The sequence below is a fragment of the Pistacia vera genome, unplaced genomic scaffold, assembly GCF_008641045.1.
Source record: "Pistacia vera cultivar Batoury unplaced genomic scaffold, PisVer_v2 Contig415, whole genome shotgun sequence".
NCBI lineage: Eukaryota > Viridiplantae > Streptophyta > Magnoliopsida > Sapindales > Anacardiaceae > Pistacia > Pistacia vera.
The window spans coordinates 1-65,894 of NW_022196241.1; the positions used below are offsets into that span (position 1 = coordinate 1).

The 65,894-nt window shown below is 38.6% G+C and overlaps 2 protein-coding genes across 2 annotated transcripts; both read right to left on the reverse strand.

Moving 5' to 3' along the window:
* Window positions 1-24,789: 24,789 nt before the first annotated feature.
* LOC116142704 (ATP synthase subunit alpha, mitochondrial-like) lies at window positions 24,790-38,839 on the reverse strand. The gene is made up of 3 exons (XM_031428117.1): window positions 38,191-38,839; window positions 36,568-36,801; window positions 24,790-24,872 (listed from the first exon to the last, which is right to left on the reverse strand). Exons 1-3 carry the CDS (start codon window positions 38,837-38,839, stop codon window positions 24,790-24,792), a joined length of 966 nt encoding a protein of 321 aa, XP_031283977.1.
* Window positions 38,840-49,280: 10,441 nt separating this feature from the next.
* Window positions 49,281-51,517, reverse strand: LOC116142706. Its single transcript, XM_031428118.1, is given in 7 exon segments — window positions 49,281-49,634; window positions 50,918-50,988; window positions 50,991-51,029; window positions 51,032-51,255; window positions 51,257-51,285; window positions 51,357-51,481; window positions 51,484-51,517. Coding segments are annotated over 7 exon segments (876 nt in total).
* Between the last annotated feature and the right edge of the window lie 14,377 nt (window positions 51,518-65,894).

Sequence of the window (65,894 nt, forward strand, 5' to 3'; positions counted from 1 at the left end):
TTAAAGATATGAATTGTATTCCTTTCAATTATCTTTCTGGTCGTTCATGAATCAGCACAATCTGAGGTCTACAGCTCAAGTTATGGCAGAAATACTGAAGCACGTCCAAAGACGTTTTTCCTCAGTTCCCAGCGTACTTTTCACGACTTCAAGCCACGTTTTCACCATTGTCCAGTCAGAATTAGGAAAAATCCAAAACATGAAAGTTGTAACTCTTCTTCTTAGCTTTCCAAAGGTTCTAAATTCAGGTCATTCTGAGTTTCCAAGCTCAAGTAACACAATTTACGCTCAAAACTGTCATTTATGCTAAAAATCATCGTTTAGGCCTGCAAAGACAAATTATAGAATTATGTAGCAATTATGGCCCAAATTGTATAAAAAGTATCCTAAATCCTATCAAAATTCAATGCAAAATCATAGTGTAAAATATGATTATCAACCATCATTTGTCAGAATCGAATTTGTCATTTGTGAATCAATTATCTATTGTACCTATTCCTAACAGTGTGCAGGAAGCCTTAATTGATCCAAAATGGAAAGCTGGCATGAATGAAGAGATGAAATCGTTACAAAAGAATGAGACTTGGGAACTTGTTGATCGTCCACAGGAAAGAAGACCGTTGGATGTCGATGGGTTTACACTGTGAAGTATAAAGTTGATGGTACGATTGACCGATTTAAAGCAAGACTAGTAGCAAAGGGGTACACCCAAACTCATGGGATAGACTATGCAAAGACATTTGCACTTGTAGCCAAAATCAACACAGTGCATGTCTTCTTATCTTTGGCTGCAAACCTGGATTGGCCATTACAGCAGTTTGATGTGAATAATGCTTTCCTACATGGAGAATTGTCTTAAGAGATCTATATGGATTCTCCACTAGGGTGTATTCTTCCAAGGAGGCATAGCCAAAAGGTTTGTAAGTTAAAAAAGTCATTGTATAGGTTAAAACAATCTCCAAGGGCATGGTTTGGGAGGTTCACCAAAGCTATGAAGTTTTTTGGCTACCATCAAAGCAATTCAGATCACATACTGTTTCTTAAAAAACAGCAAGGAAAGATCACTGCACTTATTGTGTATGTGGATGATATGGTGGTATAGAAAATGATCCAGAAGAAAGGAAGGCTCTACAAAAGTACTTATTAGAAGAATTTGAAATGAAGGACTTAGGTTCTTTGAAATATTTTCTCGGAATCGAAGTGTCTCAATCTAAACGAGGTATCTTTCAATCACAAAAAAAGTATGCCTTAGATCTGCAGGAAACTGGTATGTCAGCATATCAACTAGTTGATACACCGATCGAAGAAGGTTTGAAATTAGGAGTCAAGACTGATCAAGTACCAGTTGACAAAGGGAGATACCAGAGACTTGTGGGAAGATTGATGTACTTGTCTCACACTACGCTAGATCTTGCTTATGCATTGAGTATAGTCAGTCAATTCATGCATAATCCTAGAAAGCAGCATATGAACGTAGTTATGCATATTTGAGATATATAAACATGCTCCTAGAAAGGGAATCTTATTTTCTAAAAACAAGGACTACCAAAATGTGAATGCATATATTGATGCTGATTGGGCTGGAGCGGTGGATGACAGACAATCTACTTCTAGTTATTTCACTTTAGTAGGAGGTAATCTAGTCACGTGAAGAAGCAAAAAATAGAATGTTGTGGCACGCTTAAGTGCTGAAGCAGAATTTAGGGGAATGACACTTGGGATTTGTGAAGCTTTGTGGCTAAGAATTATGTTGCAAGATTTGGGCTATCAACCTAATCAACCAATCCAATTATTTTGTGACAATAAAGCAGCATGTGATATTGCTCACAATCCAGTTCAACATGATCGTACGAAGCATGTTGAAGTAGATAGATTTTTCATCAAAGGAAAACTAGATGAAAAGATTACTGAATTGCCCAAGATTCGATCAGAGGATCAATTGGTCGATATTCTTACCAAGGTTGTCACCAAACGCATTTTCTTACAAGTTTTAGACAAGTTGGGCATGTGTGACATCTACACACCAACTTGAGGGGGAGTGTTGAGATTTCCTGAATATTTCCAAAATATTATGTAATCTCTTAATTTTGTCAGTTTTAGGATACTCATAATATTTTTGATATCTTGTAATCTCCTAATTATGTCAGTATATTGTAATTGACATAATTATGAGATTCTGTAGATTGTATCTCCCTAACATAAAGCCTGTAACTATCAGTGTAAATATCAATGAATTGAAATATCCAATTTTTCACAAAAACAACATTTGAATATATATCAAAACATATTTTCAAATATTAAGATAAAACTCAAAAATTTTAATCTTTTTTTAGTTCTTGAAAATTATTTTTGGATCACAAATCAAACGGACTATAGCTAAAGTTTTTATTTTACTATTTTTTTTTTTTTTTATGACCGTGGTGTTTGGACCAGCTTGAGTGCACCTCAACTAATCCTCTAGGACCCTAAAACTTCTAGCTGGGTAAAAGCTTCAGTGGCCAGCCCTATTAGCAGTCATGGGGACTCAAAGGGAGACTATGTTAGTGTTAGAGTAGGTGCCTTAGAGCCAATCAATTATTATAAAATTGATTCTGTAATAAATGTTTATTTATCAATAAAAGGCATATTCTACTATATCACGTAAATCATATTATATGTATTGATATATGTCCTTAAGATGGTAGAACCATGACAAGGATATCAAGTGTTTCAAATCTTGATAGTGATAACCCTATGATCACATATGGTGGCCATTCTAGAAACGTCCGTAGCCCCAATATTATTTTGACCAAGGACACAGATAATACGGCAAGGCTATCATAGTGTTGAACGATCCTGTAGAAAGGCAGTGACTGATCTTACTTGTCAAGGTTGTTTGCCGACAACCTGGTGCAACGCATGGGTGCTTACTAGAGGTAAGTTCACTGGACAAACCCACCAGAGAATTCCATATGGATTGTAACCCCAGTGTCTATGGAATAAATCCTTTAATAGATGGTGGTGCATGTGATCCTTAGACTTGAGATCACCGGAGTGCCTTGTGTACCAATTGGTGTAGTTTGACACTAGCCCAACGTAGTTCTATTCAGAGCTATCAATACGGTAGTGATTGGCTACATTGAGAAGTGTATCGAGACTATGGTGGATCAACAAAGGATTCATCACTCTTGGGTACGGGAGAAGTTATCTCACTGGGTAATTTAGTAAATGGCAATGACACTAAATCTGCGACCATAGTGGGATTTAGTTGATGCTCAATCTAATTTAATATTCCTGTCATTGGTCCAGTAACTGAATACAAACATGTCGAGGATATCTGAGGTTGACACTATTTATGTACCTTAGTTTCGATGAGATAACAATTGATGAAAGGATTTGTAACATCTACTGAAAACTAGTACAATGCATGCATAATAACAATAGAAAATTGGGCCCAAAGTTTTCTTTTCATTACAATCCATGTGTCCTTTATACATAAAGAGTATTATTTACAAAAATGTATTTTAAAAGACAAAACAGGGGAACAGTGTAGCTATTGCTCCTCGCTCGCCGACGCCCCTCCAACCGCATCAACACCTAGAACCTGCATCCACAAAGGAAAATAACGGGGTGAGCACAAATAATGCTCAGTAAGTAAAACCCTCTAACTGTCTGTCCCCGTGTGTGACTCTTAATTCTTTCCTTTTCTAATTCTGTTTCTATTTCTGTTTCTACTATAATACAGACCCATCTTAACGGGAGGTACGGCCGGATGCGTTCACACAGCACCATCTCACTCTCCATAACTATCGGGTGGAATTCACATAGTACCAACCGTTTTAGTGACTACCAAGTGGGGATCACAAAGCTCCTACTCGGTTTTCTTAACTATCGGGTGGAGACCACTTAGCACCTACCGTTCCTCATGACTTTTGGGTAACGATCACTAAGCGTTAACCCGTCTCTAGTCACTGTCGGGTGATGATCACAAAGCATCAACCCGCTTCTACTAACTGTTTGATGATGCACACAAGCATCAACTCACTTATCTAATAACTAATTGGATAGTGATCACAAAGCATCTACCCATTTCTATTACTATTGGGTGACGATCACAAAGCATCGACCCATCTCTCAAGGGCTATTGGATGATGATCACAAAGCATCATTCGATTCCCATAACGGTTGGGTGATGATACTAAGCATCATCCCAACTATACTACTCCTAATTCATTCTATTGTAGCATTTTTCAATGCTCTCTACCCTTAGAGTAATTTTACCCACTAAGCTCTCTACTCATAGGTAATTGCATACACCATCCTTACACTTTCTTAGGTCACTTCCATGTACAAACTAGTGCTATGGATGGTTCATCCACCAATGCACTTATGAGATGCCAACATGCAATGTTGCAGGAATTAAGGTTCATTACTCACACTCAAACCTCTATTAGGCATTTCATCAAACAACTCATGTGCACATAAAACTCTTCATAGCCATGATTCTAAAACTTTTCCTAACCATCCAAAATGGGGAAAAACCCCTTCACAAAGTCATATAACCTGTCAAACAAACACTTCCAAAAAGGGTTCCATAACACCCTTTCAAATCCATCTCAACTACCTTGCAATCAACAACCCATTTCTCATATTTGCAAAGAATAAAACAACAAAGGCATAGAAATCTCTATTTAACCTTCATACGAACATATTACTGCACATCACATACATAACATCAAGGTATCAAACCCTAATCAAGAAATTTCATAAATCTCAACTGGGTTAGGTTTTACTTACCTTGTTATAGAGAGACTTCACCAATCTTCTTTCACTTGTTAGCTTGATTTTCCCTAATCTTAACCAAAAGAATGAAAACCCTCAAACACCAAAATGAACTAAAACTCACAAATCACACAACTTAAGGAGACATCCTACCTTAGGAAGCCCTAGGTTGCTTTTCTACTCCAAATCACTTCAAAAACCCCTTGAAATTCCTTGATCAAAAGAAAAGAGAAGTTGAGAGGAGAAGAATGAAGAGTCACGTTTGAGAAGAAGAAATGAGGGGTTTCTTTGATTTAATCCTTTAATGAAATATAAACACACTCATTCCCATTTGCCCTTATTCTACTTTGGGAATTCCATCCATATCCTTTGATTCATTACAAACTCACCCTATATCAACATATTCTCCATGAAAATTCCTTACAATTAACTCCCCACTTCCTGCTAATTAGGGGTAGAATGGTCAAATGCCCTTAGGGAAGAAAATATCTAAAACTTCATCAACATTTTATTCGGCCTGTCGCCGCGGCGAAGAAACTTCTGTGCCCGCGACGAAAAATGTCCAGCAGCCTCCCCCGTGGCTTCAACACCTCTTGCCGCGGCGAAGATTCTTCTTCGCCCCGGCGAAGACCGAAATACTAAACTTCTTCTATTTTCAACCAATTTTCAGGGCAAACATTCAACATAACACTCAAACAAACAATAATAACAAAAACCAACTCGATAAGGGCAAAAGAGGAAACAATAAAACGTACCTCAAGCGGGGCGTTACAGGATTTCATTGCACGGTAACCATACCGTTGACAGGCTGCGGTTTTGTTGAATCCGAATCTATCGGGTAGCCATGATGCCTTGCTAGGGGCCAATCTTGGTCTGTGTGTATGAGACAATAATTGGTGTTAATCGCGATACTACACACCGCCGATATGATGAGTAGCCTATGAGTCTCACACTTAGAAGATAATTTATGAATCAATTGTAGAGGGTATTTTCATCTTTCAAGACGAAATGGTATTTTGGTAATCCCACAATGCAATTAAATTTGCTGAGGTTGTCTAGCATTTTTATGCTGCTGATTGTGATGCAACACTCGATTTATGCAGTCATTCTTTGCTGTCTTTGGGGGTGTTGTTTTGGGTTTAAATCGAACTCCTTGGTGTTTGCTTCCTATCTTCTCTTTTGTTGTTGGTGGCTGTTGTGGTTGAGTTTGTTTGTGTGGGCTGTTCTTGGCTTGGCCAGATTGGGAAGAAGGTGGGTGGCTGCTGGAGTTGTTTTGTTTATTTCGTTTTTTTGGAGTTGCTGTTTGGGTTGAAGTGAGGTAGGAGTAAAGGGGCTGTCGTGTCTTTTTTGTTCAGAAATGTAGAGTGGGTTGGTGGTGTAGCCTATTGAGCCAGATTCTTGGTGGTCACGGATGTGTGGGTGCTTATTTGGCCGGAGTCTTGCTGTTTGGGCTGGAGTTGTCTGCCATTTTGGTTGTTGTTCACTATTGAGTGAGATAGTTTGAATCCATCCAAGTGCTATCCATTGGTTCTCTCTCGGCTCATTTGGATTTTTTGATTTTTTTCTTATCCACATCTCTTTGGACTGGTTAATAGGTGTTCCATAAGTTTTAGCCACGTCACTTGTTTCATTGGTTCCCCTTTGATTCCTTATCTCTATCTCTTTGACTTCAATAATGACAACCAATAGCAAATCATATCCTCTCCCCTCCACCTGATCAATCTCATGCTGATCATTGCCACGTCCCCCAAGAGCCACGTCACCAGCCTTGCCACATCACAAAAAAACAATTTTTTCCCTCACTTCCTAAACCTTCCAAAGCCAACTTTGCCTCCAATGGTCATTTTCTTGCGAATTCTTTGAATACAAGGGAGGCAAAGAGTTCTGGTGGGGTGTTTAAGAAACAGCAAATTGTGGGTGGAAAAGAGATTGATAAGGTTGGTGTGGAAATGTGTGATGGGAATGCGCTGGTTGATTCAAAGGTGCCTCAATTATGATGCATGGCGAGAAAGCGGCGAGTGGAGGTGGGACTATGGGGGAAAAGGTGGATGGGGAATTGAAGCCTGGTATTGCATCCTGGAGAAAACTTTTTGTTTTGAAATCCAGTGCTCCTATGGAATATTTTGCTCCGGAAATCCTTGATGATGGCAAGGGATAAGGGTTATACCTCCAAAGAGGTGGCTGATTTGGGGAGGGACAAATGGGGAAATTGTCTCGGTGGTCTTCCTTGGTAGAAGGTTGCCATCTCTCTTTGTGAAGGGTTTTTCGATAGGAATTGGAAGTGCTTCGGAAAGGTTGGTGTTGTCTCAAATGGGGGTGGGGGCTTTATTCTGAAATTTGATAATGAGAGCTCCAGGGGTGAGGCCTTGGAAGGGGCCCTTGGCATATTGGGGGGCAGCCCCTTTTCCTAAAAAAAATGGCGTCCGAATTTAAAAATGGCAGGTGAGGCATAGTAGGTGCGATTTGGGTCAAATTATGTGGAGTCCCATTGGAGTTTTGGACTGCTAAAGGATTAAGCTATGTTGCGAGCGCTATTGGAAAACCTCTCTACATGGATAACATCACGGATGGGGGGATAGATTGGAGTATGCAAGAGTTGTATGAAATTGACACAGCTTCTTCATTCTCGAATTCAGTGGAACTCGGCCTCCCGAATGGTGATTGTGTAAACATAGGGTGGAGTATTCTTGGAAACGAGGGCCTGCCCTTTGTGTGAACTTTTGGCATAATTTGAAGGAATGTCACTTGGCCCCTCGATTTGAGAAGGAAAGCCACCGAGAACAAGAACTTAAATCTTACTCAAGAATGGAGAATGGTGACTAAGAGGAAGGAGAATGTGTCAAAGGACGTGGTTGTGCAAGTAGAAGAACGGGGCGAGAGCTCTAGCCGCAAAAACAGCAGCCCTTAATGAGTCGAGAGTCACGGTTAGTAAAACAAACCCTCTTAATCAATTTGTGGTTCTCAGTTCGGGCAATAGGTGGATAATGGGGAACTAGAGGCGAAGAGGGGTAGTGAGAATGTCAAAGATAGGTTTGGAAAAGATAAGGATGGAATGAGTGGGGTAAATGTTCCTAGCGGGGCTGATCTTAACAGGGGGTAATAATCAAGGTGGTGTGATGATTGGGATAAGTGTGTTAAGGGGAATGAATATGGGTGAGTGTTCCTAACAAGAAGAGAGGAGATTTGAAGTAAGCAAAACGTTGAATGCTCGAGTGCTGTGACAACGGCGAAGAAGTAAACCCACCTAGGGGCCCTTGGTGGAAAACCATGAGGGATGTGAAATGGGGTCTACTTCACCGGCTTTGTGAGGTTCGGAAATTTGATTCGAGTTGATGAAAAGGAAGGTCTTACGGAGGGGAACATAAGTCTTTCCAAAAGCCAAAAGAGGAGATTAGCCCGGAAGGCGAGGAAGATCCTAACGCCCAGCCGCCCTGATTAAGCTTGCTTCGTGGAATGTAGGGGTCTTAACTCCCTTTGAAACAAAAGAGGTTAGACATCTACTCTCCCATAAAATTGCAATTTGGGTATTTTGGAAACTAGGTTGTGAACAAATTTTGAGGATACTAAGTCCTTGTCTTTTGGGGGATGGGATGTTATCCATAACTATGTGGCTGCCCTAATGTGAAATGGGTGCTGGAATCCTAGTGGTGGAGGTTTGAAATCATTCTCTACGAATCAAGCCTCCATGGTAAGGTTGTTATTTTGGAGTCTAATTACTCCTTGGTTTGCTCATTTGTCTATGGGTCTAATGGTCTGCTGGAAAGGAAAGAATTATGGAGAGACTTAATGAGTAAAGCTCAAGATTTTGAGGAAATACCATGGGTGATTATGGGTGATTTTAATGCGATGAGATTTGGGCATGAGAAAATAGGGGGTCTTATAGGTGGAGAAATACGTTTCGGACTGAATAATATGTTAATGAGACTAGGCTTGAGGACCTTCGGTTTATGGGTAACTTTCACGTGGAGTAATAGAGAGAAGGGGAACATAGGATTACCACTAAGATTGATGAGCTCTTGTGAATGAAAAGTGGGGCAGTGTGTTTGGTAACTCCATAGCCAATTTCCTTCCCCAAGCATCTCGGATCATTCTCCTTATTAGTGTGAAGTGGGGTTATGTCTTCATTTAGGAAAATCCCATTTCGGTTCTTCACTTTTGGGCCACCATGAAACTTTCGTTAGCATTGTTAGGAAGGCTTGGGAAGAAGAAGTTAGGGGGTACCCCTATGTATCAATGGTTACTAAAATGAAGAGGGTCAAAGTAGCATTAAAAGTGTTTAACAAGAGGAGTTTGGGAATATCTCGGCAAGAGTTATTGAAGCTAGAGAAAACCTTTAAGGGTCCAGCATGCTCTGCTTCTAATCCTCTTGAAGAGAACCTTATTCTTGAGGAGAAAGCCAAAGTTTTCATTTTAATTCTTTAAGTCGAGCTGAGGAGTCTTTAGCTAGGCAAAAATCTAGAGTGCAGTGGCTTAAGAGGGTGACCAGAACACAGTATTTCTTCAAGTGTGTGAATGGCAGAAGAAAGAATAGATAGATCACCAAGCTTAAGGTTGATAACGGCATGGTTATTAAAACCCTTGAGCATTAAGGAGGAAATTGTCAGCCACTTAAAAGAGTTTTGAAGAGCCGAGGGGTGTGAGAGACTTCTGGGGTTTAGAGGAAATTATTGAACCTTGCATCACTAGTGATATGGCTAATGGGATGATTGCCGAAGTGACGGATGAGGAAATCAAGAACACTCTGTTTTGTTGGGCAACAACAAAGCTCCTGACCAGATGGTTTTGGTGCTTATTCTTCAAGAAAGCTTGGGATGTGGTAGGAAAAGATGTGATTATGGCTATAAAGACTTCTTCCAAGAGCGCAAGCTTCTCAGGGAGGTAAATTGTACTTAACTGCTCTTATTCCCAAGTGTGATAACGTTCTTTGTGTAAGGACTATCGGCCCATTTCTTGCTGCAACATAATTATAAAGTATCACCAAGATCATTGCAAATAGAATTAAGAGTGCTTTACTCTCTTCATTGACACGGCACAAGCAGCCTTTGTTGGTGAGTAGGAGAATAGGAGATAATATCCTGTTATGCCAAGAGCTGGTGCACAACTATAATCGAGCTACGGCCAAGGAAAAAAGGTGTGCCTTGAAAGTTGATTTAATGAAGGCTTATGACTCGGTTAATTGGGAGTTTCTCTTACAAGTCCTTAAGAATTTTGGTTTCCCTAGTGTCTTGTCAATTGGTATCCAAATGCATCACTACCTAGATTCTCGGTGTTATCAATGGGGAGTTGGTGGGTTTCTTTGGGAGCTTAGAGGGCTGAGACAAGGGGATCCCTTATCCCCTTACTTGTTTGTTATTGCTATGGAGGTTCTCTCTCTGCTCTTGAATAGGTGGCGGCTAATCCGAACTTTTGTTTTCATTGGAGATGCAAGAAAATGGGGCTGACTCATCTTTGTTTCGCGGATGATCTCAGCTTTTTGTAAAGCCGAAGGTACTTCTCTGTCTCTCCTTAAGAAATGCTTAGTACTTTTGAAAGTTGGTCAGGATTGAGTGCAATCTTGACAAGAGCAATATCTTCCTTTCTGGTGTGAGTGACAATGAAAAGATGGAGCTTTTAGTTGTAGGTTGCCGAGGGTAGTTTTCCCATCAAATACTTAGTGTACCCCCTATTACTCTAAGCTTATTGGAGATTGTCGACCTTTTGGATAAAATCTGGCTCGGGTTGCCTCTTGGAGAAGTAGGGTCTCTCCTATGCGGGGAGGATTATTTTGATTAAATCCATTCTTTGGAGTGTGCAAATTTACTGGTCGTCCCTCTTTACCCTTCCTTCCAAAATTCATAAGGAAATTGATGCTAGTTTGAGAGCTTTTCTTTGGTCCGGAGTTGATATGAATAGACACAAAGCTAGAATAGCTTGGGAGGAGGTATGTGTACCCAAAAATGAGGGTGGGCTTGGGTTTATGAAATCTAAGGAATGGAACCTCGCAGCTTCTTTAAGACATATTTGGAACCTGTGCAATCACAGAAACCATACTTTATGGGTCTCTTGGGTCCGAATTTATCTTTTGAGAAATAGAAGCATTTGGGACATATGCATTCCCCAAAATTGTACATGGTCATGGAGACATATCCTCAAAAATAGGGAAAGGGCTAGAAAGAAAATCAAATATAACATTGGCAATGGTAACACCACCTCTCTTTGGTTTGATAACTGGCACCCGAACGGCCCCCTTGTTTGCACCTATGGGGAAAGGATTATTTATGATGCGGGGATTGGTAAGGATGCTAAAGTGAGTTCTGTGGTTGATGGATGCAACTGGAAGTGGCCAACTGCCAATTCTTGGGCTCTTATTAACATGAGGAATTCTGTGAATTTCACTCCTTCTAATGTTGATGACAAGATTTGTTGGATACCCTCACCTTCGGGGGATTTCTCTACCAAATCGGCTTGGGAGGCAATTAGAGGAAGGAGAGCAAAAGTTGAGTGGTGTGACTTGGTGTGGTTCTCAAAGGCTATTCCAAGATACTCTATGATCTTATGGATGGCTATAAAGGAGAGATTACCTACAAAGGACAGGTTGATGAGGTATGGGGCTGCTACTAATGCTCATTGTTGCTTTTGTAACTCATCCGTGGAATCTCTTGACCACTTATTTTTTGCATGCCCTTTTTCTAAGTCTATTTGGAGCAAGATCCTTAGGCTTGCTGACCTTGGTTATGTGGTTAGACCCTGGCATGATTACATCCCCCATTTGGCAAGGATATGGAAAGGTAAGAGTCTAAAATTAACTTTGGGTAGGCTTTGTTTAGGGGCTACGGTTTATTGGATTTGGAGGGAACGAAATTCGCGAAGTTTTAGGGGTGACCATAAGGATTCTTTCACCATAATCGATGCTATCAAAAGTGTTGTGAGAGATAAAGCTTTGGACCTTAGGAATGTCACTGCATCCTATAGCAATAGGAAGTTGGCGAATGATTGGGGCCTCCCTAGATCTATTTTCAAAGACGTTCCTCAAGTTCTCAACACCATTTGAAGATTGGATTACAGAGGGTTAAGCAGAAGGGTTTTTTGCTTGGTTGTTTTGTCTCATTGGTAGAGCGTTTGTTTTTTGTATTTCTTTTAATGATCCTAACCTAGGGAGGTGTCCTATGGTAGGTGGGATTTTTGGTGTTCTCTTTTCTTTCTTCTTGGTGTTTATCTCCCTTTGTGGTTTTTGATAAACCCCTAGAGCGGATGGCTGTTTGTAGGCTTGTTTCTTTTGTTTCCTATTTTCGGGGCATGTCCCAAAATAGGCTGGTCGCCTTTTATTAGGCCTTTGTACATTGTTCTGTTTTCTTTAATTTGATTACTTACTTAACAAAAAAAAAAAAATTTGCTGAGGTTGTTGCCTATATTTAATTTTATTATTAAAATTAACTTAGTGAGATTATATTTAAATATATCTATGTATATATTTAAATGAATTATTATTATTAATTGAATGTTAATATATTATTATATATTAATTGATTTTAATTATAATAATAATTAATTAATTAAAATACCATAAAGGGCGTGTTTGGTTGCAAGGGTGAACTAGGGTTGGAGCCCATGGCTATTCCTAAGTTGAATAGGGTTTTAATTGTTGCACTATATAAGTGCAACTTAAAATTTAAACACAATGAGAATTATTCATTCAATTAAAATCCTAGCCACCCTATCTCTTTCTCTCTCAAAAAGAAAACTTTTCTTGTTCTTCTTTCTTGATTCTTGACGCCCTTGATTGTTCTAGCAAAATAATCAAGGGTTCTGCAGATTATCTTCGTGTGGACTTCTGTGAGTGCGATCCTACTTTGGATCGATTAACAAAAAATCATGTGAACAGTAGACGGTGAACAGTGGATTGCGAGCAGTAACCGTGAACAGTATACTGTGAATAGTAATCATGAACAATATTCCTATCCAAAATCAGAGATATTCGAAGGAGCTTTCAAACGTACGTAAGTATTCTAATCCTTGAATGGATTTACTTTATGCAGATTTTTGTTTATAAACATGTAAACGGTATAATCTATACTTGGATCTAGGCAAAGAAAGGTAATTGATTTACCGATTGAATTTTTGTTTTCCGCTGCATATGGTAGATCAATTACTTACAGTTAGATCATTTTCTTGCTCTTTAACTATAAGGGAACTTGAATTTAGAGACCATGTTAGATCCTCCTATTGTTCTTTTACTATCAAGGGGATTCGAATTTGGGAGACCATATTAGATTGTCTTTTTCTTTTTTACCATTAAGGCATCCAGTAGTGGTTTATAGCTAAAGTTTTGAAAAGATCAAAAGAATTCAAAACTTAAATTAATCTCTCTTTCAAAAATATAAAAAATAGAAGGGAATATAAATCTTAGTATCTTACTTCCTTTAAAACCCAACGCAAATTAATTTGGGCTGAACCTGTTTGGGCCTTTTATCTTATTTAGCCTAGCTTTTGACTTTTATTTTAGTTGGTCTTGTACTTCTTTATGAATGTAGCCGAACCCATTCTCACGGTGACATTGCGGCATAATTACAACAAAACGACACTGAACAATAATCACCGAAAAAGCTAATCTTTAAATACACCAAAAATGCTTAAATGTAATTAATACATAAAAAAGAAACAATAAATCAAAAATTATGCAAAATAATAATAATAATAATAATAATAATAATTAAACTCCGTTCCTAATATAATTATTAATTAACAAATTTTATTATGGTCTTTATCTTCGTCTTCATCTTCACTGGTATCTTCATGTAATCCCAACAAATCACAATAACAAAATTTATTATTGTTGAGCAGATAGATACTACATGTAATCCCAACAAAAGGCTAGCAAACTAACAACAATTGTATAGGATTCCTAAACTTTAATTAATAGACTAAGGCTAGGATAAAAGAGCACAAACACAAGTGAGAAGATCACTCAGGAGATTCATCCAATAATAATTTAAACCATGTTGTTTCAAAAACAAATATGAACACATATAAATCCACTTAGAGGGTCGTGGCACTACAGCCTACCATAAACAAAATCTTCTATTTAGATATATAATTCACGAAGAGGGGGCTTTTTTCCATTAAATTAAGGAATCCATAGATCGCATAATGAGTCTTCAAGAGATTTCCCAAAGACTAATGCCAAAGTGCTAAGGGCAACTTTTTCACCACATTCTTCACACTCAACCAAACCTACCAAACTTATAAAAAGCAAAAAATAATTATCATAATAAAATGTGATAGAATAGGAACAAATTGTTTTGCTAGGAACGTGTTGAGGATGATCGAATTAGAACCCTAAGGAAACTAAGTCCTTAAAACCCTAATCTTGAGACGCCACAAAGGTTGATCACTCCCTTTGATAAGTTGAGATTCTAGCATTCAATCAAGAACACAAGAAGACAAAGCAATTAGCTTTCTGAAATAAACTTCAATTGATAATAATCTGTCCCCAAAAATAACATGGCTGCTCCTTTTATAAGCAACAAATCCTAAAAGAAAACCCTAGCTAATTGAAAAACGGGTTGGGCCTAAGTACAAGCTGTTAGGAAACGGTCCATATACGCAACGGAAAAAAAAATCATAATAACAAGGATTGTTCCCATTGAGCCAAGATCAAATGTACAATTTCACAATTTATGTTAAAATAGAAATCTGCAGAAATTAATCATGAGTTTAGAGAAACATACGCACGTTTGGAGGCTCCTCCAAATTTGTCAATGAACGTTTTTGCTACCGACCCAAGTGTAGGATCGAATCCACGTAGTCCACACGAAGACAACCACAAAAAACTGAGGGATTTGCTAGATCCTCCTTAGCTTTAAGATTAAAGAAGAAAATCAAATAAATTGTTTTTGGGCAAGCATGAATTCTGCCGTGGGAGAGAGTGTTTAAGGGGCTGTGTTTTTCCTTTTACAATGAATGAGTGAAAAATGAAACCTACCCATTTTACAATTAACCTTTTCTTTTATAGTTAAAAACATAGTTGCCCTATTCCTATATGAAATAGGCTTGGGCTCTAACCCAAACACCCCATGTTACCAAACACTCCCATTTAGATATTTATTTTTATTTCATCATTATCTCAATTAAAATCAATTAATATATATTTAATCTATATATTAACATTTAACAATAATGATGATTTATTAATATTGCGAGCACATATGTCGAATATAATTTCACTATTTAATTTTTTCAACAATTAAATAAAAGGCTACGACCTAGCAAATATTGCACTGGAAATTACCAAATACCCTTTGGCCCAAAAGACGAAAAACGCCCTTCTTTCTTCTTGAGTCTTAAATCATCGTTTTATGTATGTGACCCATAGGCTCCTCATCATACCGACAGTGTATAGTATCGCGATTAACTCAATAATCGTCTCACACACAACCAAGATTGGCCCCTAGCAGCATCATGGCCATCCAATAGATTCGATTCAGCAAAAGCTACCTGTCACGATATGGTTACCGTAAATTCAATCCTTTCATTCATCCGTTATCTCTACGAGACAAAGGCATAGAAATAGTGTCAACCTTCGGTTTACTCTCGATATTATGCATTCATTTCTGGACCATGACCTATATATAAATCTGGATAGAGCAACAACTCATCCACTGTGGCCCAGTTTTAGTGTCATTGCCAATACTAATTGCGCTTTGGATATACTTCTCCCGTACCAGAGTGAGAATCCTCTATCAATCCACATAGTCTGATACACTCTTGATGCAAGCCAATCACCCTATTGACACACTCTGAATAGAACTACGTTAGCTATGTCAAACTACCACCAATCGGTGCACAGGCGCTCTAGTGAGCTCAAGTCTAAGATCACATGTACCACCATTCGTTAAGGATTTGTTCCATAGACACTGGGGTTACCATCCATAATGGAATCCTTTGGTGGGTCAGTCCAGTGAACTTGCTGCGTGTATTCGCCTACACAAGCACCCATGTGTTGCACCAGGTTGTCACCAAACAACCTCGACAAGTGAGATCAGTCACTGCCTTTCGACAGGGTCTTTCAACCTACATAGCGTTACCGTATTATCTGTGCCCTACTTCAGAATAATACTAGGGCTGCGGACGTTTCTAGAATGGCCACCAATTATGCTCATAGGTTCTCACTATCAAGATTTGAAATACTTGATACCCTCGTCACGCCCTACCATTCTAAGGATATATCAATACATATTGCAAAATAATGATTTAGCGATATAAATAAATGCCTTTATTGATTAATGAACATATTACAATAAGAGTAAATTCTACATAATTGATTGCTCTAGGGCATCTATCTAACAATCTCCCACTCACTATAGCAATCATTCATGCATTTAATACCAATGATCTCAAGTGCCTTTCATCTTTGCTGTGACAGAGCTTTGTCAGTGGATCTGTGAGATTGTCGTCATATGCACTTTACTATCGCACGTCTGCCCTTCTCAACTATCTCTCTGATGAGATGAATCGTCAGAGTATGTGTCTAGACTTTTGATGAGACCGTGGTTCCCTGGCTTGAGCATTGCTCCATTGTTGTCACAAATAGATGTCTATAGGATCAACAATCGTGGGAACCAACCAAGTTCAAGATGAACTTCTTAATCCAGACTGCCTCTTTGGTCGTATCTGACAATCAATATACTCAGCCTCCATTGTAAAGTCCGCTACAGTGCTTTGCTGGGAGCTCTTCCCGCTCACCGCACGCCATTGGACAAAATACAACCATGATTACTCGATAATCATCTTGTCCATTTGGAAACTAACATCACTGTATCCTCTTACATGTGAGCTCATCTTCCCCTCCAAAACCAAGAACATATCCTTAGTCATTTTCAAGTACTTAAGATATTCTTGACAGCCATCCAGTGACGCTCACCTGTGATCCGATTGTATCTATTACAAGTGCTAAAGCACATGAGACATCAATCCGAGTACATAGCATGGCATACATGATGGATCCAATTGCTGATCGCTATGGGATCCTCTTCATCCTATCTCTCTCATCTTGTGTTCTAGGACACATTTCATTAGATAGATAAACACCATGTGACATTGGAAGAACATCCCTTCTTGGATTCTTCCATACTGAATCTTTTCAGTACTTTGTCATATATGCACTCTGACTTACCACCAAGCAACTACACGATCTATCACGATAGATCTTTATTCCGGGATGTAGCTGCTTCCCTAAGTCCTTCATGGAGAAGCACTTGGATAACCAAGTCTTTACCGACTACAATTTCGGTATGACATTCCCGTCAGAAGTATGTCATCGACTGCAACATTAGGACTATACTTACGACTGCGCTCCCCTCACTTTCTTGTAACCACAGGGCTCATCTTCGTTTTTGATAAACCGAATTCTTTACTCGGCTTCATCAAAAGAATGTTCCGCTCCTTGAAGCTTGCTTGAGTCCATATATAGATCTCTGCAACTTGTATACCTTATTAGCTTGACTATCAGAATGAAACCTCAGTTGTGTCATATACCACTCCTCCTCAAGGTTTCAGTTCAGGAAAGCATTTTGACATCCATTTGTCAAATCCTCATAGTCCTGGTTGCTGCAATCGCAAGCTAATCCGGATGGATTTATCATGCAACCCGTCGAAGGTTCTTCAATAGTCATGCCAGAATTTTTTGAAAACCTTTGGCACCAGTCGTGCGTTAATATGCATGTTGCCATCCAGTCAGTCTTCTTCTTGAAGACCCATTTACACCATATGGTTTTTTTACCCCTTCAGGTGGTTTCCACCAGAGACCACACTTGATTCTGGTACATTGAGTCCATCACAGATTTCATGGCTTCATGCCATTTAATGGAATCTGGATCCGATATCGGCTTCGTAGGTTTCTGGTTCATCGTCTTAGTAGACTAGTACGTATCCCGATTTGAGTCACAATAACCGATCTCTCGGGCACATGGCGTACTCTCCTAGAATCTACGTAGCTCCTATGCTACCTGAGGTAGTTCACTTTATCCACAGTTGGTGGAGTAACCTCCTCTTATGTTTAACCACTTCTTGTGGCACATCATCCGTCCTTCGTCTAGTATGTCTTGTGGTTTATAGAACTTCATCGATCACTACTTTTCTCCCACTAGTACTTCTTAGAAAATATTTCTTTTCTAGGAAGACACCCGATCAAAGCAACAAAAATTTTTGTGCTCTTCTGGGGTGGTATAAATAGTATCCTTTGTTCTGCTTTGGATACCCCACAATATACATTTATAGGATTTTGGGTCCAGCTTGTTCGAGTCAATTTCTTAACATAAGCTTCACACCCCACAATCCTTAGATAAGACAATTGAGCTTTCGCCCACTCCATAGCTCATAGGGAGTCTTATCTACAGACTTTATGGCTACGCGGTTCAAACGTGATCGTAGTCTCTAGGGCATAAACCCTAGAACATGCAGTTAAATCACTACAAACTCATCTGGAGCTAACATGTCAAGTAGGTCCTGTTCCTCCTTGTTCAACCCTCATGTGTTGGGGTGTATAAGGGAGGTGGATTGTGATACTATCTCAGAATTCCTTCAGGTACTCTGAAAACCCTAAGCTTAAGTATTCACCTCCTTGTCCGCACCGAAGAACTTTAATACTTTTGCCCAATATATTATGTACTTTCTTTTTTTATGTCTTGAATTTATCAAAGGCTTTCCATTTATTTCTCATAAGTATAACGAACCATATCTAATGAAATCATTAGTAATGCGACGAAGTATGAATATCCACACCTCTGGCCTTAACTGTTAGTGGACCCGTACCCACTATGGATGATGCCTGAACAGCTCAGTACCTTTTCGCCTTGTCCTGTGTAGGGAGACTTGTCCTCTTGCCTAACAAGCATGACTCACATACCTCAAATGACTGAAAGTCAAAGGGTCCAAAACTCTATCCCTTTGAGTTTGCATGCGGGTCTATTAACATGACACATCTACTGCCAGAGATATGTTATTTCGCTATGTTTACGCTTTCTTAGTTTCAATATGAGAAATTATTTTGTTAAATCAAGAATCATATATCCCTTATATAACCTTGCAATTCCAATAGAATACCATCAAACTGAGGACAACATCCATTAGATATCTCAAAATGACCCCTATATTATCCAAGCAGATACTGAAATAATATTCTCGAAATAGAAGGTACCTGATAACAGTATGTGTTCCATACGAAGCCCGTAGCAAACATAAACAGTAAGTTCCTACAGCCAATGCAGCCACAGTGTCCATTTCCAACTCGTAGTCACCCTCTCCCTTGCAGCACTCACTCTGCCTTAGTCCCTGCACATCATACAAATGTGAGTACCACATCCTGTGTCATGACCCAAGATGTGAGGGGAGAATTAATCTCAATCATAAAGTACCTGATCGTAGCATCTGACCTCTTCTTGCTTGCGAGGAAAGCCTTGCAGTGTTCCTTCCATCGCCCAGGCTTGCCACAAAGAAGCAGACCTACTTGCCCTTCCTATCCACTTCAGGCCCAAAGCTACCTGTCCCTTTGGGCTTGGGCTTGGGCTTGGGCTTGGGCTTGGGTTTGGCCTTGGCCTTACCTTTGCCGTTATCCTTTGCTTTATTGGCAAACCAGTATTAGACTTGGACTTTTTCAAGTCCTGCTCTACAGTTCTCAGCTGTTTAAGAGTTCTCATGGTTTTCTTCATGTGTTCATATTGACATTCATTATGAACGGAGCATAAAGTCAGGCAGGATTGCAGAATTAAATCCATTTGTAATTCTGCATCCAAGCCCACATCCCAAATTCTCAATCCTCTCTATGTGCTCGATCATCTTAGCACATGATGACCAACTGGGCTCCCTCAGTCAACGACTCCCAAACATGTGCTTTCGACACCTTGTACCTCCATGTCGCGAGCATTTGTTTTGTAAGCTCCTTGAGATGTAGAATAATGGAAGAAGCATCCATATTCTCATGCTGCTTTTGGCAGCATAGTTGTCATTGATGCTAAACATCAAGCATTGAACTCATCAGCATCATTAAGGAACTTTTGATAAGTATCCTTAACTTCTGAGTGGCTCAGGATCAAGCTCAGCCATGATGCTTTCAAGGATATACAATTTCTTTTCTGACTTGACTGATAATCCGAAGATTACGATACCAGCCTGAGACATTGGATCCATCCAACCTGTTTTTCTTCTCGAATATCGGTCGCAGTTTTCATAATGCTCATTTTGGTAATCTACAATGCAGAAAAGATAAATTCTTATAAAGTTTATTATTATTTAATATAGTCTTTATTAAACGATGCTCCCACTATTTTACTCAAGCCAATAGCCCTCACTATTAACTAGGAAAAGCCGTTGACTTCCTATGGACTATATCCCACCTCCGGCCCATTTCAACCTTCGCTTTGGCGAACAAGCCAAAATGAGTTGATTAGTAGTCCAACAACTAATCCACACCAGTTGATAGCTCTCCTATCAACCTCAATGTGAGAAAGCCAAAAGCCAATCACACAATCCAATGGCTCCAACCAGGTTGCTCAGTGTTATTCTCATTATCAGTAGAGTGGACACTACATGCCCCACGTACACCCAAATTGTTACTGCTCTACTATGTTTTATGACGCGTTTATCAACCTTCGCTTTGGCGAATACGCAAAACCGGCATTTTAAGTCGACCCATCATCATTAAGGCAAATTGCCAATGCATTTTACACCTCATAGAAGTGTACCCTTCGCTTTGGCGACAAGGTTTCGACAAACAGTGGTTTGATTAAAACTCATGATGATGGACGGCATACGTGACTTAAATATGACTTTATGATAGTTTTTATTTATTTTCTCATCAACTTATTATCTTTTTAAATTCCATTGTTTTGGCATGTTATAACCTACATTCTAAACATATATACATACGTGCGCGTACTGGCCCACTAAAACAACGACAATTTCCTCGAGCCTATAGGAGTTCGGGTCACGCTAGTGGTCCTGTAATAAACATCTTGAGTCTTCAAGATGGTGCCTTCGCTCTTTGCGCGGGGGGGGCGGGGGGCTCTGTCAAGTACTTACAAAAATTCATGTTAAATTTTACAGTAATAATATCCAAATTCTTTACATCAATAAATTTAGAAACCTCGATTTACATTCGATGGAAATGAAGAAAAGAAGAATGTACAATTGGAGAGGAGAACGAGGCAGACACGTCTGACCTTATTTAGAAATTACACACCCCTACATCCCCAAAACTTATTTTACAACATTTCACCCTTAGTCCTAAGGCTCATGTCCAGCACCATCATAGACAAATAAGTACAAAGCATACATTTCAAAAACAATCAATTTTTGAAATTTGTAGATCTACAATTTGGTCTAAAAGTTTTGAAACTTTATATTTTAGCCCCTACACACTCGGAAATGCGCTCGCTGCGGCGATGAGTTATATTGCCACGGCGTGCATTGGTTATGTTGACGTCCACGCTCTAAGGATGATCGCCGCGGCGAGCGCTATTTTCGTATAGGGCTCGTCCAAAGGACGATCACCGCGGTGAGCGCTAGTTTTGTCACTAGCGCCAGCGTGAACAACGCTCGCTGTGGCGATGGGTTATATCACCACGGCGAGCGTACACAGACCTGTAGCTCCAGATCTGTTCATACAGTAGCCATGTACACTCCAAACGGATTTTCAATCAATCATACACACCCATTTCAACCAAAAATCCATCACTAATATACCAAACTTGCAGATCATCAACAAATTAAATTAATCGATTAATAAATTTCTTAAAACATGCTTTTAAGGCATATTTTAGGCAGATTCTATAAGGCAAAATAATATCATCAAATACATGTTATCAACCATCCACATAAAAACTATAAAATTTGGTACCCTAGGCTCTGATACCACTATTAGGAAACGGTCCATATATGCAGCGGAAAAAAAAATCGTAATAACAAGGATCGTTCCCATTGAGCCAAGATCAAAGGTACAATTTGACAGTTTATGTTAAAATAAAAATCTGCAGAAATTAATCATGAGTTTAGAGAAACATATGCACGTTTGGAGGCTCCTCCAAATTTTTCAATGAACGTTTTTGCTACCGACCCAAGTGTAGGATCGAACCCACGTAGTCCACACGAAGACAATCATAAAAAATTAAGGAGGGATTTGCTAGATTCTCCTTAGCTTTAAGATTAAAGAAGAAAATCAAATAAATTGTTTTTGGGCAAGCATGAATTCTGCCATGGGAGAGAGTGTTTAAGGGGTTGTGTTTTTCCTTTTACAATGAATGAGTGAAAAATGAAATCCACCCATTTTACAATTAACCTTTTCTTTTATAGTTAAAAACTTAGTTGCCCTATTCCCATATGGAATAGGCTTGGGCTCCAACCCAAACACCCCATGTTACCAAAAAACCCCATTTAGATATTTATCTTTATTTCATCATTATCTCAATTAAAATCAACTAATATATATTTAATCTATATATTAACATTTAACAATAATGATGATTTAATTAAATATATGTGAGCACATATTTAAATGTAATTTCACTTATTTAATTTTTTCTAACAAATTAAATAAAAGGCTATGACCTCAGCAAATTTAATTGCACTGTGAANTAGTCATTTTCAAGTACTTAAGAATATTCTTGACAGCCATCCAGTGACGCTCACCTGGATCCGATTGATATCTATTACAAGTGCTCAAAGCACATGAGACATCAATCCGAGTACATAGCATGGCATACATGATGGATCCAATTGCTGATGCATATGGGATCCTCTTCATCCTATCTCTCTCATCTTGTGTTCTAGGACACATTTCATTAGATAGATAAACACCATGTGACATTGGAAGACATCCCTTCTTGGATTCTTCCATACTGAATCTTTTCAGTACTTTGTCAATATATGCACTCTGACTTACACCAAGCAACCTACACGATCTATCACGATAGATCTTTATTCCAGGGATGTAGGCTGCTTCCCCTAAGTCCTTCATGGAGAAGCACTTGGATAACCAAGTCTTTACCGACTACAAGTTCGGTATATCATTCCCGATCAGAAGTATGTCATCGACATGCAACATTAGGAATACTACTGCGCTCCCACTCACTTTCTTGTAACCACAGGGCTCATCTTCGTTTTTGATAAAACCGAATTCTTTTACGGCTTCATCAAAATGAATGTTCCAGCTCCTTGAAGCTTGCTTGAGTCCATATATGAATCTCTGCAACTTGTATACCTTATTAGCTTGACTATCAAGAATGAAACCATCAGGTTGTGTCATATACACATCCTCCTCAAGGTTTCAGTTCAGGAAAGCAGTTTTGACATCCATTTGTCAAATCTCATAGTCATGGTATGCTGCAATCGCAAGCATAATCCGGATGGATTTAATCATGGCAACCGGCGAAAAGGTTTCTTCATAGTCAATGCCATGAATTTGTTTGAAACCTTTGGCAACCAGTCGTGCGTTATAAGTATGCATGTTGCCATCCATGTCAGTCTTCTTCTTGAAGACCCATTTACACCATATGGGTTTTACCCCTTCAGGTGGTTCCACCAGAGACCACACTTGATTCTGGTACATGGAGTCCATCACAGATTTCATGGCTTCATGCCATTTAATGGAATCTGGATCCGATATAGCGTCTTCGTAGGTTCTGGGTTCATCGTCTTAGTAGACTAGTACGTCACCATGTTGAGTCACGAGATAACCGTATCTCTCGGGCACATGGCGTACTCTCCTAGATCTACGTAGCTCCTATGCTACCTGAGGTAGTTCACTTTATCCACAGGTTGTGGAGTAACCTCCTCTTGATGTTTAACCACTTCTTGTGGCACATCATCCCGTCCTTCGTCTAGTATGTCTTGTGGTTATAGAACTTCATCGATCACTACTTTTCTCCCACTAGTACTTCTTAGAAAATATTTCTTTTCTAGGAAGACACCAGATCAAGCAACAAAAATTTTGTGCTCTTCTGGGTGGTAGAAATAGTATCCTATGTTCGCTTTGGATTACCCCACAATCATACATATTTAGAGGATTTTTGGGTCCCGCTTGTTCGAGTCAATTTCTTAACATAAGCTTCACAACCCCACATCCTTAATAAGCAATTTGAGCTTTCGCCCACTCCATAGCTTCATATGATGTCTTATCTACAGACTTGATGGCACGCGGTTCAAAACGTGAGTCGTAGTCTCTAGGGCATAACCCCTAGAACGATGCAGTAAATCACTAAAACTCATCATGGAGCTAACCAGTCGTCAATATGGTCCTGTTCCCGCCTTTCAACACTCCATTGTGTGGGGTGTATAGGGGTGTGAGTTGTGATACTATCTCACAATTCCTTCAGGTACTCTGAAAACCCTAAGCTTAACGTATTCACCTCCTTGTCCGACCGAAGAACTTTAATACTTTTTGCCCAATACTATATGTACTTTCTTTTTTTTATTCCTTGAATATCAAAGGCCTTTACATTTATGTCGTCATAAGGTTAGACTAACCATATCTAATGAATCATTAGTAATGCGACGAACTAATGAATATCCCCTCTGGCCTTAACTTTATGGACCCATTACTCACTATGGATTGCCTACACTCAGTAGCCTTTTCGCCTTGTCCTGTGTAGGAGACTTGGTCCATCTGTGCCTAACAAGCATGACTCCATACCTCAAATGACTGCAAGTCACAAAGGGTCCAAAACTCTATCCCTTTGAGTTTTGCAATGCGGGTCTTGTATTCATGACACCAATCTACATGCCAGAGATATTCTGTTTTTGGTCGCTAGTGTTTAGCTTTCTTAGTTTCAATATTGAGAATATATATTGTTTAAATCAAGAACATCTAACCTAATAACCTTGCAATTCCCAAATAGAAATACCATTCAAACTGAGGAACAACATCCATTAGATATCTCAAAATGATACCCTATATTATCCAAAGCAGATACTGAAATAAGTATTCTAGAAATAGAAGGTACATGAATAACATTTATGTATTGTCCAATAAGAAGCCCGTAGCAACATAAACATAAGTTCCTACAGCCAATGCAGCCACATGTGCTCCATTTCCAACTCGTAAGTCCACCTCTCCCTGGCAGCACTCTCCTCTGCCTTAGTCCCTGCACATCATTACAAATGTGAGTACCACATCCTGTGTCAATGACCCAAGATGTTGAGGGAGAGAAATTAATCTCAATCATAAAAGTACCTGAGTCGTAGCATCTGACATCTTCTTGCTTGCGAGGAAAGCCTTGCAGTGTTTTCCTCCATAGCCAGGCTTGCCACAAAGAAGCAGACTACCTTGCCCTTCCCTATTCCACTTCAGGCCCAAAGCTACCTGTCCTTTGGGCTTGGGCTTGGGCTTGGGCTTGGGCTTGGTTTGGCCTTGGCCTTACCTTTGCCGTTATCCTTTGCTTTGTGGCAGCAACCAGTAAAATGGCTTGGACTTTTTCAAGTCCTGCTCTACAGTTCTCGCATGTTTTAGAAGTTCTAACAGGGTTTTCTTACATCGTGTTCATATTGAATTCATTCATGAACGGAGCATAAGAGTCAGGCAGGATTGCAGAATTAAATCCATTTGTAATTCTGCATCCAAGCCACATCCCAATCCTCAATCCTCCTAGTGCTCGATCATCTTGAGCACATGAGACCAACTGGGCTCCCTCATCAGACGACCCCCCAAACAGTGCTTTCGACACCTTTGTACCTCTCATGTCGAGCATTTGTTTTGTAAACTCCTTGAGAGTAGAATAATGGAAGAAGCATCCATATTCTCATGCTGCTTTTGCAGCATAGGTGTCATTGATGCTTAACATCAAGCATTGAACTCTATCAGCACATTAAGGAACTTTTGATAAGTATCCTTAACTTCCTGAGTGGCATCAGGATCAGCTCAGCCATGATTGGCTTTTCAAGGATATACAATTTCTTTTCTGACTTGACTATAATCCGAAGATTACGATACCACCTGAGAAGTTGGATCCATCCAACCTGTTTTCTTTCTCGAATATCGGTCGCAGTTTCATAATGCTCATTTGGGTAAATCTACAATTGCAGAAAAGATAAAGTTATTATAAGATTTTATTTATAATATAGTCTTTTATTAAACGATGCTCCCACTATTTTACTCAAGCCAATAGCCCTCACTATTAACTAGGAAAAGCCCGTTGACTTCCTAGTGGACTGAGATCCCATCCCGGCCCATTTCAAACCTTCGCTTTGGCGAACAGCCAAAATGATTGATTAGTAGGCCAACAAACTTATCCACACCAGTTGATAGCTCTCACTATCAACCTCAAATGTGAGAAAGCCCAACAAGCCAATCACACAATCCAATTGTCCAACATGTGCTCAGTGTGATTCTCTATCATAGATGGACACTACATGTCCACCACGTACACACAATTGTGACTGCTCTACTATGTTTTATGACGCGTTTATCAACCTTCGTTTGGCGAATAGCAAAACCGCATTTTTTAAGTCGACCCATCATCATTAAGGAAAATTCCAATGCATTTTAACCTCATAGAAGGTAACCCTTCGCTTTGCGAACAGGTTTCGACAACAGTGTTTGATTAAACCCATGATGATGAAGGCATACGTGACTTAATATACTTTAATTGATAGTTTTTTATTTAATGTCTCATCAATTATTTCTTTTGTTAGAATGACATGTTTTGGCATGTTATTAAACTGCATTCTAAACTTAATAAAATACGTGTCGGTACTGGCCCAACTAAACTAATTTCCTCGAGCCTAGAGGATGGTGGGTCACCTAGGGTCCTGTAATAAACATCTTGAGTCTTCAAATGGTTGCCTCCGCTCTTTGCTCCGTCTTCAAGTACATTAAAAAAATCATTTAAATTTACAGAAAATAATTAGACAAATTCTTTACATCAAAAATTTAGAAACCTCGATTTACATTCGATGGGAATGAGAATGAGAAGAGAATGTACATTGAGAAGAGGAGAAAGGCAGACACGTACCTTATTTAATAATTATACAACCATACATACCCAAAATTATTTTAAAACATTCACCCTTAGGTCCTAAGCTCATGTACCAGCACCATGCAATAACAATAAGTACAAAGCATACATTTCAAAACAATCAATTTTGAATTTGTAGATCTACATTTTGGTCTAAAGTTTTGAAAACTTTATATTTTAGCCCCTACACACTCGGAACTGCTCTCGCTGCGGCGATGAGTTATATTGCCAGGCGTGCATTGGTTTGTTGTTGACGTCCACGCTCTAAGATGATCGCCGCGGCGAGCGCTATTTTCGTATAGGCTCGCCCAAAGGACATCACCGCGGTGAGCGCTAGTTTTTGTCACTAGCGCCAGCGTGAACAACGCTCTCTGGGCGATGGTTTTTATATCACCACGGCGAGCGTACACAGACCTGTAGCTCAGATCTGTTCATACAGTAGCCATGTACACTCCAAACGGATTTTCAATCAATCATACACACCCATTTCAACCAAAATCCATCACTAATAACCAAACTTGCAGATCCATCAACAAATTAAATTAATCGATTAATAATTTCTTAAAAACTGCTTTTAAGGCATATTTTAGGCAGATTCTATAAGGCAAAATACTCATCCAAATACATGTTTATCAACCATCCCACATAAAACTATAAAATTTGTACCCTAGGCTCTGATACCACTATTAGGAAACGGTCCATATATGCAGCGTAAAAAAAATCGAAATACCAGGATCGTTCCCATTGAGCCAGATCAAAGGTACAATTTGACAGTTTATGTTAAAATAAAATCTGCAGAAATTAATCATGATTTTTTAGAGAAACTATGCAACGTTGTAGCTCCTCCAATTTTTTTCAATGAACGTTTTTTGCTACCGACCCAAGTGTGAATCGACCCACGTAGTTCCCACGAAGACAATCATAAAAAATTAGGAGGGATTTGCTAGATTCTCCTTACTTTAAGATTAAGAAGAAACATCAAAATTGTTTTTGGGCAAGCATGAATTCTGCCATGGGAAGAGTGTTTAAGGGTTGTGTTTTTTCCTTTTTACATGATGAGTGAAAAATGAAATCCACCCATTTTTACAATTAACCTTTCTTTTATAGTTAAAACTTCAGTGTGCCCTAGTCCCATATGGAATGCTTGGGCTCCAACCCAAACACCCCATGTTACCAAAAAACCCCTTTAGATATTTACTTTATTTCTCATTACTCAATTAAAATCAACTAATATATTTAATCTATATCATTCATTTAACAATAATGATTATTTAATTAAATTATTTGACCACATATTAATGTAATTTCACTATTTATTTTTTCTAACAAATTAATAAAAAGCTCTATGACCTCCAGCAAATTTAATTGCACTGTGAAATTGCCAAAAACACTTCCGCCCCAAAAAGACGAAAACGCCTTTCTTTCTTTCCTGATGTCTTAAATCATCTTCTATGTGTATGACCTATAGGCCTCTTCATAATACCGTGTAGTGTATAGTAATCGTGATTAACACCAATTAATCGTCTCCACTATACACAGACCAGTTGCCCCTAGCAAAGCATTATGGCCACCCATAATTCGGATTCAGCAAGTAGCTACTTGTCAACGAGCATGGTTACTGTACATTCGATCCTTTCATCATCCGTTATCTCTACGAGACAGGGCATAGAATAGTGTCAACCTTCGTTTACTCCTCGTATTATGTATTTAGTTTTCTGGACCAATGACCTGTATTTAATCTGGATAACAACAACTCAATCCACTGTGGCCACAGTTTTAGGGTCATTGCCCCATATACTGAATTTGCGCTGTGAATAACTTCTTCCATACCCGGGAGTGAGAATCCTCGTTTCATCCACCATAAGTCCTTGATACCCTCCTTGATGCAGCCATATCCACCGATTGCAACTCTGAAATAGAATTTGCGTTAGGCTAGTGCCAAACTGCACCAACGGTGCACAAGGCGCTCTAGTGATCTCAAGTCTAAGGATCACATGTACCACCATTCGTTAAGGATTTGGTCCATAGACATGTGGGTTACAAATCCATTTGGAATCCCAGGGGCCGTCCATTGAACTGTTTGTAGTGTTATTCGCCTACAGCAAGCCCCATGTTTGTACCAAGTTTGTCACCAAACACCTCGATAATGAGATCAGTCACTGCCTTTCGACATGGGTCGTTCAACACTATGATACCTAACCGTATTATCTGGGCCCTTACTTTAAATAATACTGGGTTGCAGACGTTTCTAAATGGCCACCATATGTGCTCATAGGGTTCTCACTATCAGGATTTGAACACTTGATACCCTCATCACGGTTCTATCATCTAAGGACATATATTAATACATATTGCAATAATAATGATTTACGGAATATAGAATAAATTGCATTTTTATTGATTAATGAACATTATTACAAAGAGTCAATTCTACAAATAATTGATTGCTCTAGGGCATCTACTCTAACACAAGCCGAATTGGCCTAATTAAACCTTAAATAAATAAAATACTAAAGAATATAATGATAATTAAACATAAAAAAAAAGCCCAAGATTAAATAAACGAAAATTAATTCATAAATTATCCTTACATCCACTTTGATCTTCCGAATCTACCCCTTGCATAAAAAGATAATAGCCATTGATGGAATGCAAATGTCATATTTACCCCCCTTATGTCTAGTCTTTTATACTTATTTGCTGCCTAAATATACTCATATTATCTATTTTGATTTAGGATGCAATGGAGGCGTTAATTGCAAAACGGAACTAATTAAGTGAATTCGGACAATTTCGATGTTTGTTTCGTAATCTGGGCATAACTCCCTCTCATCCGAGCTCTGATTTGAGATGATTCAAAATGCTGTGGACGATAAGAAGGATATCTACAACTTTCATGTTTCGAGTTTGGAGAGATACTCGCTGCATCAGGTTGTAATCGTGCTTAAAGTTGACATATCTGCCACTAGACGTCCTGGAATTCCTGCCTTGTCATGCAATCACTGGGCAATTTATTATGGAGGCATGGTGGCACGCAAGTTACAGCTTAGAATCACCATTTCCTATTTTGTATAAGACTTTATCTTATTCCAACTATTAGATTAGATAAATGTATATTTATGATCGGAGAAGTATTTCTTTTAGGAGATTGAGTGAGATTCGAATTCTAAAACTGGATTTTTTGCAAGGGATCAGTTTAGGGTTTTTTGAGGGGACACGTCTCGTTTCTTCTCGCTGCTGAATTTTTTTCTTTCTTTTGAGTTTGGATTATGGCCTGATCGGCTAAAGCTTTTGTACTTGGCGTCGGAACGGAGACCTCGGAATCAACCAACTGTGAGATCTAATCTATTTTATTTTTAAGTTCATTTTTGTGTTTGGAGTATGAATGTTATCTGTGCATATCTTCATGATTGATGCAATTAATACTAGGAGCCCTTCTAGGTTTATTTTTTTTGCAATCTACTGCTGAGTTCGATATCAAAATCCGTATTGTTTGTCCCCCTAACTTGTGAACAATTCGGGTTAATATTTTGCTATCAGATTAATAACTTAAGAAACATCCAAAAAAATACTCCAACCCTTGTGTTTGTGTTTTTTTTAGCTTCATCCGATTCTCTCTAATTCTTAAGGCGCCATTAGATTAAATCTTGAGCGCTTGTCTAGGGTTGTTTGTGGTATATTATTTAGATCCGCTTGTTTCCTAATTAATTACGATTAAGGAGAGATAGGAAATAATTTTCCAACGGTGATTTCAGTATGAATTGATTTAATTTTGCATCAATGATCATTGTAAGATTCCGATGGTGGATGTTGACGAGACCAGTTTCGTTATATTAATGATTTCGATTTGAATTGTTTTGTTTTTGATTTTTGCTAGATAAGTTTTCTATTTTACTCAAAACCCCAGCCTTATTCACATCACAAAATTCGGCTAACACTCTCGTGGGATCGACCCTTGCTTCCCCTATTTTACAGTTCAGTAGTTAGGTTGAGAGGTTTTTAATCTTTTTGCCTACGACACAACACCAGATTTTTGGCGCCGTTGCCGAGAGTGATTCTAGTTGATTATTTTGTTTTTGTGATTTTTTTTTATTGCGTTTTTGTGTTTTTTTTTTTTTTGTTTTGCAAAAAAAAAAGAAAAAAAAAAAAAACTGTGAACATAGTACTATTCATAAGGAAAATTTTTTGTTAGGGAGTGCTGCGAGTACCCGTTTCGAAGAAAACGACATTCTGAGCAAACTAAAAGCATTTCTAGCCCGACCTCTTTTAGGCCAAATTCGAATGTTTTGATAGGTTTTTGGCATTTTAGTGTTTCTGGCCATTTTAATTTAATTTAATTTTTTTTTTTAAATTTTCTAGTGTTTTTCATTTTTTGTCTTTTATTCTAATTCTTTTATTAGGTTTTTTGTTGTATGCCAGGTTCCTCCCCCATTTGGTGTTTACATTCGATCCGAAATTGAAGCACTTTGCGCAGGTTAAGGAAGGAAGCTCGAGAATATTCTGAGGAAAGCATTTGCTTTTGAATTCCCAATTTGCTAGCAACTCTGATATAGAGAGGAGGACGTCATGGCTGGAAATCGACTTTGAAAGAGCTTGCTGCCCCTGATTTGAATCAAGCACCTTTATGCATAACGTTTCCTGTTTTTAGTGCTGCTGCTACTACTTTTGAGTTAAATCTGGACTAATACATCTCTTGCCCCTTTTCCTGGCCTGCAGGTGAGATCCTCCTAAGCATTTAAAGGCTTCATGTGGTTTGCACGAGTATAAACCTCACGGGGTGACCGAGGAGCCAATTAATTAAGAGCTTTCCCGTTTTCTTTGAAGGATTCGGCTAAGGATTGGCTTTATTATCTACCCTCTGGAACTATACCATAATGGAACGAGTATGAAGAGATTATTTTTGGAGAAATATTTCCCAGCTTCGAGGCACGCCACACATCCGAAAGAAATTTGTGGTGTAAGGCAGCAAACGGAGAATCCCTACATGAATACTGGAACGTTTTTAAGAATTGTGTGCAAGCTGCCCCTATCATCAGATTAGTGAGCAGTTACTGATCCAGTACTTCATAAGGCCTCATATACATGATAGGATTGATTGATGCTGCAGTGGTGAGCTTTGGTGGATAAACCCCTAAGCCACGAGACTTGATTGCAAATATGGCGGCCAATTCTCAACAGTTTGGCAGTAGGCTTGACCTTCCATCTAGGCGTGATAATGAGTAATATTCTTCCCTAAACAACAAATCTCGAGTCTAACTTCTCTGTTCGTCAAATGGCTGTAGGTAAGACAACAGTGAAGGCTTGTGGAATTTGTTCGGTAGTAGGGCACCACTGATATGTGCCCAACTCTTCAAGAGAGCCCATTGAGCAAGTAAATGCAGCGGTGGTTTCCCTAGACAACCTCAAAGGAATATGATCCTTATTCGAGCACATATAACCCTGGATGGAGGGATCACCCTAATCTGGCTATGGAATCAACAATGAGTCAGCCCACATCAAACCGCTCAAATTACCACAGTACCACAGCCATACCCCCCTAGAGCCAACGAGCCAACTTCTAATTCTGGTATTTCTTTAGAAGATATTTTAAGTCTCTTGCAACTTACTTTGCAATTTCACAAGATGAACCAGTGTTCAAAGTTTGTAGAATCAAATAGGGCAGATGGCAACAACAATCAATAGGTTGGAGGCGCAAAGTTCGGGGAAATTACCTTCTCAAACGGTGGTAACTCCAAGAGAAATTGTAAGTGCGATCGTTTTGAAGTGGTAAAGAGTTGAGATCCCAACAAGGCAGCCCCTGCATCGTCGAGGGAAGAGAATGAGAAAGATTATTTGTAGATACAGCGTTCCCAACGACGATGGTGTTCCTAAGCGTAATTGTTCTGCCTATATCCGACTATAAACTGGTACCACCTTTTCCTCAAGCTTTGGCAGAATCTAGAAAAGATGAGAAAACAGATATGTACGAGACTTTTCGTAGATGCGAGTAATTTCCACTTTTATAGCTATTACAAGTACTCGTTATGCTAAATTCTTGAAGGAATGTGTTACCTTAAGAGGAAAACAACTTAAGGGTGTGAAAGGTTAGAGGGGAGAAAATGTTTCTGCAGTGATTCAGAGAAAACTTCCAGCGAAGTCAGGATCCAGGTACGTTTACTATCCCTTGTATGATAGGTAACAGTATGTTTTGAGAAGGCCTGTTTAGATTTAGGAGCTTCTATCAATGGCATGCCATATTCCATATATGCTTCTTTAAACTTAGACCTTTGATAAAACTGGTGTTGTAATTCAATTAGCTGATGGTCTAATGCCATCCTAAGGGTGTATTTGAGGATATTCTGGTACAAGTTAATACTTAGTTTTCCCCCCTGTTTTATGTGCTTGATATGGAAAATGGTGATCAACTGCCCTATTTTGTTAGGAAGACCATTCTTAAAAACATCCAAGACTAAAGATAATGTTCCTATGTGGCATACTTACCTGGATTTGATGGTGAAATTGTTAATTTGACATTTTATGCCATGAAATATCCTGATGATGATGATGATCATGTTTTTCTATTGATGTGGTTGATTCTTTAGCACAGGAAGTTTTTGAACTCAATGGAAGATGGGATTGGAGTTGCCATTAGTAGCATCTTGAGGAGAGAATAGGAGTTACTTTTAGTATTGATTTGCAGGAAACGGTTGCAGCAGGGATGATTCTCCAAGTTACAGCAGCAGTCGGTAACGTTCCTTGAATTGCATTACCATTTTCTAACGAGAGGCCTTTACCTTCTGTTTTGCAGGCCCCCGTTCCAGATTTAAGCCTCTCCCTAGTTACCTCAAGAACGTGTTCCTAGGAATGTAAATGTTACTCAGTGCATCGCAAAACAAAAGCCTTGAGTCGAGCCAACGCAATAAATAAAGGCGCTGCTGGGAGGCAACCTAAGGGGAGTTTGTTTTCTTTTTTCTCGCGTTTTGAATTTTGTTTTTTTTTTGCCTTTTCTTTGCATTCATCTTACTTGGGGACAATGTAAGCTTTAAGTGTGGGGGAGGGGATTTAGGTTGTGTTTTAAGTTTAGTGTTCAAAAAAAAAAAAAAAAAAAAAAAAAGAATTCTACCTAGTTTAAGGGTATCCGGCTGAAAACCAGAACCCCTTAAAAACTGCCTAGCAGTACTTGGCAACCTCTGGTTAACAACGCCACGTACACCTTAAACGAAATACCCCCGCATTTGTTTTTAGGAAGGTTTATGCTTTAAGTCATGTCTTTGAACGTCTATGATGCAGAAATAGTAACTTGACTTTGTTGTGAACATATTCCTTGACTGTGATGTTAGCAATCTTTCATAAAAAAAGTTAATCATATTTGATCTTTGTAGTTTGAAATAATATGTCTTGAGAAGTTTGTGTAACTTTGTGACGAAGCATGATGTAGGATTGTATACGACCCTTAAAAAGAAAAAAAAATTTGTTTCTCTTAGCTAGTCCTAAAGTGGGTTTAAGCAATAGGAAAAAGAAAAGAAAGGTATGTGGTGAGTCGAGATGGAGCGTAAAACACACTCACATCATAAACACAACCATGAAATGAGATGAGCATAAATGCACTCATTCTTTTTCAAAACTAAAAAAAAAAAAAAAAAGAAAAAAAATTGTATCCTTATTGCTACCCAGTTTGTAGTAGTAAAGAGAAACAGTTGAGGAAAAGTTGAGGAGGAGTTGTTCAGGATTGGTTGTGATTAGTTCCCTTGTTTTGCATGACTGATAAGAGTAATTGTGGAGGTGATAAAGAGAGATGAATGTCATTAACTCTGTTATTTTTTTTGTTGCTTCCTAAGTTAGGATGAATATGCATGGATTAAATATGTTGCTTATGCATCATGCTGATGTTCTTGATATGACTTGAGACGATGGTGTTCTTGATATGACTTGAATGTAGGGTTTTGTTTGAATTAGTTTCCCAGAGGACGTGCAAAAGCAAGTGTGGGGAATTTGATGGGAATGCACAATGTCATATTTACCCCCCTTAATATCTAGTTCTTTTATACTTATTTGCTGCCTAATATACTCATTATTATCATTTGTATTTAGGATGTAAATGGAGGCGTCAATTTACCCCCCTTATGTCTAGTTCTTTTTTTTTTTTTGTAAGTAAGTATCATATTAGAAAAAAAACGAAGATGTACAAAGGCCAAACAAAAGGCACCAGCCTATTTTGGGACATGCCCGAAATGGGAAACAAAAAACAAGCCTACAACAGCCATCCGCTCTGGGTTTTTCTATATCAACTCCGACCAAAGAAAAGCTCTCAAACTAGCATCAATTTCCTTATGAATTTTGAGAAGGAGTAAAGAGGACAACCAATAATTTACACACTCCAAAGAATGGATTTAATCAAAATAATCCTCCCCCATAGGATAGAAATACTTCTCCAAGAGGCAACCCGAGCCAATATTTTATCCAAGAGAGGTCGACAATCTCCAAGTACGCTTAGAGGTAGTAAGGGTACACCTAAGTATTTGATGGGAAACTACCCTCGCAAATCCTATCAAACTTAAGAGCTCCATCTTTTCATTGTCACTCACACCAAAAGGAAGATATTGCTCTTATCGGATTGCCCTCAATCCTGCCCAACTTTCAAGTAATTAAACATCTTAGAGAGACAGAGAATACCTTTGGCTTTACAAAAAAGCATGAGAATTGTCCACGAAACAAAGATGAGTCCCCCAATTTCTTGCATCTCCAAGGAAACTAAAGCTCGGATTAGCCGCCACTCTATTCAGGAGCCGAGAGAGAACCTCCATAGCAATAAAAAATAAGTAAGGGGATAAGGGATCCCCTTGTCTCAGCCCTCAAGAGCTAACAAAGAAACCCACCAACTCCCCATTGATAACCACCGAGAACCTAGGAGTAGTGATGCATTTGGATATCCAATTGATAAGAACACTAGGGAAACCAAAATTCTTTAGGACTTGTAAGAGAAACTCCCAATTAACCGAATCATCCTTAATCAAGTTTAAGGTATTAAAATGTAAGTAATAACTATTGTTAAAAATCATAAAAGAAAATAATTTGGGATATATTTGAAAAATTAACCTGGATTTCAAGTAGTATATTGGAGTAGCCAAAGGCAAAAGGAATGTTTCCGAGGGCTTGAAAGGCATGCCAAATCTTGGTCGATGACGGTAACACTGTTCCAGAATTAGCTACCTTGAGAGTTCCTTTGAACTCAAGATTAAGGAAAATTTTGCGATTGATGGGAAAAGTGCAACAGTAGAATATAGAAGTGATGTAACAGCTACTGAAATGAATGTTAGTTTCTCTAGGTCTGGACATTGAGATAGAATAATTTCAATTGCTCCAAAGGTTAGCATGTATAGATTTCCTGATACTCCACATGTTGCATTTTGTGCCTTCTCATGGAAACAAGTTGATCTCTTCAAAGTCCTGTTACATTGAAAAAGTGACAGACATGTGACAAGGAACGGACCACTAAGGACTGAAAGGGGGCTCATGCCCCCAACTGCCCTTAGGAAATTCAATTAATTCCCTTCAATTTTGTATCTGTAATTTGCCCCCACTAAAACAAATTGCTGGCTCCGTGTTGAATGAACTTACGCGACACTAATGGTAGTTGTAATCGTGTAGCCAATTATCATTCCCCATAATATTGTATATTGTAATATGGTACTAAGCAGTACTTCAATCGGATCTGCAACAAAGGGTTGAGAAAATTAAACTTCATTCTTTTGTCATGTAATTAACTTGTAGTTAATGTTTCAATAGGGATTGAAATAAAAAAGAATTATTATGATTGCTTACTTATCAAAAAAAAAAAAAATTATACCTAAGAGTGTTCCCACAGCATCTCCGCAAGTATGGTTTTTTCTTCCAGTAACAGGGTCAGGAGTTCGATAGCAATCAGAGAAATTGATGGATGTGTAATAAGTAACAATTGCAAACGTAACGAGAACAAGGGGTCCCAAAATCCAACCAAGTCGAGCCACGCTCGATGGCAATGCCAAAATACCTGAACCAACTATTGCAGTAAAAGCATGGGCTGTACCCGTCCACAAAGTTCCTATTATCAAAGCAAAGCAACATCTTTACCCATTGGACTAGGCCAAACTTATAGGAGCCCATGTACAAAAGGCCCTTTCCCATATACGTTGTAAAAAAATGAGAATGTAGCCCATGTACAATGGTAAGATTTAACTAAACATATACCATTTGTAAAAAAATGTTATACGTTGAATTGAAATAGGTGAATAGAGCAAAGGTAGAACTTATGCATAATGATGGGTTTGCTAGAAAATGGATGTAGGGGGTACAAATTTTAGTAAAAACCATGTTACAACGTAAATTTGTAAATTTAAACGTGTTACAATTCTCTGACTTTTTTTTTTTTTATTTTAGTTTTAATTGTAAGTATATGATCGCAATAATTCTATAGTTTAAAATTGTCAAACAAAATTTGAATAATTCTAGTTATTGATAATATCTTAAAATATTATAATATAATTTTATAACATCGTAAATAACCATTTACTAATAATAATAATATGATAAGGATAAACACATGTTTATTTATGTAACAGACGTTAAAAACAATGGTTGATCTTTTTTTTCCATACATCATTTATTAAATTAATGTGACCATCTGCAATTCTGCATAGCACTTCATTTATCATTTATTAAATTTGAATAATTCCATATACACATAAGCAATCTTCACATAAAACGTTGAGATTCACTTACAAAATAGGCCCAATTTTTCTCCAATTTTCGTAAACAAAAAATAAACCCAAATAAAAAAGAATAATTCTTTGAGAGTTTTGGACATCCAATTCTTGAGCTTAACAAATAATCCTATAAGAATGTTTTCTCATCTTGTAAATTTGCGAAAGAATATGTATATAGAATTGGATATCAATTTTGAATGATTGTAATCCTAATTTTCATGGACGGATCCATGTGTAGATGAGTGGGGCCTGATGACCCCACTCAAAAATTTATTTTTATTATTTATTCTTATGTTTGTTTTAATTTTTTCAATCTTAATATAATTTACTTTAAACAAATAAAACCATTTTTTTTTCTATTGTTTATTAAACAAATAAAATTTTGTTTGGTTAAGAAGATAACTGTTTTATTAATCGAATATTTTTCTTTTTTATATTGGCTTTAACAATTAGAAGTCAATTGAAGAGTAAAACTTAAAATAAATAAAACATTATTGCCCCTCTAAAGTCATTTTTATCGCAAATTTTTTTTTTTTTGTTAAGTAAGTAATCATATTAAAGAAACAAGAACAATGTACAAAGGCCTAATAAAAGGCGACCAGCCTATTTTGGGACATGCCCCGAAAATAGGAAACAAAAGAAACAAGCCTACAAACAGCCATCCGCTCTAGGGGTTTATCAAAAACCACAAAGGGAGATAAACACCAAGAAGAAAGAAAAGAGAACACCAAAAATNGAGCGTTTCTGTCCAATCGCTACATAGACACAATACAATGTCTCACTCTCAGAGGTGGCCCTTGAGTTTATTTGCTTTTGGTTTAATATGGTATCGATAGCAATAGTCGTTTTTCCAGTTTGTCGGTCCCCGATTAGAAGTTCTCGTTGACCACGGCCTATAGGAACCAGGCTATCTACCGCTTTTAACCCTGTTTGCATAGGCTCGTGCACAGATTTACGTTCAATAATCCCTGGGGCTTTCACTTCGACACGTCTTTGCTCGTGATCGCTTAGAGCCCCTCTTCCATCAATAGGTACTCCCAACGCGTCGACCACACGCCCTAGCATAGCCTTTCCCGCGGGAACATCCACAATAGATCCAGTGCGCTTGACAAGATCTCCTTCTTTTATAGCGGTATCACCACCAAAGACAACAATCCCGACATTCTCATTCTCAAGATTCAAGGCTATTCCTTTCACACCGCTGGCAAATTCAACCATTTCCCCAGCTTGAATCTCGTTCAATCCATAAACTTGTGCAATCCCATCTCCAACTGAGACCACTCGACCGATCTCATCCACTTGAAAATTCGCGTAAAAGTTCCTAATTCGACTTTCGAATAGATTCGTTAGTTCCGCAGCTCTGGGAGATAATTCCATAATTCCATTTTTGAATTCAGAGGCAAGGAGGAATACCGCTTTAGAAAAAAAAAGTCAACCTTATGAACTGAACGAAAGCACTAACTCCAGAGCTTGGGCAAAGTAGCGACTATTCGTGCCCTGATAGATCAGGTCTAAATAGATCGCGTTCGCTCCTAAGAGATTCTCTGCAGGAGTATCAACAATAATAAAAAAAAAGATTTCAAACTTTAGGTATATTTATACCCGTTAGAGACGGAATGTCATCATAAGGGTGTTGTTCCTTATATTTAGTAAAAAGAGATGAGAGTAGGAATTCCACTTCCAAAAGAGATTCCTACAACTACCTTGCTGAGCTGGAATGAGAATCTTCTTCTCTTAATGATATTTGATAGAGTTTCGTTTCTTTTATCTATCTCCCCATTCGAACGAGGGAAGTGAGCTGGCTAACTCCTGTAAGCAGCTTTCTTATCATATACGTATTTCTCTGTCATTCTTCCTTCACTGCAATTATCTGTTTATTATCCGTGTTCTATCGTAGCTAACCAACACTTGGAGGGAGCGAGCAAGGACCTGCTCGCGACTGTAGCTACCTCTGCAAGTGCAGCTAAAGCAGGGGCGCAAGCCCCGTTTTTAAATATCTTTGCTTTCTTTCCACAGTTCCGAGTAGGTCTGCAAGCCTAGGAGGATCATCGTACCTTTTGTATTACAGTTGGTTAATCAGCTACCCCTTCCCTTCTATCTTCCTCTTCTTAACCTCGTCATTCCAAGTTAGGTTTTCAAACCTAAGCAGGATCACCCCTCTGTTGACTTTCTATGGTTGAAGCAGGTACCTATTCCTACTCTCTCGTCCAGAACAACTTCTTTGGATTTGCTCTTCCGTACAAGGAGGGTCTCAGATCTGTTAGGTTCTTCTTTTGGAGTGTGCAGGGCATTCTCTGTGATTCCTCTTGTATGATGGAATACCCGTCCTCCGCCAGTCTTTCATTCGCCTATCTGCAATACCGCTTCTACTCACTGGATTTCTTTCGATCTGCCGCATCCTATCGTATGACCTTCCATCTGGCTGAGAGTAGCATGGGGTAATTGCCTATCGTTGTTTTTCTGCTCATTGGAAGAGACTAATTGTTTTGATAGGGAGGCTCCTCACGCACAATCCACAAGAGGGTCGGTATCTCTTTTCATTGATTGATGAGTAAGGGCTCGATAGAATGCTTGATCGATGTTTTAAGGCCTTGCCTTAACCAAGAGTCATCGCATTCGTCGCACAAATCATAGATAGAACCCGATCCTTGGATAGAATCCATAATCAGAAGTTATCGGTACCCTTAGCATCTTACCNTTACATCAAACCCTAGCTAAACAACTCAGTTCATACTCAAAAATGAATTAAAATAACAAAAACAAACTGAATCAAGATTCATCATTGAAAAATAAGCAAAAGATGGAGAAATCTTCTCTCATTTGAAGCCAAAATCTTTAATAATCTTCTCCCTCCATGAACTGCCTCCCAAATGACGAACCAAGACTCTTTTTATTTCCTTTTCACTCTAATTTATACCTCTTTCACTTAAGGACCAAGCCCTAGCAAGCCAAAACGCGTTGTTTTATTTTTACATCTGTTGCAGGTTTTGCCGCTGCGAAGACTTTCGGGCCAAATTTTAGCATGATAGAGTCTAAATCTGAAGAAGTGTTAAACATATGAATTGTAGCCATTTAAATCATATTTCTACTCATTTAAGAATAAGCACAATCCAAGGTCTACAGCTCAATGTATGGTAAAAATACTGAAGCACGTCCAAAGATGTTTTTCTTCAGTTCCCAGCGTATTGTTCACGACTTCAAGCCAAGTTTTCGCCCTTGTCCAGTCAAAATTAGGAGAAACCCAAAATATGAAAGTTATAGCGCTTCTCCTTAGCTTTCCAAAGCTTCTAAATTCAGGTCATTCTGAGTTTCTAAGCTCAAGTTAGACAATTTACGCTCAAAACTGTCATTTATGCTAAAAATCATTGTTTAGGCTTGCCAAGACAAATTAATAGAATTAGGTAGCAATTATGGCCCAAATTACATGAAAAGTATCCTAAATCCTATCAAAATTCAATGCAAAATCATAGTATAAAATATGATTATCAAGTAACCTTCTCCTGATGTTCAACCACTGCTTGTAGCATATCTTTCCGTCCTTCATCTAGTATATCTTGTAGCTCTAGAACTTCATCGAGTTCTACTTTTCTCCCACTAGTACTTCTTAGAAAAATTTCCTTTTCTAGGAAGACACTAGTACGAGTAAAAAAAATTTGTGTTCTTCTGGATGGTAGAAATAGTATCATTTGGTTTCCTTAGGATACCTCACAAATATACATTTGTAGGATTTTGGGCCAGCTTGTTCGAAGTCAATTTCTTGACATAAGCTTCGTAACCTAAAATCCTTAGATAAGACAAATTGGGCTTTCGCCCATTCCATAGTTCAAATGGAGTCTTGTCTACAGACTTTGATGGCACATGGCTCATAATGTGAGTCGTAGTCTCTAAGGCATAACCCTAGAATGATGCAGGTAAATCACTATAACTCATCATGGACCTAACCATGTCAAGTAAGGTCCTATTCCTTCTTTCAGACACTCTATTGTGTTGGGGTGTATACGGAGGGATGAGTAGTGATACTATCCCACATTTCTTCAGGTATTCAGAAAACCCTACGCTTAAGTATTCACCTCCTCAATTCGACTGAGGAGCTTTAATACTTTTGCCCAACATATTTTGTACTTCATTCCTAAATTCTTTGAACTTATCAAAGACTTCAGATTTATGTCTCATGAGGTAGACATAACCATATCTACTAAAATCATCAGTAAATGTGATGAAGTAGGAATATCCACCTCTGGCTTCAACTGTTAGTGGACCACATACATCACTATGGATGATGCCTAATAGTTCAATAGCCTTTTCACTTTGTCCTGTGAAAGGTGGACTTGGTCATCTTACCTAAAAGGCATGACTCGCAAACCTCAAATGATTGGAAGTCAAAGGGGTCCAAAACTCCATCCCTTTGCAGTTTTGTAATGCGGGTCTAATTAACATGACCCAATCTACAATGCCAGAGGTATGTATGGTTTTGTTCGCTTGTTTAGCTTTCTTAGTTTCAACGTTGAGAATATCCTTATTGTTCAAATCAAGAACATTTAATCCATTATATAACCTTGTAATTCCAAATAGAATACCATTAAAACTAAAGGACAACAATCCATTAGAAATCTCAAAACAATATCCTATATTATCCAAAGCAGATACTAAAATAATGTTTCTAGAATCGCAAGTACAAAATAACAGTCTTTGAGTTCTAATAATAAGCCCGAAGGCAAAGACAAACAATAAGTCCCTACAGCTAATGCAGCCACATGTGCTCCATTTCCAACTCGTAGGACCACTTTTCCCTTGGCAAGCAATCTACTATGCCTTAGTCCCTGCACATCAGTTTAAATGTGAGTACCACATCCTGTGTCAATGACCCAAGATGTTGAAGGAGAGAAGTTAATCTCAATCATAAACATACCTGAAGTCAAAGCATCTGACTTCTTCTTGTTTGCGAGGAAAGCCTTGCAGTGCTTCCTCCAGTGGCCATACTTGCCACAATAGAAGCAGACTACCTTCCCACCTTTCCCAATGCCACCCGTAGACTTGAGAGCATCCTGTCCTTTAGGCTTGGGCTTGGAATTGGCCTTGGCCTTTCCCTTGCCCTTACCCTTTCCTTTACTAGCAGCTACTAGTAAAACAGGCTTGGACTTCTTCAAGTCTTGCTCTGCAGTCCTTAGCATGTTCAAAAGCTCCACCAGGGTTTTCACCATAGCGTTCATATTGAAGTTCATTATGAACGGTGCATAAGAGTTAGGCAAGGATTGTAGAATTAAATCCACTTGTAATTTTGCATCCAACTCAAACCCCAAAGTCTCTAGCCTCTCTATATGCTTGATCATTTTGAGCACATGAGGGCCAACTTGGGCTCCCTTGGTCAAGCGACTTCCAAACAATGCTTTTGACACTTTGTACCTCTCATGTCGAGCATTCCCTTCTTAAAGCTCCTTGAGGTGTAGAATAATGGCAGTAGCGTCCATATTCTCATGCTGCTTTTGCAGCAATGGTGTCATTGATGCTAACATCAAGCCTTAAACGCCATTAGCATCATCAAAGAACTTTTGATAAGTATCATTTACTTCCTGAGTGGCATCAAGATCAAGCTCAACCATATATGGCTTATCAAGGATATACAATTTCTTTTCGGACTTAAGTATAATCCGAAGATTACGACACCAATCTGAGAAATTGGATCCATCCAACCTGTTTTCTTTCTCGATTATCGGTCCTAGGCTCATAATGCTCATTTTTAAGTGAATCTACAATTCAGAAAAGTAAAGTCAATATAATGTTTATTATTTCTTAATATGGTCTTTTATTAAAAAACACTCCCACTATTTTCCTCAAGCCAATAGCCCTCACTATTAACTCAGGAAACCCTGTTGGCTTTCCTAGTGGACTGAGATCCCATCTGGTCCATTTCAAAGCTTCGCTGTAGCGAACAAGCCAAAATGGGTTGATTAGGTAGACCAACAAACTTAATCCACACCAGTTGATAACTCTCATTACCAACCTTAAATGTGAAGTAAGCCAACAAGCCAACCACACAATCCAATGGCCTAGCCATCGTCCTAAAGTGTGATTCCCAGTATCAGTAGAGTGGACACTACATGTTGCCACGTACACTCAACATGTGTACTTCTCTACTATGGCTATGACGTGTTTATCAACCTTCGCTGTGGCAAACAAGCAAAACTATCATTTTAAGTTGACCCATCATCATTAAGGAAAACTCAAATGAATTTTAACCTCCCATTGGTAGAAGTGTACCCTTCGCTGTGGCAAACAAGGTTCCGACAAACAGTGGTTTGATTAAAACCATGGTGATGGAAGGCATACGTGACTTAATATATCTTATTTGAGGGTTTTTATTTAATATCTCACTAGATTATTATCTTTATTAGAATGACATTGTTTGGCATGTTATTGAACATTCAACCTTAGCATGCATTCTAAATAAAAAATTAAACGTGTTGGTACATGGCCCACTAAAACCGATTTCCTCGAGCCTAGAGGAATCGGTGTGTCAACCTAGGGTTTAAAAATAAATCTTGGATCTTCAAGTTATTCCTCTTCATAGCTCCTTCGTTTCTTCACCACGATCATTACAAATAATTTTATAATAAAAAACATATTCTAATTTACATCAATAAAATAGAAACCTCGCGTTACATACGAGGGGAGTGAGATGAGGAGAAGAAATAGATGGAGATTTAAGAGAGAGAGGCAAGACATGCAGGTCTTATTTGTTTATAAAAAATTACAAACAAACCCAATAAAAAATAGGTCTAAGGCTCATGTACCGGGCACCATGCAATAATCAAACAAGAACATTGCATACATTCAAAAACCATCAATTTTTGAATTGGCTGGGTTGAATTATCAAGTTACCACCTTAAACGTGCAGAATGAATATTGGCTTTAAAGGTTCAAAAAACTACAATTTAGCCCCTATGCAAAAAACAGAAAGCAAAAACGGATCAGTAGGTTTCTGGCCACGGCGAAGTTTATGCACACATGGTCGTTGCGGCGAAGTTTTATTTTGCCATGGCAACCGTGAACTTCTAGAAAACACAAATCGTTCCAGAGAGTTTTATGCCGCGGCGAAGTTGTATTTCACCGCAGCTAGATCTACTTTTCCGGAATTTCACCGCGGCCAAATTCACTTTATGAATCTTGCCTCGGCGAAGTGTTATTTCGCTGCGACTAACATCGCAAAATAGTGAATCAGGCATAGTAACGTCTTTTGCAATTTTTCACATAATGACACGGATCTAAATCAAATCGAATGCTTAAACATTCGACTAGGACACCAACCAACTGATACACATTCAATCAACACATTATTTAATCAATTGATTAATTAAGAAATTCAACATACATAATTTTTTCAAATTTAAAAAAAAAAACTTCAAATCATGCAATAACCTGTTATCAAGCAAATATACATGTTATCAAAAATCAATTAAACAATATAATCTAATACCTGAGGCTCTGATACCACTGTAAGTAATTGTTCTACCATACGTAGTGGAAAAACAAAAAATCAATCGGTAAATCAATTACCTTCCTTTGCCAAGATCCGAGTATAGATTATACCGTTTACATGTTTATAAACAAAAATATTTATAAAGTAAATCCATTCAAGGATTAGAAGACTTACGTACGTTTGGAGGCTCTTTTGAATATCTCTGATTTCGGACAGGAACACTGTTCATGGTTACTGTTCACCATCTACTGTTCACGTGATTTTTCGTCAATCGATCCAAAGTACGATCGCACTCACGGAAGTCCACACGAAGATAATCCGCAGAACCCTTGATTATTTTGCTAGAACAATCAAGGGCTTCAAGAATGAAGAAAGAAGAACAAGAAAAGTTTTCTTCTTGAGAGAGAGAGAAATAGGGTGGCTAGGGTTTTAATAGAATGAAAAATCAATTGTTTTAATTTTGAAGTTGCACTTATATAGTGCAACAATTAAAAACCCTATTCCACTTAGGAATAGCTATGGGCTCCAACCCTAGTTTACCTTTGCAACTAGACACACCCTTTATGGTACTTTAATTAATTAATTATTATTATAATTAAAATCAATTAATATATAATAATATAATAATATTTAATTAATAATAATAATTCATTTAAATATATACAGAGATATATTCAAATATAATCTCACTAATCTAATTTTAATATTAAAATTAAATACAGGCAACAACCTCAGCAAATTTAATTGCACTATGAGATTATTAAAATACTATTTCGTCCTAAAAGACAAAAATACCCTTCTCACAAATTGATTCTTAAATTATCTTCGAAATGTGTGACCCATAGGCTCCTTATCATATTGGTAGTGTGTAGTATCGCGATTAACACTAATTAATCGTCTCACTACACACATACAAAGATTGGCCCCTAGCAAGGCATCATGGCCACCCGATAGATTCGAATTCTGCAAAACCGCAGCCTATCAATGGTATTGTTATTGTACAATCAAATCCTTTCATCAACTGTTATCTCATCAAGACTGAGGTACAGAAATAATGTCAACCTCAGATATCCTCGACATGTTTGTATTCAATTACTGGACCAATGACAAGAATATTAAATTAGATTGAGCATCAACTCAATCCCACTGTGGCCACAGATTTAGTGTCATTGCCATTTACTGAATTACCCAGTGAGATAACTTCTCCCGTACCCAGGAGTGATGAATCATTTGTCGGTCCACAATAGTCTCGACACACTTCTCAATGTAGCCAATCACTACCATATTGATAGCTCTGAATAGAACTACGTTGGGCTACTGTCAAACTACACCAATTGGTGCACAAGGTGCTTCGGTGATCTCAAGTCCAATGATCACATGCACCACCATCCATTAGAGGATTTATTCCATAGACACTAGGGTTACCATCCATGTTGAATCCTCTGGTGGGTCTGTCCAGTGAACTTACCTCTAGCAAGCACCCATACATTGCACTAGGTTGTTGACAAACAACCTTGACAAGTGAGATCAGTCACTGCCTTTCGACATGGTCGTTCGACACTATGATAGCCTTACTGTCTTATTTGTGTCCTTGGTTAGAATAATACTAGGGCTACGGACGTTTCTAGAATGGCCACCATATGTGATCATAGGGTTCTCACTATCAAGATTTGAAACACTTGATACCCTCATCATGGTTCTACCATCCTAAGGACATATATCAATACATATAATATGATTTACATGATATAGTAGAATATGCCTTTTATTGATAAATAAACATTTATTATAGAGTCAATTTTACAATAATTGATTGGCTCTAGGGCATCTACTCTAACAAAATTCATGAAATATGCCCTGCAATTCACAAAACTTAGCAAAATCAGCATTCTCAAATTCTTTTCCATGGTCACTCCTTATTCTCACTATCTTTGTAGCTTTAGAACTCCTCTCAACAAGCAACCTTTTGGCAATTTATAAAATGCATTGAATGAATCAGATTTCTCATGTAAAAAATCAACCCAAGCATATCTTGAAAAATCAACAACACAAACAAACACATACCTCTTACCTCCCAAACTTTTAATTTACAAAGGACCTATTAGATCCATATGGAGCAATTCCAAAACACACGAGGTATTGGCATTTGATAAAGCTTTTGAAAGAAAAACCATGAAGAGGTGGCGGAAAAATTGAGGGAAAGCATGTAAACAAGACATGCAAGCTAAGATAGGATTATAGGAGGCAAAAAACTTTAAATAAAGCATAAATTAAAGTTATACCTTCTCCTTAAAGCTTAGGTTTGATGAAGCCAAGATTCAAAGCTATGAACCCTCTACACTTTAAAACCACCTTGACAGAAAGAGAGAGTGGCCGAACCTAAGAGAGAGTTTGTGTGTTTTTCTTTTGAGTGAACAATAAACACTTAACCTAAAATGCAACCATTTGCATTTATATATACATGGGTCATGTTGTAATTTCTTGTTTTTCACTTGCATGCCCCAATAAAATCTTATTCTAAAAAGAGCCCAAGCATTTATTAATTTGCCCTTTGAATAATCAATATTATTCAAGGGCCCATACAAACTAAACTAGTTTACATTAACAACCCATAAGTTTACCCTTTTGCCCTTTAACTATTAAAAGGTTATTTTAGTTCATCTCATTTATCTTAACGCTTTAAGATATAATAATTAAATACAATTAATTATTGCTTGACCATTGTAACCTTTAAAATGTCACAAATAATTTTCTTTGTAACTATTACCATAGAAATCTTGTCATTACCCTCCGAAGGTGGTAGCCCTCTTCGAATAATCATTTCTCTCTTTTATCCTTCTCTAACTTCTCAAGGCTATTGGTGTGACCATGTAGGTCTACCATGGATTAGCCATGAGCCAGTTCTAGATGAATCCGGAAACTTGTCCGGAGGCCCAACGAGTATGGTAAACAGCTAGCAATGTGCCATAGACTCTAAACCACGATGAATAAATACTTCATCAAACCCTTTTCAGATCATATGTACCATGTAGGTGAAGTCTCTCCATTGATATATTCTGATCGAGTACGGATTCATTGAACATCAAAATCCTAAACTTGATATTCTACCGAATCGTTGATCAATATGTCTGAAACTTGTCATCATGAACTTGCTTTCGTATGACTAATAATAGACTCTGGCCAGAGATTCTAATTTTTGACACTTATCGACGTTCGTCCAAGAACTCAAATGCTACTAAAAAAGCCGATTATCGCATATTTTTAGAGGTCGTACTTGACCCATCCGACCCCTTAAACTCGTATAAAATCAAATAGACCATTCCAGACCTTTTCCTCATGTTGCTACCGGCTACAGATCAGATATGACCGGTTGAAGAAAGAAGAAAAGATCGATGAACGATTAAGCGATACTTTGCCTTAGAGACCAATGAAATGCGACCGAGAAGCTGTATTACACAAGAGTTCAAGACTTCTTGCTTCTGCTTTCCTGCTTACTATTGCTATCACCTCAACTGCTTTCGACCTGCTTGCTCACTTAGAATGAAGATCAATAATAATTAATAATGGGCGGAAAGGCTTTACACAAGACCACAGAGCGAGAGAGAGAGAGAGCCTTCGCTTACCTACTAACCGTGCCCTCCTATCGTACCTATATCCCCTTTCCTTCAGTTACATCTAGTCTCAGTTCTGCTTCCAACTACGATGGGAGAAGGCTTGGACATATAGCAAGACTAAATAAGAGGTCTGGCATAAGGGAATGATATATGAAATAAAAGGTGGAAACAGAGCTGGGATGAGCGCTAGCAATGGTTAATACTTCAGAAAGAACCTTAGAAATGAAATTCCAGTAATGCCCTTATCGACCTCAGTCTTGTTTTTTGCTAGCTTGAGTCTGAAATAGACTATACTATATCAAAACGCCGAATATCCATATATATATATATATATATATTAATATATATATTATAATATATATATATATATATATAATATATTATTATATATATAATACATATTTCTTTTTTCTTTTTTTTTTTGGTTGTTGGAAGATAGTGACCCACTTTTAGCCGTTCAACGATTATGCTGTTCAGCTTACCATACACTATATAATGGAAAGGGGTACTTTCGAGCTGATCTGTAACGGATCAAAGCGACCATTAGTCGGGTAACTGTGATTGGTCAAGGCGACTGAGAGGACACATACCTCCTCCATACCTTAAATGGGCAAGACTCAGATAATGCATGCGAGAAGTATAATAGTTTACTGAACAAATACTTAGATCTTGATTGATTTGGATGCAATGAAAAATTTCATTACTCCAAAAAAAAAGCCATCATGAGTTACATGACCCCACAACCTATATCAGCAATACATCTCTGCTTAGGGAGTAGGTCAAAGCTTTTTATAAGAAAGTCAAAAGCTGGAATCCGAGAAGACAAGACCAGACCCCTAAGAGCGTCTTGTAAACCAATTATTCGATCTGGAGATCCAGCAAGGCTGTCGGAGACATCACTAAACCCAGGGATGTCTCTGAAAAGAAGAATTCGTAGAGATTTTCCCAGAACCCCAGTCCAGCCTACCCGACTGATATAATCTAGAATCCACTCTGCCCTTATTAGTAGTAGGGGAATAGTGACCCTATTTGTATGCGCATTCAACCGACGGGCACGTTCAAGATCTCCCGAAACGAGAACCTAAACATGGTTTATTGATAGTAAGCTGATTAAATCTTAAATAAATGGATCATAGGTTGGTTGAATATTGAGTTCCGCTTAGGTGCGTGTTCTGTTCACGCGCTACTAAGCCGGACACAGGATCTTAGATAGGTTTTGTCCCCTTTCGGGAACGCCTTCTTAGTAGGGGCTAAGCCTGATGCAAATATACCGAAAAAAAAAGATATCTATGGTCGATTCTACAAAGAGTAGATTCGCCCCTTATGTATGGCTCGTCTCGTGCTTAGTCCCTCGCGGATTCGGATAGGGGAGCTGCAAGTCTTTTCAGAAAACTTTCAGTTTCCCCCTTATCTAAAAGATATATAATATATTATATATATATTATATATATAATATTATAGATACTAACTTTTGGTTGAATCGGACAGGGACTTCTATAAAGATCTTTCCTCATTCATCATACCAAAGTCGAAGCCAAGTCACGGCATGAGAGGCTCGGAAAAATAACGAGAATCAGCATCGTGGTGGTGCTACGAGATGGCGATTTCTCGTATAGAAGAAAGATCCGCGGACCAATTGATTGACCATAGATGCGAACGACGACTGCTATCTAAGAGAAGATAAGGAGTTCTTCTATCGTTCAAGGGCAAGGGGAGAACATGTAGCGGCTTGCCTAGATCTCGTATTTCTCACATAGTCTCTATAGGTCAAACCAATGATTCTCTCTTAAACTTCAAGTGATAGAGAGATTCTTTTCTGGTATGTAGCTCGCGAGCTAGGAGACATCATCGGGGCAGGGCGAAAACGAACATAGGATCATCATCATCATTGCCTTTTTCCTTTTCTTTTGTTTGTGTCCGGTCCATGTGTTGTGGTTTTTTTTAAGGCTTATCTGGGGGCTGCTGCTCTGGGGCATCCAATTCCTCTTCTTTCTTTGTTGCTGATCTCACATCGAGAGCAGCTCCTTCTTGTTCAGGGTCATCAGATGAGAGATCTTCCTCTGACCAAAAATCGGTTAAGGGGAGGCTAACCTCGACTCACTCTCTATCTATAAAAACCCCTCCCTAGAGGAGAGCAGAAGTCCAGGATGAGTATGTCTGGATTCCGGATTCATTCTCGTCACCATGGAATTTTTGGAATCTACAAAAATATTCTAGGGAGGGCTCGTAATGATCTTTGAGAAGATCACAAGGTGCTGTGGCAAGGGATGGGGGGGGGGATCTTAGGTTTTTGTGAAAGGGATGCTCTTATCATGTTATTGTTGAAAAGAAAAACTGAATCTATTTAATGTTGGTTCCTCACACTTCCTCCTTGTAGAGGAAGGCTAACTGCTTGCTGGCTAGGAGAGTTGAGCGGTAACGTCCACGTACGGTTCGTGAGAAGGGCGGTGGACAGAAATGGCCTTGTTGTACCTACTCTCATTTCAATGGGGTCTGCTTTTTTTTTTTTTTTTTTTTTTTTTTGGGGGAGAGTATGCCATGATCTTAATGAGGTGGCGGGCTTTGCATCTGACATTCATTGGGCTTCCCCCTTGGGAGCCTATGTCCCGGCGTTTTTGTACAATAAACCCTCCGACCGAAGACTAGTGGTAGGTGGTCCCACAAAGCTTTCGGAGAAGGGTAGCCAAGTGTGTAAGCACAGATGAACCGCGGCGAACCCTCAGACAACCTATCTAAGATTAGGGGGGGATCTCAGTAGTGGTGACCCTTTCACTCTTCCATGAACACGGACTGATACATGGACCGAATGCTCATACGGGAAGGTTGACTTCTGGGTCTGGAACCTAGAGGGGTTGCTCCAAGAAATCCTTTGTTTTCGTCCACTCAGGGGGGGATGGACACACCTGCGCAGATTACAGGTGACGGTTAAAGAATGGCGGGGAAGTGAATAGTACCCGATGACATTCAGGGATGGATGTAAACCCATCAGGCAGGGTAACATTCCGGTCCTCGGAGAGGTGGCGACCATTCTCAAGAACCAAAAAGACTGAGCTGACGGAAGCCCTATGAGTCACTGAAACGACGGCAGGAGGGCCCTTGATTATCATTATCAATAAAGGGAGCAAAAAAGGGGCTTTGCCCCCTTTATAATAAGAAGAAAGAAATAAGGGTCAAAGTTTAGACTGTCACAGTAGTTCTACCTATAGAAAAGAGAATGAAAGAGCGATCAGAATGGTATCGAACATTTTACGATCGAGTTTCCAGACACATCGCACTTCCACTCGGGTCGAGGCTGCCATTGGTCCTAATACGGATCAAAGAAGAGTGGGGAATCTCTCGCTGGTTTTTAGAATTCAACATCAGGAAGTGTTTTCACACCATCGACTGACATCGACTCATCCCAATCTTTAAGGAAGAGATCGACGAGACAAGTTCTTTTACCCCACTTAGAAAGTCTTTTTAGCCGGACGACTTGTATGAGGTGACAAGGGCCCTTACTCCGTCCCACACAGTGTACTACAACCGGCTAGGGATAGGCGCAGGTCGGGTCAGGGCCGAGGACCCCATGCCCCATCCCGTCCCTATTACCCCCTCTCATGACCGTCCCCGACCTGTTCCGCGGGCAGGGATTTTTCTCATGACCATCCCCGGCCCATGGGGACAAAATCCCTCCCATCCCTGTCCCAGCCCAGCCCGATGAATGGGGCTTCGCGGGGAATTTCTCCCTGAGGGGATTTTTGTCCCGTGTAAATCAAAACTTTCCGTAACAATAATATTTAATTATTTTAATTGTGAAAAACTAGCACGTTGATAGATATTATATTTGACAATTTGATTGTTTACTTTCAGTAATTAATTCATTAAAAAGGTATAATTTAAAGTTAGAAAATATAAAGTCTAACAATTTTTTGTAAAATTTAAATTAAGATTTAAAAAGCAATACATAACTACTACCATAAACTGAATTAATTGTTATTAAGTTAGTAACACGTTTTCTATATAGTATTAAATAGAGGAATTCAGATTCTACATTCTGATGCTTTATGTTGCTGAAGCATTGCTGCATTGTAATGTTCCACTGAAATAGTCTTATCTCCTAAAATTCATAAAATAAATACCTGAAAAAAAATTTCGCTGAAAATTGATTTGAATATGGTGAATAACAACAATTTCTTGGCAAAATTTGGAACATGCTCATGGATTTCAAAGCAATAAAATATAAACATCATTCATGCTGCACTGTAATAATATAAACATCCTTCAAGTTGCATTTTAAATTATTAGACTCCCTCGTTTAAATTATTTTTCTATAAATTTAATACAAAGATTAGAAAATATTATAAAAGTAAATATCATAAATTTAGATGCATTACTTAAAATCATGATTTAAACTTTAACTTTATATACAATCTCATAAAAGGAACAAAAACATAAAAAAAAATAAAAAAAATAAAATTCTTAAAAAAGCAGGGCGAGCAGGGCTCCACGAGGCCGGGCCGGGCCGGGCCAGGCCGGGCCGGGGATTGCACTATCCCCTTCCTCGGCCCATCCCCGGCCCTATCCCCCTTTTTTTGGGGATTCCTCGGCCCGAAAGGGCCAGGTCGGGATGGATCCCTGCGAAGCCGGGGGAAATGCCCATCTCTACAACCGGCCTTACCAGGGCTTCTTTGAGGTGCAATAAATGTTTGGGAAAAAAAATGTTGTTTTTATGTGAACTTTCTTGTGGTTTTTTAGGAAAATGAGTGTGTTGTTTTGGTAATTGTATTGCAGAATGCTTCACTAAGGACTTTCAAACTGTCACCATGCCATTATGCTATAATATTTACACATTACGAGTGTTTTTTTTTTTTTTTGAATTGCTTTTAAGGGTCCAAGAAAATGAGACGAAGAAAACGAGAGGAGATGGGGAAGATTAATGGACGGCCTACAAAGTGTTTTTTTTTTTGTTTTTTTTTTTTGTTTTTTTTTATATTTGGTAGTCAAGAATGGGTGTCCATTATTTGTGGAGGCACATTAAAAATAATAGACGATCGTCTTTAAGGTTTATAAACTTGTTTATATATTTTAATTATCGACTGACGGCCTGTAATTGAGGATGTCTGTATCTGATATATGGATCCGTCCTTATAATAGGAAGAATCCATATGAGTGAAACGGTTGTCCATATTTGATCGACGGCATGTTCACTAGAAAAAACAATTGATAGAAAAATAGACCCTAATACACGTAAATCGAAACCATATTTTGGTGTAAATTTTGAGTATATATTTCGGTGTAATTTGTGGGTGTACGTACTTTTTGGTTGGAAAAATCTATATGCCTTAAAAATATAGAATAAGGTTTGGTTAATATTTATAAAGCATAGTGGGTGACGTGGACATCTTACTACCACCAACGAGTCTGTCCGTATTGACGTTACATAAAAAACATCCCTTGATGGAATCACTGCGATTAGTGCCTTGCTCCAACTCTTTCACAAGTCTTACCAACCTTCCCGCCACAATGTGCAAAAGAATGGCCACAATTCCACATGCACTCTCAGTTTCATAGTTCTTTCTATTCTGACTTGTTGATTGAAAATGTCTCTGCTAATTTTTAGATTTCTTGACCCCTACTTTGAAGGCAAGCCCCTCCGCTTGTTACGTGAAACACTAGAGAGTAGAAGTGTTGAGGTGTCAGAACTTTTGTCTGGGGGAGGAGAAACGTTTTTAGAGAAATGGGGTTTATGCAGTTGCCAGTGAAAAAGGGAGGAACATTGTTGTGCCAAGAAAAAGAGGAGGTCACTTGGCAGCCATAGGTGGTCGGATTGTGGGGTGAGTGTTGTGTTTCTTGGAAGAAGATCCGGCTGATCAGACACTTCATGTTGTGGTGAAGGAGCCCTCACAATGTAGTTTGATTTATTCTTCTTCTTAAAATATAAATTTGAATTCTTTTTGTTTTTTTTTCATGGTTATGTTTCCGAGATGTTTGGTTTGTTATGTTTAATTTCTTGTTAATTGGCACGTTAGGAGGGAATTGATTTGTTTGGTGATGAGGAAAATTATAATTGAGTGATAAGAAATTCATAAGTTTTAGCAATGTTTGTTTCAGATAAATGCATGTTAGATTCGGCAAATAAAAAAAATGTTGTGATAAAATTATGATCAATTTAGGTATCAGTTCTATAGGTTAACGAAAGTATAAGATTTCAGGAGAAAAATGGGTGTTTTTCTTTTGTTTTTTTTTTTTATTTTATGGTCAACCATTACCTGGGCAAGTTAATTGAATATTATACCATCTCTCTGTAAATTCTTGATGGTTAAGGCCTAGTCTTGAATTTAAACAGAGTCGCGGTGAGTAACTTTAGTGATTTGTTGTGGTAGCTAGGGTAGCACATAGTTCGAACTGACAATTCCGTGAAGATATTGAAAAAAGGGTTTTCTGGGTATTAAAAAGGCTAACTATTCTATCGTTGAAAAAATCACCACATTGTAGCTTGTTTAAAATGCATGGTCAAAATGGTAGTCTTTTATTGATTTTCAATGTTTGAATGTGCTTTGTGAAGTGAACATTTCCGGTCCAGACTTTGGTTGATTTTGGCCTTTAAAGGCTTTTCTGGGAGTTTCAGAATTGGACACTGAGCACCAGTATCTGTTCCGATTCATGGAACTGGTTCGTGAAGCCACACTTGTATATCGTTATAAACATGGTGCATCTTCTGAAATTGGTATTCATTATGAGTAGTTAGCAATTAGCTGATGTTGCTATGTAATTGATACAGACGGTTGATTACTTCATTGCCTTTATACGTGTGGCAGCCTCCATTGAGGATACAAGGTGAAATCCAACCGGAAAATGTGAATTCTTACACTGGTTCCCGTCTCTTTCCTCAATTTGGACAGGAGACAGTGTTTAAAAATCATTCCACCATGTGAAGGATAATTTACAAAGTTTGCAGATGACTCCTTGGGTTGTCGGGAGAATGAAGTCGAAGAACGCAGAGCTGATTGTACACACTGAGAGGCACCCTAAATGATTGACGAAATCTGTAAGTCTCCATGTTGATTTGAGTCCTCCATTTGTGTGCACAAGTTCCATGCCGGTTGCATAATCGCATGTGGCTGTAATCTGGCAAAGTATCCAAGTTGTTAAATTCATCACTTGGTAGTCAACCAGTAAGTTGATAATTTGATATGGCCAATTTGAACATTGATACACAAACCCATTCAGAAAATTCATCTCCACATGTTGAATTTTAGATTTGAGAAAACTGCTAGTTACTTTGTGGTCAAAATGTGTTTGTGTCTATATATGATTATAGAAAAGCCCATTAAGCTTTTCGTTTGTTTATCATGTCAAACTATACTGTTTTAAATTTTCTTTTACGGTCTTGCAGTCTGTTCAGAGATGGAGCAAGTTTCACTGTCTTATAGGCTGCTAAAGAGGAAGAATGTGGCCACCATTAAATGGTTTGGAATCATCAGTAATGTCCGTATGAGTCAATTTGGTCGAATGCGTCTGGTTTACTTTTTTGCGGAATCACAGGCATGTGGGGAGAGTATACTTAAGTACTTACTCACAAAGGTACCATCTCAGTTGCTGATAACCAAACACACAAAAACATAACATCCCGTCCATTGTACTACGCTCTCTCATTCTCCTTGACCAGGATCTCCCCTTCCTGGTACGGCTTGACTAAGCACACATCATTCGGCGTGGATAGTATGAACAATGTGATATTGTCCGTGGTTGCAAAATATAACAGATGATTATTGAAATCTGGTTGCAAATAGGTGATGTCTGTGTTATTAAGGTGATAAGGATGAGGTTGTTCCTGTGGGGTGTAGTAGTATGTACATAGAAGCACGGTAGCTGATGCACAGGGTCAAATCATTCCAAATGCGGATCACACACTGTATTTTTGTAGAAAGGGAATGACGCTAATAGTTGGGGAGGACATATGGGCACCATTGCAGATACTAACAGTGTAGAGGAATGATTTTAGGAGATGATTGTATAGAAAGCTTAGTTCCCATCAAACTTATTGATTGAATTCAAGTGGAGAAATTTTAGGTGAAGAACATTTGATTATGTGGAAGTGATGACTGTATATTTAGTACAAACTCTTGGTCCATTCATTTGTATTCGAAACATGCCGCAGATAATTCAAAGTCTTTAGTTTGTCTCAAACTACTGTATCTGTTTGAGATAAATTAAAAAATTTGCTCGCTTATATGCCTAGGTTCGACTGTTTATATAACTTTTACCGGGCTTCGAAGGTAAATTATTCCTCCTATTACACATTGAGTGACGGATGGAACTTTTCTTTGGCAGAAATGTCCACTTTTTCCCTGCTTCAAATTTTTTCTTTTTAAGATTATGGTGTAAATTAATCTTTATTATTTCAAGAATTTATTGTATAGGTCATTAAAGACGTCCATAAAAGACCACCTAACTTAGATAGGCGCAGCCAGACCTATATAGCTCTTTAATACTTAATCAGACATGTCTCTCATCTTATCTTTTTTATTATACAAAAATAACTTTTAGAGTAGTGTTAAAATTTTGATAATTGAAACTTGAAAGTATATGTAAAAAGAAAAAAAGAAAATGATTTTGTCAACTGTTAAGCCGGCTTTGAATAATATAACAAACTGTACTTGTTGATTTATTATCTTTAATAGGACAAATTTCTCATCTAAGAGGCTGTTTGTGTTTGGTATCTTCTCCAACCTTCAATTCGTAAATAATCTTCCACTTTTGACATTCCCAACCACGTGGCTTCATACAAGTCCCATATTCATTAACGTATCAAAATATATTTAATTTATAATAGAAATACAAACAGAAAATATTAAAAAATGTTTATAAAAAAAAAAGTCTCTAAAAGCTCTTTAAAAATATTACCCATTCTCTTATAAAATTATAAAATAATCCAACATCGTTTTAACACTTTTGTAATAAATTATCATCAAAGCTACTGAAACCAAAAAATTTGCATCGAAAATATGTACTGGTATACGTGTATCAAGCATCTGATTTTTTTATTAATTTTTCTCCCGTTCATATTATATGGACAGAGGTCCATATACTAGGAACATGTGTCCCGATTTAAAAGACGTCCATCTATAAATAAAATATAATAAAAAAATTTATAAAATATTAGGAACGGTCATTCATTTATTATGGACAACTGTCCATTACTTTTGGATAGATACCCATAGATAATAGACGCTATCCTTAACCCAAATATGAAAAAAAAAAAAAAAAAACTTTGAGGGCGGCTGTTCCTTACATTTGGTCCATACTTTTAATAAAAAAAAAATTCTAAACAAAAACCCATTCTTCTTGTCTTCGTTCCCCATCTCCTCTCCTTTTCTTCGTCTTCATTCCCTAAGTGTTTATGTTGCTCTTGTCCGAAATCACGCTGTTGTAGAAAGACCTCATGCAGCAGAGACTGTTGTGTCTGTGGGTTTCCTATGTGCCCGGATTGCTTTCCTATGTGCCCGGATTGCTCTTGTTGCCCAAGCTGCTCCTCTTGTTGCCCAAACTGCTCCTCTTGTTGTCCAAACTGCTCTTCTTGTTGTCCAAACTGCTCCTCTTGTTGCCCAGACTGCTCCTCTTGTTTCCCGGACTGCCCATGCTACCAAAAGTGCTCCTCTTGTTGCCCGGACTGCTCATGTCGCGCAAACTGCTCCTCGTGTTGCCCAGACCGTGCATGTTACCCGAAGTGCTCCTCTTGTTGCCCAGACTGTTCATGTCGCCCGAAGTGCTCCTCTTGTTGCCCAGACGGTTCATGTCGCCCGAAGTGCTCCTCTTGTTGCCCGGACTGGTCCTGTTGCTCAAGTTGCTCATGTTTACCGGATTGCTCATGTTGCCTAGATTGCTCTTTTTGCCAATGGAAATGCGCATGCCCTAAGTTCCCAAAATGTTCAACGTTATGCCTTTGTTGCAGTTGTAAAAAGATCTGCTGCACTTGTAATCCATGTTGTCTATTCTTCTAGCATATCATAAGGAACTTTCAAACTGTCACCATGCATTCTGCTTCATAATATACTACATTCGAGTGTTTTTTTTTTTTTTTTAATTGCTTTTACTTGTCCAAGAAAATGAGACGAAAAAAAGGAGAGGGGGAATGATCTATGGACGGCGTCCAAAGTGTGTTTTTTTTTTTTTTTTTTTTTTTTTTTTTTTCATATTTGGGTTCAAGAATGGGTGTCCATTATTGTGGAGGCCCTTTAAAAATAATCGACGATCGTCTTTAATGTTTTGTTTAAAATTTTTTTATTATATTTTATATGACTGACGTCCTTTAATTGAGGATGTCTGTCTCTGATAATATGGACCCGTCCATATATGATAGAAGTCCATATGATGAACGGTTGTCCATATTTGATGACGGCTGTTCACTAGAAAAACATTGATAGAAAAATTAGACACCTAATACCGTAAATCGAAACATATTTTTGGTGTAATTGTTTTGGTATAATTTTCGGTGTAAATTTTTTGGTGTGTACGTCACTTTTTGTTGATAAATTATATGACTTAAATATAGAAAATGGTTTTGTTAATATTATATAAAATATTGGTTGACGTGGCATCTCTACTACCACCAACGGTCTTTCCGTATTGACGTACATAAACATCCCCTTGAATTCACTTCGATTAGTCCCTTTCTCAACTCTTCACAATGTCTCTACCAATTCCCGCCAAAATGGGCAAAAGAATCGCCCACAACCTTCCACATTGCCCTCAGTTTCATCGTCTTTCTATTTCTTGACTTTCTTGAAACTTTTCTCTGCCTATTTTAGATTTCTTGACCACTCTTTGAAGAGCAAGCCCCCCGCTGTTACTGTGAACAACACTAGAGAGCTAAGATGTTGAGGTGTCAGAGACTTTGTGTTGGGGAGAAACGTTTTAGAGAAATGGGGTTTCTCTCATTTGCCAGAAACGGGAGGAACATTGTGTGTTCCAAGAAAGTAGGAGGTCACGTGACGCATAGGTGGTCTGATTGTGGTGGGTGTTTTGTGTTTCCTTGGACGAAGATCGGTGTCAGAAACTCATGTTGTGGTGAAGGCCCTCACAATGTGTTTTATTTATTCTTTCTTCTTTAAATATAACTTTGAATTCTGTTTTCATAGGTTATGTTTCCGAGATTTTTGGTTTGTGCTTATGTTTATTTCTTGTTTAAATTGGAACGTTATGGATGTACTTGATTTGTTTGGTGTGATGAAAATTATTAATTGAGTGATAAGCAAAGTCATATTTTGCCAATTGTTTGTTTCAGATAAATGCTGTTAGATTCTGCAAATAAAAAATGTTAGTGACTAACTTATGCTCAATATGTATATTTCATATAGTAACAGAAGTATCAAGAATTTCAGGAGACAAATTGTTGGTTTTTTTTCTTTTTTTTTTTTTTTTTTTTTTTTTTCATTTAGTCAACCATTACGTTGCAAGTAATTGATATTATGACATCTCTCTGGTAAAATTCTTGAGTGGTTAGGCCTAGCTTGATTTAAACAAAGTGAGCGGTGGGTAACTTTTAGTGATTTTTGGTGGTAGCTAGGATCCAGCATAGTTCCGAATTGACAATATCCGTGAAGATATGAAAAAGGGATTTCTGGGTATTAAAAAAGGCTAAAATTCTATCGTTGAAAAATCACCAATGTAGCTTGTTTAAATGTGTCATGTCAAAATGGTAACTTTTATTGATTTTCAATGTTTGAAGTGTGCTTTTGTTGAAAGTGAATTTCCGGTCCATAACTTGTTTGTGATTTGCCTTTAAATGCATTTTCTGGAAGGTTTCAGAATTTGAACACTGACGCACCAGAATCGCTGTTTCCGATTTCATTGAACATTGGTTACGCTGAGGCCTACTCTTTAATCTATATATAACATTGCATCTTCTAAATTGTATTTATTTAGTAGTTAGGCAATTGCTGATGTTGCTATTGAATTGATACAAGACGGTTGATTTACTTATTGCCCTTTTGTTGGCAGCCTCCATTGAGGATACAGGGGAAATCCAACCGAAAATGTTATTCTTTACACGGGTTCCTCGTTCTTCCTCCAATTTGGGACAGAGACAGTGTTTAAAACAATCTCCCAAACCAATGTGAAGGATAATTACAAACTGTTTGCGCAGCTGACCTCTTGGTTTCGGAAGAAGTCCGAAGCCAAGAGAATAGCTTGTACACACTGATAGATCACTTGGAATGTTGAGAAATCTGTAATTACTCCTCCATTTGATTGAAGTCCTTCCATTTGGTTGCACATTCCATGGTTTCATAATCGCATTGGCTGTATCGGCAAAGTGCAAAGTTGTTTAAATCAGTCACTCTGGTAGCACCGTAAGTTGATAATTTGATATGGCAGATTTGATATTGATAACAACCCATCAGAAATGCATCTCCACATGTTAATTTTAGATTTGAAGGACAACCTGCTTACTTTTTGGTAAACAATGTGTTTGTGCTATATATGATTATAGAAACAACCATTAAGCTTTTTCGTTTGTTTATCATGGTCAAACTAACTGTATTTAAATTTCCTTTTAGCCGGTCTTGCCCTGTTCAAAGATGGAGCACGTTTCACTGTCCTTAATAGCTTGCTAAAGAAGATTGTGGCCACCATTATTGTTTGGATCATCAGTAATGTCCCTGGTATGAGCACTTGGGTCGATGCGTTCTGTTTTTCCTTTTTGCCGGAATCACAGGAATGTGGGCAGTATACTTAAGACTACTTACTCGAAAAGGTACCAATCTCAGTTGCATGATAAAACTACACAAAACAATACTCCCAGTCCTCTGTACTACGCCTCTCATTCTCTTTACAGGGATCCCCCTTCCGGTTACGGACTTGACTACGCCCACCCATCATCGCGTGGCATAGTATGCACATGTGATATGTGGATGGTGCAAAATTATAACGATGATTATTTGAAAATTCTGGTTGCAAATGGAGTGAATGTCTGTGTTATTTCAAGGTGATAAGCGATGAGGTTGTTCCTGTGGGGTGTAGTATTTACATTAAGAAGAAGGTAGCAGATGCACAGTCAAAATCATTCCAAATGCGGATCACAACACTGAATTTTTGTGTAAGAGAAGGAATTTACGCTAAGTTTGGAGGAAATATGGGCACCATCTGCAGATACTAACTTGTAGAGACATGATTTTAAGGAGATGATTGTATAAGAAAGCTTAGTTCACCATCAAACTTATTGATTGAATTAGTGAGAATTTTTAGGTGCAAGAAATTTTATTATGTGGAAGTGATGACTGTATATTTAGTACAAACTACTTGGTCCATTCATTTGTATTCGAACACGTGCACGCAATAATGTCAAAGTCTTAGTTGTCTCAAAACTAATGTATCGTTGAAGTATAAATTAATAAATTTCTGCTACTTATATGCCTAGGTTCGACTGTTTATTAACTTTTACCTACACGGGCTTCGAAGTAAATTATTCCTCCTATAAACACTTGAGAGTGACGCATGGATCTTTCTTTGGCAGAAATGTCCAACTTTTTCCCCGCTTCAAAATTTTTTCCTCCTACTTTACTCTTCAGTAATTTATTGCATTTTATATTTTATACTTGAGTAATATTAAATTATCAATTATTTTTTGCCCTAATCACTTACTTCACTTCAACTAGGACAATAATTGGTGCCCTATCACCAAGTTCTTTTACCCCCACTTAGAAAGTCTTTTTAAGCCGACCGACTTGTATGAGGTGACAAGGCCCTACGCCGCCCCCCACCCAGTGTACTGTAAACGCTAGGGATAGTGCGCAGGTCGGGGTGGCAGGGCCGAGGACCTCCATTCCACCCATCCCGCCCTATTCCACCCCGCGCTCGATGACCGTGTCCCCGACCTGTTCCGCGGGCAGGGATTTTTCTCATGGACCATCCCGCGGGCCCATGGGGACAAAAATCCCTCCCATCCCTGTCCCAGCCCAGCCCGGATGAATGGGCTCGCGGGGGAATTTCTCCCTGAGGGGATTTTGTCCCGTGTAAATCAAAACTTTTCCGCTAACAATAATATTTAATTATTTTAATTGTGAAAAACTGACCACGTTGATAGTATTATATTTGACAATTTATTGTTTACTTTTCAGTAATTAATTCATTAAAGGTATAATTTTAAGTTAGAAAATCTATAAGTCTAACACATTTTTTGTAAAATTTAATTGCTTTAAAAGCATACATAACTACTCCCATAACTGAATTAATTGTTATTAAGTTGTAACACGTTTCTATATAGTCTTAAATAGGAATTCAGTTCTACATTCTGATGCTTTATGTTGCATGAAGCATTGCTGCTTGCATTGTAATGTTCACTAAATAGTCTTATCTCCCTTAAAATTCATAAAATAAAATACCTGAAAAATTTCGCTGAAAATTGATTTGAATATGGTGAATAACACACATTTCCTTGGTCAAAATTTGGAACATGCTCATGGATTTCAAAGCAATAAAAATAAACATCATTCTTGTGCTGCACTGTAATAATATAACATCCTTCAGTTGCATGTAAATTATTAACTCCCCTCGTTTAAATTATTTTTTCTATAAATTTATACAAAGATTAGAAAATATTTAAAATAATATCATAATTTAGTGCATTACTTAAAATCATGATTTAAATTTAACTTTATATACAATCTCATAAAGGACGCAAACATAAAAAAAATACAAAAAATAAATTCTTAAAAAAAGACAGGGCGAGCAGGGCTCCCCGAGGCCGGGGCCGGGCCGGGCCCACTAGCCGTTGCGGTGGATTTCACGACCCCTTCCGCCGGCCCATCCCCGCCCTATTTCCCCCTTTTTTTGGGAATCCCTCGGCCGAAAGGGCCAGTCGGATGGATCCCGCGAAGCCCGGGATAAGGCCCATCTCCTAACAACCGCCGGCTCTACCAGGGTTCTTTGAGGTGCAATAAATCGTTTGGGAAAAAAAATGTTGTTTTTATGTGAATTCTTGTGGTTTTTCTGAGGAAACTAGTGGGTTTTGTGTTTGGTAATCTTCGGTATTGCAGACTGCTACCGTGTGGCGAATTTTTCAATTTATATACACTCTACGCAAGGTACTCGGAACTAAAACAGGAACTTGTTTGTTTCGGTTTCGATTCCTATGATTTAAGAACCGCACAGTACAAGTTCCTAAATCCCAAGAATCGATACTGTGTGCCAATGAGCAATCGCACATATACCCTAATCCTAGTCGTTGTTCCCTTGTTCCTCTTGATCCTTTTCCCAAACGGGAGTCGGACCATCGACATACTCTTTAAAGTGCCCATGCTTGATGAGGTCTTCGATTTCTTGCTTGAGAGCTCGACACTTATTGGTGTGATGCCTATTATCCCGATGATAGTGGCAGTATTGGTGTGATGCCTATTATCCCGATGATAGTGACAGTATTTTTTGTTGTTTCTGGCTAAGGGGGGATTTTTCATAGGCTCTGGCTCTCTAAGCAGGCTGGCCTCCTCTGACTTATCCAGAATAGCCAACATTGAGGCATTCAAATGAGTGTATTGACTTTTGTCGCGATCGTGACGAGGAATTGGGCATAAGATTTTTTAGGCTTTAATTGCTATTGCTTTCCTTTTTGCTAATCGTCATTAGCCCATCTGCGATCATCCTTTCTACTATTCTCCCCCCAATCAAGAGCAATGCTCGAGGGATCGGGTCGTGGCAATTAAGAGCGGCCACAAAATTTTCAATTTGGAGGTATTTCTCAATGAGGTTGTAGAAGCAAGTGAGGGAAACATCGTTCTCATATTGTAGTTCCTTCCAGAAGTCAGTCTGCGGACGAACCCCAGTGATAATGAGAGTCCGAACGGACTCCTTGGGAGTATGAGTCCCCCTGTGGAGTTCCCTGTGGAATCTGTCTATGTAAGACTGGAGGGATTCAACCCTCTATTGCCGTATGTCACTCAGGTAGCTCAACGGCATCGAGAACTTCATGTTCGCCTGAAAGTGTCTCATGAATGATGAGCTCATTAGATGTCATGAGCTTATTGATCCCGCGAGAAGTGATTTGAACTAGCGCTTAGCATATACAATTAGGGTTACTACTAAGCAGCGACATTTGGCCAAATTAAAGACTTGGTGGAGTTCCATGAGGTCGTTGAACTCGTAAAAGTGATCTTGTGGATCTGAATTCCCATCGAATGTCTGCATGTCGAGCATTCTGAATCTCGATGGGAAAGGAGCACCTAAAACTGTTGGAGAAAATGGAGATGTCTCTATGACTTTCCCACGCTTATTCTGCTGAGCCTTAAGCCGATCCAAAGCTCGCTGTAGTTCCCCAGTCTGAGGTAGCGGAGTTGCCTGGGGAGCACTTTTCGTAACGTAGGTTCAACCCTCATGGTTGTGGTTGAGGAAAGATCGCAAATTGGGCTCTTTCTCAACTCGGCCAAAAGCTTCGGCAAACCTTGACACATGCTGGCTGGGGCCGTGTAAGTCATTGAATGGCTTGGGGAGTTTTCCCAATCTTTGTGGTGGTCTGAACCGACCTGCGGACGACAGGGGTTTCTTGCATGATGACGGTCGAGGTCATCATTTCGGCGATATAGGGAATCTCCCTACCGTGCACTCTTGTGGGAGTGCCCATGCGACGTGGCGTGGGACGGCTCATGTTGCGACATGTTGCCGAGTCATAATGCCACGGGTATTCTGCCCATTGCATGATCGGTGTTCGCTGGTCCCTCGGAGCCCTTCGATCCACTACTCGTCACTTACTTTTCTTTGCACACTATAGTGCACACGATACAAACTTTTGCCCTTTTTTGCGCTTTCGCATGACCTGCAGGAGTCTTTGGTGGTGGCACCGCTTCATTGGACTTTGGCGGCATGACCCAATCCAAACGGTCTAGCCTTTGGCTAATCGTTTGGAAAGTATTATTGAATCTCTCCTGGCAACTCATCACGGTTGGGTCGAGCTGTGAGGTTGAAGGAATATTCGCCATGATACTCTGTTGGACTGGCAGCACTTCGGGAGAAGTGTCATCCTATACCCTGGGGATTACCTCATTATCAAAGTTAGTTCGCTCAGTTTCAAAACCGCGAGCCATTTGCTGATGGGTAAGACCGATTGAATGAAGAGCAAATACTAAATCAGGCCCTCCTTCTAACGTCAAACTATTGATGCTTGATTTTGAAACCAACGACTCACGCGTGCAAAATGCTAAGCGGGCTTAGAAGTTACACGTGATATGAAAATAGACAGCAAGAGAATAAATAAAAGACGATTTTTAAAGTGGTTCAAATGCTCAAAAGCGATTCCTACATCCACTGTAGTTGTATTAATAGGCGGTTATAGTCTGGTCGCATGTAGTGAGCTGAGTTACAATCTAGAGAA